At 38.0% G+C, this 72,089-nt stretch overlaps 1 protein-coding gene and 1 long non-coding RNA gene across 3 annotated transcripts; both read left to right on the forward strand.

Moving 5' to 3' along the window:
* The first annotated feature begins 43,835 nt into the window (after positions 1-43,835).
* Positions 43,836-48,221, forward strand: LOC139707952 (uncharacterized). Of its 2 annotated transcripts, none has more exons than XR_011709311.1 (3): positions 43,836-44,038; positions 46,413-46,502; positions 47,974-48,221. It is a non-coding gene; the product is annotated as an uncharacterized lncRNA (long non-coding RNA). The 2 variants fall into 2 exon arrangements; XR_011709312.1 differs by having other exon boundaries at positions 46,413-46,489.
* A 4,442-nt stretch (positions 48,222-52,663) lies between these two features.
* On the forward strand, positions 52,664-65,513 carry LOC139707948 (uncharacterized). Its single transcript, XM_071619942.1, has 4 exons — positions 52,664-54,588; positions 55,242-55,372; positions 56,407-63,695; positions 65,434-65,513. Exons 2-4 carry the CDS (start codon positions 55,278-55,280, stop codon positions 65,511-65,513), a joined length of 7,464 nt encoding a protein of 2,487 aa, XP_071476043.1. The 5' UTR covers positions 52,664-54,588; positions 55,242-55,277.
* Positions 65,514-72,089: the final 6,576 nt, after the last annotated feature.

Raw genomic sequence — 72,089 nt, forward strand, 5'->3', positions numbered from 1 at the left:
CAGTAACGTGTCGGTTTGTATTGCTGGTATGCCATACGGAATATTGTACCATGAATCAACCTTCCTGGGGACCGTTTCATGAAACTTTATGTCAGTGATTTACACTGACAACTGTTAAAAGCTACTGAAATCCTTGCGTCTGATTGGCTGATAGCAAATTTGTCGGTGAAAACCTCCGACGAACTTGTTGATGAAACGCCCCCCCCCCCCCCCCCGGTTGATCTACTTTGCGATTCGTTTGCTTTGTATACGCCCTTGAACGGGTGGCGGTTTTTTTTCCTCTCTCTCTCTCTCTCTCTCTCATGTCATGATGATGATAGTCGTGTATTGAATGTTATAGGATATGACTAAAACTGATCTGAATAGCAATGGTGATGACAATTACTACTGCTGGCATAAGTGACAGCTAATTGAACAGATGTTTCCTTGTTCTGATTTCACCTCTCCCTCATTTCTCACTCTTGTTTGCCCCCTCCTATGAATGATAAAAAAAAACAACAACAACAAAACTTAACCGCACAACAAGTCAGATAAATGCGTGCTGGCAACCAATAGACCTACGTGACACGTATCTTTTAGGTTGAAACTAACTTAATGGCCACGACAAATCATATCAGAGGAAATAATGGCAGAAGAAAAAAAGCTGACAACCTTTCTAGTGTAAATTTCTGCGAAAACAGGTGGCAAAAAAAAAAAAAATGCGCGCACTGCAACTATTTCAGGTTATAAGCAGTCTGTAAACCGACCGAACGGTATAATTCTATCAAAATGTCGCCTTATCTTGGCTTCTTTAACAGTAAAAAAAAAAAAAAAAAACCACACGTTGAACAGTATTGGTGTATTACACATTAATGTTAACACTAAAACAAAACAAAGGGGTTATTCGTCGCTTCATACTTACAATCGAATCACGTGTCAAAAAAAATAATGATAATATAAAAAAGGTCCCGAATGCCGAAGAAAATATCGCTTTCCTAGATGCCGCTGCAACACGCCGAAGTTTATAGTGTGAGAGCTATACCTACCCAATTACACAACAGTAGGCTTACATAATATCATGGCAACATTATTGAAACTTCTTTCGATCTCACACTCATAAAATCTGCGTACCACTGCGTGTGAAAATTAGAATGAACATAACGGACATATCAACTGAGAAGTTCCTCTAGATACTTCTTCCCGACTTGGCGATCATCATACAGTAAAAGACGTGACTATTAATTTATTTGTATCGAATGTAAACTGTTTACTGTAAACGAAAAACACTATACGGAGTGCCTCCTCCGTTTATTGTCTTTGCCGTAACCATGGAGCTACTACGAAACCAAACAAGAAGCACGCATGGACGGCGCGTTTCATTGAACTTGATAACCACGTGTTTCGCACTTCGGCACATATTGCACTGCGCGAAACGTAGCGATTACCGTACTTGTGGCGGACTTACTGACTTTGGTCAAGGAATGAAAATGGAATACATTAAGAAAAATATTATGATATTGAAATACCGACATCATGAAAATGTTTGGAAACAACGAATGATTATGGAGTATAGAAATGAAAATGCCAAACAAAGATTTTCATTCGCTCATAGGGAAGCTCTCTAGAAGAGATGAAAGCATCTCCCCTCGTATGGCAGTATAAGTTTCCCCAACAAGCTGAGGTTAGTGAGGTATACACCAGGGCTCGACACTAACGGTGGCTCGGTGGACCGGGGCCACCAAAAACGCACGTCGGGCCACCAAAAAAAGTCGGATGTTTGCCTTTACTTTTGGAAATGGACAGCGGTAACAGTCGACTCCGTATAAGATGCTAAAATAAATGTCAGATGTTGTTTTTATTTTTGGAAATGAATAACGGTAATATTCGACTCCGTACGGTACTAAAATAAATGTCGGATGTTTGCTTATACCAAGGATGCTTATACTTTTGGATTTGAATAACGGTAAGATTCAGCTCCGTACGGTGCTAAAATTAATGTCAGAAATTCGATTTTGCGTTCGGAAATGAATAACAGTATAATATTCGACTCCGTACGGTGATTAAATAAATATCGCATGTTTGCTTTGACGTTCGGAAATGACTACTAATGATATACAACTCCGTACGATGATCTAAATGCCGGATATTTGCTTATGCGTTCGAAAGTAAATAGCAATAACATTCAGCTCTGAAAGATGTTAATATAAGTGTCGGAAATTTGCTTTGACGTTCGGAAATGAATAACAATGATATTCAACTCCGTACGATGATGAAATAAATGCCGGATGTTTTCTTTCAAGCTCTGGACTTGTAAAAAGATAATAATGTACGTTCATCACTTTTTTTTTTTTCATGATTCATTCAAGAATTTCGGGAGTCTGACAGCCATCGGATCTCGTTACGATGTTTTTGTATTGTCTACAGACAAGTATGGCAAACATAAGAGCAAGGCTTCATAGAAGATGAATTACCCTGGTGGCAATCATTGAACGACAATTTCAATTCAATGGGCAATCGTCGGGACCACTCGCGATGTTAGAAAAAATAAACACCTCAGCATCGAGCAATTTCTATTATTGAATGAGCAATCGTCGGGACGATGTGCGACGTTTCAAACTCATACCAAACGGTGATTTAAGTTCAATGGGCAAGCCTAGGGACGATGCGCGACGCTTTAACAATTACTAAACGCGTCTCTGACCAGTGATTCAAGTTGAATGGACAATCGTCGGGACGATAAGTGCGACGTTTGAACAATTATGGATTAACAAACTCGCCACGGAACGGTGATTTAAATTCAATGGTCAATCGTCGGGACGATGAGCGACGCGAAACCATCACCAAAACCTTTACAAAACGGTTAGTCAAGTTGAATACGCAGTCGTCGGGGACGATGTGCGACGTTTGAACAATCACTGAAACGCTTCGCCGATCGACAAAAGACCTCCTTAATTGATTAGTCGCGACGAAAAGAGACGACTTCGTTCCGACTCGTCGGAACCATCTTTTGTTGATATTTATAATGAGCCAAAAATAGCGCAGTAATGAGCACATGAGGCCCAAAATTTGGATCGTCGGGGACGATTGGCGACGATCTTTTGTCTCATATCGTCGCGACGAAGATATCTCCCTAACACAGTTTTTCTCTTGTGCCTTAAAATTGTCTGAAACTTCGAGATTTCCCATTGGAAAGTTGTTTTGAGCCTTTTAAATGTTTGACGCGCGCTTACGCGTCCTAGATGACGTCCTAGGTAATTAGCATCAGAGAAAGAAAGATAGAGCGTGACCTGAACTTTATGTCCACAAAAACTGATACAGAAAGGACCTTTAGTTATGAAGTTATGATCGATCATGTAACATGGTCCGAAAATCACAAAATGGCGCCTAGATGACGTCATAGATACGTTACTGTCATGAAAACCTTATTGTGGCTAGATATTGTCATGAGACATGTTGACTGAAAATGTCATGTTACTCCGTAATGTCATTCTTGAGATATTGACGACACAAAATAGGCCAGAAAGAAAGAAGAATAAGAAACGAGACATGAAAACTCGTCACATTGAGGACGAGTTAGGTGATACGCTTGTGGTCATCAGATGACGGTCATCTGTGATCGACAAGAAAAGAATGTGATATAGGCACCTTGAAGTTATATTGAGCGTGCATGCGAAACTGTTTCTGTAACCACTCGGCCACGGGTCATCCACGGAAATGGTAAGACAAAAAAACAACAATGTATAGATATAACAGGGGGAAAGTCAATGCCCACTCAACTAACGTGGCCGTGTGAACATCTATTGCATTGCTAGACGGAAAAGCGGCCTTGTAACGACTGAGGTCGCTATGCCATTTCTGGCAACTTGGGAAAAATACGTCCCGCAGACATAAAACCTATAATCGGCTGGTTTTGATACCTTGCCTTTAATCACAATTTTCAGTGTAATGACGTCATCAAATTACAAAACAATGACATCGTCTTGAAAGACAATTGGTCAATGTAGAAGACCTGAGTCGTCGTCATTACATACTATGATCGGTTTGACAAAGTCAACCTGCAAAATGTTGCTGCAGTCGAAGCAATGTGGTCTCCAACACACAAAAAAGAGGGATATGGCGAGTGTGTGTGTCTGTGTGTGTGTATAGGTGCGTTTATATACGAACGTGATTTCTACATGGACGAATATATAATACATATTGAAGAAAAAAAAAGTAAAATAAAAAAAAAACTGTTTCGTGACCTTGTGGGGTTCGAACCCGCAACCTCACGTCTCTGAGACGGCGCCTTTAACCACTCGGCCATACGTCTCGACGAGAAAATATGGGGAACGTAAACTTATGTATGTGAAAGATACATGAGGAATCGTTTTGTCCACATTCCATTTTCATTTTCAGTTTTAAACTGCAAAATTGTCAATCTGATGAGGAGATTTCAAAGAATAAAATGCATGATTACTGCAGCTTATCGTCTCAGCTGCAACATACTAAAGTTTCAGAGGAAATGAAGCAAAATCAGCTGAGATAAAGGTGCTTAAACGTTGTCAAGTCAATGCACATTAAAAAAAAAAAATCACCTCCCATAGACATAACACGTAAACTTGTCTGATTTTGAGTCTTTACCTTTAATCACAATTTGAAGTATGATGGTAAGTCTTCTCGAACCAAGAGTGTTGAACGGAAGCTTCTACGTGAAAGATGAATCATGACGATCACCCGTGACCGACACATCTTCAAAGGGATCAGTTATTAGAAGTGGAAGCCCTCGTGCCAAGATTATTGTCTCAGCAATTCCAAAGCAATGATACCCTTACATTTAGGTATACCATAATTTCCCTCTGAAATCATTGGTATTATTCATGTACAATTGCTTGCCTTGTCCATAAACTTTGCTTTACAAACTTTCAGTGAAAGGTGTCATAACATAATTCTGTAACTCCATTAGCAGTGATTGACTACATAAAATAATAAAGATATATCAAACTGAACGCTTAGCGCGTATAACTAAGGGGGATTTTAGCCTGATGCTGTGTTATTCACTGCTCAGATACCAACAACACTCATCACCTACGGCTACGTATAGAGAAACAGCCATGACGAAAATAAGGTTTTCCTTTTCTTTGGCAGATAGACACACAACCCCTTTGAACACACTATAATTGACATGGAGGGACATGAAAAAGTTCATTACTACTAATAAACAGTGATGCTTTCTCCTCATGTGGCACAAGATACCTCTATAGCAACATAAAACCTGTCTACAATTCCGTTATTGGGTCAAACAATAACAACCTGGAATTTCAAAGAGACGAGCGAGACGCCATACACCTGGCCTAGAGTTAATTTATTCAGTTGCCATTCCTGCTCCGGTTGTGTTATGTAAATTATTTTCCGACCTGTCTTGTGCAGTGTAACAGGAACAAACGTAGAGAAAAGGAAAGAGAAAACGAAAGGTGGAAAGCGGGGCACTGTACACCAAGGGCAATTTACAACATTACGTATGATAAATGAAGCAAATCCAACCTCCAGCCTCCGACAAAAAAAGGGAACTTGAGCGACTGGGTGTTGTGGGGTAATGACATCGGAATGAAGCTGAACTGCCAAAAGAAAAACAAAGAAAGAGAGAGAGAAAAAAAAAATAATAGCGTCCTGCGGGTCCCGAACATCTCGTCCTAAGGTAGTGCATAATGACAATGCGGCGCGCTTAGCGACTATAAAGCAACACGGCTGTCCCGAAGATTGGATGTGAAATTCATATCTTTATATCATTTACAACATGAAAAAGTTCATTACTACTAAACAGTGATGCCTTCCATTCATGTGGCACAAGATACCTCTAGAGCAACATAAAACCTGTTTACAACTCCGTTATTGGGTCAAACAATAACAACCTGGAATTTCAAAGAGATGAGCGAGACGCCATACACCTGAACTAGAGTTAATCAATTCAGCTTCCATTCCTGCCAGTTATCTAAACGTACATGGTCCTACCTATCCTGTTACAATATAACAAGAACCAATGAAGAGAAAAGGAAAGAGCAAACGAAAGGTGGCAAGCGGGACACTGTAACGGGGCAATTTACAACATTAAGTGTGACAAAATTAATGAAGCAAACCCAATCTCCAAACTCCAATACAAAACAAGGGAAATAGAGCAGCCGTGTTCACGGGTTACGTATACTTGATAAAATGATACGATAAATGACATCGTAGTAAAGCTGAACTGCCGAAAAAAAAAAGAAAAAGAAAAAAAGAGAAAACTCCTGCGGGAGTCGAACTTCTCTCCTTCCGGTATGGCGTTATGAACACCCAGCGCGCTAAGCGATTACGCCATACGGCTGTCCTGAAGATCCTATGCGAAATTTAAATGTATGATAATGCTATTGTCACAGTGCTGACTGAGATGGCGCTATTCAACTTCCCACAAGTGGCCGCGTGGATTCAACCAATATACAGTTGCAAAGAACAATCGGGAATCGTTCCGTACAGATTGCATTCTAATTTTCAGTTTTTAACTACAAAATTGTCGACCTGATGAGGAGATTTGAAAATATAAAATACATGATGACTACAGCTTATTGTCTGAGCTACAACATACTTAAGTTTCAGAGGAAATGGAGCAAAATCAGCTGAGATAAAGGTGCTTGAACGTTGTCAAGTCAATGCATGGTTTAAAAAAAATCACCTCCCATAGACATAACACGTAAACTTGTCCGATTTTGTGTCTTTACTTTTAATCACAATTTAAAGTATGATGACGTCATCAAATTTCAAAACCATGACATGGACTTGAAAGGCAAATGTTCAAAGTAAAACATATCTGAATTTGGGGTAATATTAAGCTTAAACAATAGAGATACGAGTAAATGAATGTCAGAAACAGTACCTCAAAAAAATTAATTCCACTTTTTTGATTTCAGATGATGATATGATGACGTCATGAGTTTTGCTGGCAATATTGGTACTTGAAACGTTATTTCCAATTCATATGCTTTTGTAATATGCAATAGAAATAAAGGGTACCCAGACGTTTTAAAGAGCTAAGGCGACATAAACAAAAACATGTTTTTTCACTATATTTGCAGAAAGACGCGCGCGCGGAATTTCAACTTTGACGCCAGTGCATTCCTTTGCTATAGGCCAAAATCGATCGGAAATCAATGGATATTGTTACTCAAAGTATCAGAAATCTAAATCAGTCCAAAAAATTGCATTTTCATGTTGGTTACGCCCTCTGCGCGCGAAATTGCGCGGACGGACGCGCACGCGAGAAAATGTTTGAAACGCTTAAAATTGTCTGAAACTTCGAGATTTCCCATTGGGAAGTCATTTTGAGCCTTTTAAAATTTTGACGCGCACTTACGCGCGCGTAATGATGACCTGGGTAACTAGCGTTAAAATGTAAGATAGAGCGTGACCTGAACTTTATGTCCACCGAAAATGATACAGAAATGATATCTAGTTATGAAGTTATGATCGATCATGTGACAAGGTCCGAAAATCACAAAATGGCGCCTAGATGACGTCATAGATATGTTACTGTCATGAAAACCTTATTGTGGCTAGATTTTGTTATGAGACATGTTGACTGAAAATGTCATGTCATTCCGTAATGTCATTGTTGAGATATTGACGACACAAAATGTGGCAGAAAGAAAGAAGAATAAAAAACGAGACATGAAAACTCGTCACATTGAGGACGAGTTAGGTGATACGCTTGTGGTCATCAGATGACGGTCATCTGTGATCGACAAAGAAAAGAATGTGAGATAGGCACCTTGAAGTTATATTGAGCGTGCATGCGAAACCGTTTCTGTAACCACTCGGCCACGGGTCATCCACGGAAATGGTAAGACAAAAAAAAAACAATGTATAGATATAACAGGGGGAAAGTCAATGCCCACTCAACTAACGTGGCCTGGTGAACATTCTATTGCATTGCTAGACGGAGAAGCGGCCCTGTAACGACTGAGGTCACTATGCCATTTCTGGCAACTTGGGAAAAATACGTCCCGCAGACATAAAACCTATAATCGGCTGGTTTTGATACCTTGCCTTTAATCACAATTTTCAGTGTAATGACGTCATCAAATTACAAAACAATGACATGGTCTTGAAAGACAATTGTTCAAAGTACAACACCTCAGTCGTCGTCATTACATACTATGATCGGTTTGACAAAGTCAACCTGCAAAATGTTGCTGCAGTCGAAGCAATGTGGTCTCCAACACACAAAAAAGAGGGATATGGCGTGTGTGTGTGTCTGTGTGTGTGTATAGGTGCGTTTATATACGAACGTGATTTCTACATGGACGAATATGTAATACAAAATTGAAGAAAAAAAAAGTAAAATAAAAAAAAAATGTTTCGTGATCTTGTGGGGTTCGAACCCGCAATCTCACGTCTCTGAGACGGCGCCTTTAACCACTCGGCCATTCGTCTCGACGAGAAAATATGGGGAACGTAAACTTATGTATGTGAAAGATACATGGGGAATCGTTTTGTCCACATTCCATTTTCATTTTCAGTTTTAAACTGCAAAATTGTCAATCTGATGAGGAGATTTCAAAGAATAAAATGCATGATTACTGCAGCTTATTGTCTCAGCTACAACATATTAAAGTTTCAGAGGAAATGAAGCAAAATCAGCTGAGATAAAGGTGCTTAAACGTTGTTAAGTCAATTGATGCTCTTAAAAAAAAATCACCTCCCATAGACAATACACGTAAACTTGTCCGATTTTGCGTCTTTACCTTTAATCACAATTTAAGGTATGATGACGTCATCAAATATCAAAAGCATGACATGGACTTAAAAGGCAAATGTTCAAAGTACAACATATCTGAATTTGGGATAATATTGAGCTTAAACAACAGAGATACGAGCAAATGAATGTCAGAAACAGTACCATAAAAAAATTAATTCCACTTTTTTGATTTCAGATGATGATATGATGACGTCATGAGTTTTGCTGGCAATATTAGTACTTGAAACGTTATTTCCAATTCATATGCTTTTGTAATATGCAATAGAAATATAGGGTAACCAGACGATTTAAAGAGCTATGGCGAAATAAACAAAGACATGTTTTTTCACTATATTTGCAGAAAGACGCGCGTGCGGAATTTCAACTTTGACGCCTGTGCATTCCTTTGTTATAGGTCGAAATCGATCGGAAATCAATGGATACTGTTACTCAAAGTATCAGGAATCCAAATCAGTCAGAAAAATTGCATTTCCATGTTGCTGACGCGCTCTGCGCGCGAAATTGCGCGGACGGACGCCCACGCGAGAAAATGTTTGAAACGCTTAAAATTGTCTGAAACTTCGAGATTTCCCATTGGGAAGTCATTTTGAGCCTTTTAAAATTTTGACGCGCACTTACGCGCGCGTAATGATGACCTGGGTAACTAGCGTTAAAAAGTAAGATAGAGCGTGACCTGAACTTTATGTCCACCGAAAATGATACAGAAATGACATCTAGTTATGAAGTTATGATCGATCATGTGACAAGGTCCGAAAATCACAAAATGGCGCCTAGATGACGTCATAGATATGTTACTGTCATGAAAACCTTATTGTGGCTAGATTTTGTTATGAGACATGTTGACTGAAAATGTCATGTCATTCCGTAATGTCATTGTTGAGATATTGACGACACAAAATGTGGCAGAAAGAAAGAAGAATAAAAAACGAGACATGAAACTCGTCACTTTAAAGACGAGTTAGGTGATACGCTTGGGGTCATAAAGATATCGGTCACCAGTGATCGACAACGAAACAATAAAATATAGCGACTTTACGTTATATTTCTGCAATAATATTTGAGCAAAGTCGATTTTTTTGGACCTTTATTATTCAGATCAAATTGTTTATAACAATGCAAACCACATGGAAAGTCCTGTACGTGTGTCTGCGTGTGCAAGTAGGCCCAAGTAGATAAACAGGTTTTCCTAGTACAGTGTATCTGTACGATGACGAACAAATATAAACACGAACAAATTGAAACACGTCAATACAGTGTTTCAAAGATCGTCTTGACTTTGATATTGGTCTTTTAAAGATATGAACTTTAGCCCTTATTTCCATAACCAAAACTGCTATATCGAATCTTGTCATTAACATGATCAGTTTGGAGAGCGCTTACAGCTACAAGCCTGTAAAATTTTCCAGCAGTTAAGCAATGAATCGTCCAATACAAAACAAAGGAAAATACAGCGAGTGTGTGTCTTTACATGACAATGGGATTTATACCCGGAAGAAATATGGTGCTATATTGTAACTACTTACCGACTTATTTTAAGGGCTCTGCTGCTTGAGTATCCGTGTTCAGCTAAATGAATTGTAATTCGGCGATAACCAAAAATTCCCACGAGCAATAGAAACGCTCTAACCTCCGATACAAAACAAGGGAAATTGCGTGTTTGTGTTCGTGGGGATGCGCATACTTGAGGAAATAGTAAAATAAATGACATAGGAGTGAAGCTGAACTGCCTAAGAAAAAAAAGGAAACATAAAGAAAGCCCTTGCAGCTACAAGCCTGTGAAACTTTCCAGCAGTAAAAGCAATGAAACGTCCAAATACAAAAGAGAGGCAAATAGAGAGAGTGTGTGTTTGTTTACATGACAATATGATTTGTACCTAGACGAAAGCGGCATTACCTCAACTAAAATAAAGAAAGAGACATAGCTTCTAACCACGTAGCTAAATGGTAAGTCTTTTCGAACCAAGAGTGTGGAACGTAAGATGAATCATGACGATCACTCATGACCGGCACATCTTCAAAGGGAACAGTTAGAAGTGGAAGGAGTGTCAAGCATATTGTCTCAACAAAGCAATAAGGCATTCCATAATTTCGCTCTGAAATCAATGGTATTAATCATGTGCGCCTACCATTGCTTGCATAGTCCATAAACTTTGCTTTACAAACTTTCAGTGAAACGTGTCATAACATAACTATGTAACTCCATTACCAATGACTACTACATGAACAAAGATATATCAAAATGAACGCTTAGCACATGTAACTCAGGGGGATTATAACCTGATACTCTGCTCTTCACTGCCCAGATGGCAATAACACTCGTCACCTACGGCTACGTATAGAGAAACAGCCATGACTAAAATAACACCTTTGCCTTTTATTTGGCAGATCGACACACAACCTCTTTTAACATACTGTAATTGGCACGGAGGGAAATGAAAGAGCTCTTCACTAATACTAAACAGCGTATGTATTCCACTCATGTGGCTCAAGATACACTAGTACCTCTAAAGCAACATAAAGCCTGTCTACATCTCCTTAATTGGGTCAAACAATACAGTCTGTAATGCCAAAGAGACGAGCGAGTCCGCATACACCTGGCTTAGAGTAAATTAATTCAGTTCTTATTCCCACTCAAGTTGGTGTTATGCAAAATGCACAAATCCCCACCTTCAGTATAACAAAAACAAACGTGGCGAAAAGGAAAAGAAGACGAGAGCTGGCAAAAATTAAACTGCACAACTGCAATTTATAACCTTTTGGGTGACAAGTGAAGCAAATGTATTAGATGTTATAGCAGTGTTTTTTAAGCATAAACAAACAAAATAATAGAGGACAGACAATGTCAAATTAAAAAACCATAAACTTAATGTCATAGAAGATACTTAACAAGATGCATTAAAACCGTAACTTCAATCGCTGCTCTACTTCTCGGCCACTGAATATCCACACACACACACACACACACACACACACACACAGAAAAAAAAACCCTTAGGGGAAAGAAACAACTTAAGTATAACATTCTTGAATAAAAAAAGATAAGAAAAACAAAAATTGTAATGTCCACGTCAGGATAACAAAAGCGCCCACATGAACATGCATTATACTTAAGATGGCAATACGATTTTGATACAAACGATTGTCTCATTCATTTCAAAGTAATGACTCCTTTACCACCTGCAGTACCACACCACTATGACGTCTCTGAAATCAATCTATGGTAGCACTCATGCACATGTGATTGCATCGTGCATTAACTTCCCTTTTCCTAAACTATCAGTGGCATGAAATAACTCATATAATATAAAGCAATATGAAGCCCATTCCTTCCCTTCCTGTCTTTTACTCTGTTGTTGGGTCAAACAATAACAACCTGGAATTTCTAAGAGATGAGCAAGACGCTATACACCTGGACTAAGTTAATTAATTCAGTTCCAATCCCTGCTAGTTGCGTACACGTTCCTAACTATCCTGTTATATTATAACAAGAACAAATGAAGAGAAAAGGAACAAGAAAACAAAAGTGGCAAGCGGCGCACTGTTTCAAGGGGCAATTCATAACATTACGTGTGAGAAAATTAATGAGGCAAGCCCAACCTCCAAATCCCATGCAAAACAAGGGACGTAGAGTAGCTGTTTTCAGGGGGTTGCATATACTGAGTACTTGATGAAACTGTACGATAAAAGAAAATGACACCAGGGTAAAGCTGAACTGCCAAAGAAAAAAAGGAAAAGAAAGAAAGCTCCTATGGAACTTTCAAGCAGTAAAATCAATAAAGCGTCCAGTACAAAACAAAGGCAAATAGAGAGAGTGTGTGGTTGTTTAGATAACAGTGTGATTTGTACCTGGACGAAAGCGGCATTACCTCCTTCCAAATAAATAAAGAGACATCGCTATAACCACGTAATTAAATGGTAAGTCATCTCGAACCTAGAGTGTGGAACGTAAGCTTCTACGTTAAAGATGAATAATGACGATCACCCGTGACCGACGCATTTTCAAAGGGGACAGTTAGAAGTGGAAGGAGTGCTTAATCGTGTCATTAATTCCTAATCAATGACACCCCCACTATAGGCATATCATAATTTCTCATCTAAAATCATTGGTCTATAGGACTCATGCACCATTACTTGTATCGTGCATAAACTTTGTTTTTCTGTAATTCCATCAGCAGTAATTGACATAATAAAGAAGAGAGATATATCACCGTATTGAACGCTTAGAACCTAACGGGGGGGGGGGGGGGTTATTATAGCATGATACTCGGTTCTTTACTGCCCAGATGCCAACAACACCCATCACCCACGGCCACGCATAGAAAAACAGCAATGGCGAAAATAAAACTTTGCTTTCTCATAAGCAGAATGACACAGAACTCCGTCAAACACACTTCACTTTTATTGGCAGGGATGGACATGAAAAAATTCATTACTAATACTAAACAGCGTATGCATTCCATTCATGTGGCGCGAGATACCTCTATAGCAACATAAAGCCTGTCTTCAACTCCGGTGGTCGAGCAATGACAACCTGAAATTTCAAAGAGATGAGCGAGACGCTATATACACCTGGCCTAGAGTTAATTTATTCAGTTCTCATTCTTACTTCAAGTTGGCTTATGTTATTGTAATCATTCCCATCTGCAGCATAACAAAACCAAAGTGAGGGAAAAGGGGAAAGAAAAGCGAGAGGTGGCAGAAGTAAAACTGCATGCACAACTGCAATCCATATCATTGCGTGTGACAAGTGAAGCAAATGTATTAGTTGTGATAGCAGCGTTTTACGAGCATAAACAGGCAAATAGACAGACAATGTCAAATATAAAAACCATCAATTTAATGTCAGAGAAGATGGTAAACAAGACGCATTCAAACTGTAACTAAATCGCTGTTCTTCTACTCGTTCACGGAACGTCGAACTTTATATTCAACAAAAAAAAAATGTTAGGGGAAAGAAACAAATTTAGATATAACATTCTTCAATTAAAATCAAGAAAAAGAATATGTCCACGTCAGGATTTAAAAAACAAAACGCCGCACGAACATGCATTATATTATAGGTGGGAATACGGTCTTGATGCAAAGGTCCAATGATTGTCTCATTACTTTAAAAGCAATCTATGGTTCCCTTACCATCACCAGTACCACACCACAATAACGTCTCTAAAATCAATGGTAGCACATTTATCATTGCATCGTGCATTAACTCCCTTTTCCTAAACTACCAGTGGAACGTGTCATATTATATTGTGTATTTCGATCAGTAGTGATTGACTTTAAAGAAGAAAGATAATGCAAAAAATTGAACGCTTACCACATTGCTTATAGGGCTATTCCAGTTTGGTACTGATCTGTTCTATTCTCCCAGATGCCAACAACATATATCACCTATGGCTAAACTAGTGAAACAGCCATGACGAAAATAAACGACAGAGAACCCCGTCATAATCACTACACTTGGAAAGGTGTTGCCCGAAATTCCTCATTCTGAAGCAATATCAAATCACTTCCTTCCCTGCCTGTCTTTAACTCCGTTATTTGGTCAAACAATAACAACCTGGAATTCCAAAGAGATAACCGAGACGCCATGCACCTGGATTAGAGTTAATTAATTCAGTTCCCATTCCTGTTAGTTATGTAAACGTACACGTTCCTAAATATCCTGCTACAGTATAACAAGAACAAATAAAGAGAAAAGGAAAGAGAAAAGGAATGGTTGCAAGCGGGGTACTGTTTCAAGGGGCAATTTACAACATTACGTGTGACAAAATTAAAGAAGCAAACCCAACCTCCAAACTCCAATACAAAACAAGGGAAATAGAGTAGCTGTGTTCATGACATCAGAGTGATGTTCATGACATCAGAGTGAAGCTGAACTGCAGAAAAAAAAAGAAAAAAGAAATAAAAGGAAAAAGTCCTGCGGGACTCGATTAACTTCTCTCCTTCCGGTCGGGCATTATAAACACGCAGCGTGCTAAGCGATTCTCACGGAAGATCCGAAGATCTTCTGCGAAACTTAAATCTATCTATGTATGCTATACACAACACAAATTTACATTGATATTCAGTTTTTTGGCGATATACGTCAAGTGACTGATAGCGCTATTCAACTTCCCACGAGTGGCCGCGTGGATTCGATCAATATACAGTTACAAAGATAAATCGGGAATCGTTTCGACCAGATTCCATTCTCATTTTCAGTGATCGACAACGAAAATAATGTTAAGTAGCGACTTGAAGTAATATTGAGAAATATTCGTGAAGTCCAATTCTTTATACAGTCCTACATAATTCAGATGAAATTGTTTCTGTCATGCAACCAATTGAAAATTTCGTGTGGTGTCGGCGTGTCCAAGTAAGTTGATTGGAAAGGATATGTGAATGAATATTAACCAATACTTAGGTCTTTATATTGTAAAAGAAAATCAAACATGGCCATGCGGTCTTTTAAGAGTCATCTTCACTTTAACATTTTGTAATTTCAAGTCCAAATTGCCAGTCAAAGCAATGTGGTCTCCAACACAAAACAAAGGGATATTGTGTGTGTGTGTGTGTGTGTGTGTGCCTGTGTGTGTGTGTGAACGTTTACATGAAAACGTGATTTCTACATGGACGAAGGTGAATACTCCATAAAAGAAAAAAAGCAAAAGATGTATTTTGTTTCGTGCTCTTATGGGGTTCGAACCCGTACGTGTGCAACCTCACGTCTCTTGTGACGTCGCCTTTATCCTCTCGGCCATGTACGTCTTGACGAGAAAATATGAGGAACGTAAGCTTATATGTGAAAGATGATTCAGGAATCGTTTGGTCCACATTCCATTCTAATTTTCAGTTTTTAGCTGCAAAATTATCAACCTGATGAGGAGATTTGAAAAAATAAAATGCATGATTACTGCAGCTTATTGTCTGAGCTACCACATACTTAAGTTTTAGAGGAAATGGAGCAAAATCAGGTGAAATAAAGGTGCTTAAACGTTGTCAAGTCAATGCATGGTTAAAAAAAAATCACCTCCCATTGACATAACACGTCAACTTGTCTGATTTTGAGTCTTTACCTTTAATCACAATTTGAAGTATGATGGTAAGTCTTCTCGAACTAAGAGTGTGGAACGGAAGCTTCTACGTGAAAGATGAATCATGACGATCACCCGTGACCGACACATCTTCAAAGGGATCAGTTATTAGAGGTGGAAGCCCTCGTGCCAAGATATTGTCTCAGCAATTCCAAAGCAATGATACCCTTACATTTAGGTATACCATAATTTCCCTCTGAAATCATTGGTATTATTCATGTACAATTGCTTGCCTTGTCCATAAACTTTGCTTTACAAACTTTCAGTGAAAGGTGTCATAACATAATTCTGTAACTCCATTAGCAGTGATTGACTACATAAATAAAGATATATCAAATTGAACGCTTAGCGCGTATAAACTAAGGGGGATTTCAGCCTGATTTTGTGTTATTCACTGCTCAGATACCAACAATACTCATCACCTACGGTTACGTATAGAGAAATAGCCATGACGAAAATAAGGTTTTCCTTTTCTTTGGCAGATAGACACACAACCCCTTTGAACACACTATAATTGACAAGGAGGGACATGAAAAAGTTCATTACTACTACTAAACAGTGATGTCTTCTACTCATGTAGCACAAGATACCTCTATAGCAACATAAAACCTGTCTACAATTCCGTTATTGGGTCAAACAATAACAACCTGGAATTTCAAAGAGACGAGCGAGACGCCATACACCTGGCCTAGAGTTAATTTATTCAGTTGCCATTCCTGCTCCGCTTGTGTTATGTAAATTATTTTCCGACCTGTCTTGTGCAGTGTAACAGGAACAAACGTAGAGAAAAGGAAAGAGAAAACGAAAGGTGGCAAGCGGGGCACTGTCCACCAAGGGCAATTTACAACATTACGTATGATAAATGAAGCAAATCCAACCTCCAGCCTCCGACCAAAAAAAAGGAACTTGAGTGACTGTGTGTCGTGAGGTAGTATACTTGATAAGATAATACGATAAATGACATCGGAATGAAGCTGAACTGCCAAAAGAAAAACAAAGAAAGAGAGAGAGAGAAAAAAAATAATAGCGTCCTGCGGGTTCCGAACATCTCGTCCTAAGGTAGTGTATAATGACCATGCAGCGCGCTAAGCGACTATAAAGCCACACGGCTGTCCCGAAGATTGGGTGTGAAATTCATATCTTTATTTCATTTACAACATGAAAAAGTTCATTACTACTAAACAGTGATGCCTTCCATTCATGTGGCACAAGATACCTCTATAGCAACATGAAACCTGTCTACAACTCCGTTATTGGGTCAAACAATAACAACCTGGAATTTCAAAGAGATGAGCGAGACGCCATACACCTGGACTAGAGTTAATCAATTCAGCTTCCTAGTAGACTTGCTAAGAGGGTAAACGCTGCATTTTTTAGTACAAATGTCCTTCTTGGCACAGATGTTCCCTAGGGCAATTGAAAATTTTTCATCTAAAGAGACAATCTGTATCTATGCAAATAAGCCTTAATTTGCATAATTTATGCAAAAACACATATAAAATTATTTAAAAATATATGTGCATCCACCGGAAATACCTAATTTGGTACAAAATTTCTATTGAGTAAGTGGAAACAATTCCTGCAAAAATTGATTTCATACCTATGTTAATTAACATAAAATTTGCATAATTATGCAAGTTATTGTGCAAAAATCAGCATTTTGAGAGAATTTCTCAACTATTAAGCACTGGATCTTGTAGTACAAAGTTTGAACCTGGGATGGATGTTCCTTGGGTCAAGATTAAATGATTCATCTGAAGAGACAAACTGTCTCTTTGAAAACAACCTGTTATTTGCATAATATGCATATCAATACCTACACATCTACAGATAACCAGAACAAACAATGTCTTAAATCGCTTTGAACTTAATATCCAAAAAGCTAATAGAATAAGACAATATTCTCACAACACTTTTCAGTTGCTTAAATTGTTTCCATATTGTTAAATTAACTTAGTTGTCTCTATGAAAACAACCCGTTATTTGCATAATATGCATATCAATACCTACACATCTACAGATAATCAGAACAAACGATGTCTTAAATCGCTTTGAACTTAATATCCAAAAAGCTAATAGAATAAGACAATATTCTCACAACAACTCTTATCAGTTGCTGAAATTGTTTCCATATTGTTAAATTAACTTAGGCATTTTAAGCATAAATTATGTAAATAAGTACACCAAACGTGAAATTTCAAAACATATTGATCTTTGAAATGATTTTTGCTAGCAACTTTCCCTCATTGCATAAATGCTTTGCAGGGTGGAAAAAATAACGGTCGATAGTGACACTCTTCAAAATAATAGGATTATGCAAAACTAACAGTAGAGCCTACATATGAAAAGATGCAAATTGGAACAATATTGCTTACAAAAGGACTGTGTTTCCCTTGCAAACAGTACACAACTGAGGTCATGATTAGAAAATCATTACAAAAAATACTACCATAGTGAAAGTGTGAAATCTAATTTTCATTGTATTTTCTAGGCAATCAAGCGAATGAGAGGCTTTTTACATCAAACTGATTGTGCAAATTATGTGGATGCAAGGGTAGCTGCACACATTATAACTCTCTTTAAAAAAATCGAGTGAAAATATTCACTCTTAAAGGAGTGAATACAAAAAAGAGTAAATTTAGAGTGAATTAGCAGTGAATTTTGAGTGAAAAGTTTCATTTTCACTCGTTTTAGAGTGACCTCAGGGATCACTCCAAAATCTTCGAGTGATCCCTGAGGTCACTCCAAAATGAGTGAAAATGTTCATTTTCACTCAAAATTCACTCTAAATTCACTCTTTTTTTGTATTCACTCCTTTAAGAGTGAATATTTTCACTCGTTTTTTTCTTAGAGAGTAAGAACTTACAAGCTTGAGCTAAAAACAAAGTCTGTTTCTGGAAAAAAATGTTAACTCAGTATACTATGAACTACTATTGTGTGGGAACTATGCTAGGAAATTAATACACAATAACATTTTGATATGGCAATAATATGCAAAACTTGTCATGTGAACAATAAAGGAGATGTTATACATGTACTTTAAGTCAAATAGTCTCAGTCCCTGACTTTAAATCAGTCAATTTCAACCATAAATCAAAGCAGAAATACTATGTTCATAGCCGTAAAAGAGTTAATTCGATGGCTTTTTACTATGACTAGGATGTGATTTGTCAACAGATCATCACAGGCTACTGTTTACGTGAATCGTAAATGTCATATTCTCCCTGGTTGTGATTGTTTTCCCTTGGGAAAATGTAACTCCCTGGTGGTCCAAAGAATGTCATATTCCACCACATATCAGCTAATACCTGTATAGATTTACTCACGACCTACATGATCTTGAAGCTTTTTCCAAGAATAATTATGTTAACTGGTTTAGTGTAAAGATGTCAGAGATTAGATTAAAAGAAATACACAGGTAAAAATGTAAAAGGTATAAAGAATGTCAGAGGTTATACATTGTGTGCATCAAAATTAACTTCCATGCGACCCATACATTAAATGTAATGACGGTGATGACTATACCATTTCACTGAATTTCATGTCCTTTCCTACTTATCAAGAGGAAACAAAAACACTTGAGAGGGGAGGGCTCAACGTTTTTTTTTTTTTAATAATAAACAGAGGTATCACTGTCAGGTAGAACATGCACAACTATGTACTAAGTTTCATGATCTCGCCTTGATTCACATTCAAGATCTTATCAATTATCAATCTTATCAATCTTATTTTGGTAGTACATTGTATGCAGTCAGTAAGTTTGAAGAAAGTACCTTCAGACGTTGCATAGATAGGAAAACAATTACATTTTAGCATTGACCTTGAGCTTTTTGACCTTTGACCTCTTGCTGACTTTACTCAAAAACTGCTTAATCACTTGCCCCATCATACGTCATCTTTGGACCAGGTTTGGTGAAATTTGCATAGTCTAGTCTCGAGTTACCGCGTAAACTGATACAATTTCTTAAGCCGACCTTGACCATTGACTTCTGGTACATTCGGGTATTAACATGCATACGATGCTAATTAGGTGGTATTTGCATATAGACATATAGTCTTTTGATATTACAAACCATTTCCTTTTGACTATAAAAGGAAATGCATACTACTTCCGTAGTTTCGATTATAACATGCAGTTCTTTGACTGTATTACAGAAAACTTTAAAAATAATGTTTTTACTTTACTTTCTTTAGGAATTATGTAAATTAGCTGGTAGTGATAGTTCAATAAATTCAATTTCTTTTCTCATTTTGTTTCATAAAGTGTTTCTAATGGGTTAAATATATCTAGGATGAGATTTAAGGGGAGTTTCTTTAAAGCTTCATTAAGGCTTTTTGTTTGTTCTGATTATCTATTCATGTGTAGGTATTGATATGCATATTATGCAAATAACAGGTTGTTTTCAAAGAGACAGTTTGTCTCTTCAGATGAATCATTTACTCTTGACCCAAGGAATATCCATCCCAGGTTCAAACATTGTACTACAAGATCCAGTGCTTAATAGTTGAGAAATTCTCTCAAAAATGCTGATTTTTGCACAATAACTTGCATAATTATGCAAATTTTATGTTTATTTACATAGGTATGAAATCAATTTTTGCAGGAATTGTTTCCACATACTCTATAGAATATTTTAAACAAATTAGGTATTTCCGGTGGATGCACATACATTTTTAAATATTTTATATGTATTTTTGCATAAATTATGCAAATTAAGGCTTATTTGCATAGATACAGATTGTCTCTTTATATGAAAAAATTCCAATTGTACAGAGGAACATGTGTGCCAAATTGGACATTTGTACTATAAAATGCAGCAATCACCCCTTTTTTCGCCCTTAGCAAGCCTACTATCCATTCCTGCCAGTTATCTAAACGTACATGTTCCTACCTATCCTGTTACAGTATAACAATAAACAATGAAGAGAAAAGGAAAGAGCAAACGAAAGGTGGCAAGCGGGACACTGTAACAAGGGGCAATTTACAACATTAAGTGTGACAAAATTAATAAAGCAAACCTAATCTCCAAACTCCAATACAAAACAATTAAGGGAAATAGAGCAGCCGTGTTCATGGGTTACGTATACTTAATAAAATAATACGATAAATGACATCGGAGTAAAGCTGAACTGCCGAAAAAAAAGAAAAAGAAAGAAAGAGAAAACTCCTGCGGGAGTCGAACTTCTCGCCTTCCGGTATGGCGTTATGAACACCCAGCGCGCTAAGCGATTACGCCTTACGGCTGTCCTGAAGATCCTATGCGAAACTTAAATGTATGATAATGCTATCGTCACAGTGCTGACTGAGATGGCGCTATTCAACTTCCCACAAGTGGCCGCGTGGATTCAACCAATATACAGTTGCAAAGAACAATCGGGAATCGTCCCGTACAGATTGCATTCTCATTTTCAGTGTTTAACTACAAAATTGTCGACCTGATGAGGAGATTTGAAAATATAAAATACATGATGACTGCAGCTTATTGTCTGAGCTACAACATACTTAAGTTTCAGAGGAAATGGAGCAAAATCAGCTGAGATAAAGGTGCTTAAACGATGTCAAGTCAATGCATGGTTTCTAAAAAAATCACCTCCCATAGACATAACACGTAAACTTGTCCGATTTTGTGTCTTTACTTTTAATCACAATTTGAAGTATGATGACGTCATCAAATTTCAAAACCATGACATGGACTTGAAAGACAAATGTTCAAAGTAAAACATATCTGAATTTGGGGTGATATCAAGCTTAAACAATAGAGATACGAGTAAATGAATGTCAGAAACAGTACCTCAAAAAAATTAATTCCACTTTTTTGATTTCAGATGATGATATGATGACGTCATGAGTTTTGCTGGCAATATTAGTACTTGAAGCGTTATTTCCAATTCATATGCTTTTGTAATATGCAATAGAAATATAGGGTAACCAGACGATTTAAAGAGCTATGGCGAAATAAACAAAGACATGTTTTTTCACTATATTTGCAGAAAGACGCGCGTGCGGAATTTCAACTTTGACGCCTGTGCATTCCTTTGTTATAGGTCGAAATCGATCGGAAATCAATGGATACTGTTACTCAAAGTATCAGGAATCCAAATCAGTCAGAAAAATTGCATTTCCATGTTGCTGACGCGCTCTGCGCGCGAAATTGCGCGGACGGACGCGCACGCGAGAAAATGTTTGAAACGCTTAAAATTGTCTGAAACTTCGAGATTTCCCATTGGGAAGTTATTTTGAGCCTTTTAAAATTTTGACGCGCACTTACGCGCACGTAATGATGACCTGGGTAACTAGCGTTAAAAAGTAAGATAGAGCGTGACCTGAACTTTATGTCCACCGAAAATGATACAGAAACGACATCTAGTTATGAACTTATGATCGATCATGTGACAAGGTCCGAAAATCACAAAATGGCGCCTAGATGACGTCATAGATATATTACTGTCATGAAAACCTTATTGTGGCTAGATTTTGTTATGAGACATGTTGACTGAAAATGTCATGTCATTCCGTAATGTCATTGTTGAGATATTGACGACACAAAATGTGGCAGAAAGAAAGAAGAATAAAAAACGAGACATGAAACTCGTCACTTTAAAGACGAGTTAGGTGATACGCTTGGGGTCGTCAGATATCGGTTATGCGTGATCGACAAAGAAAAGAATGCAATATAGCACCTGGAAGTTATAATGAGATACTTAGTTGAACCTTTTTTGGGCCTACATTATTCAGATCACATTTGTTTTTCTGTCACACAAACTAGGTGGAAATTCTGTGCGTGTGCGACTAAGTTGATTTACGGACTTTTTGAGTACGTACAGTGCATAAACTTAGACCCCGTTAACGGTCCGGGGCTGGGCGGAGCCGCGGCCGAGTCGTGGCCAAGGCCAACCTCATTGCGAGGCCGAGCCCCGCAACGAGCCCCGCAATTTAGTCCGTTTACACTGCCGGACTCGGCCGCGCTTTTGATTCAAACCTTTCAATATTTTGTCGTAGTGGCGCTCTACTTGTAAACAAACGCAATTTGGTATTGTCTGGTTTTCAGATCCTTTCCAAATGAATGCCGTGGCGACGAAGTCGCCGTTCGGGCAAAGGCCTTTGCCGAAGGAGAAAATCCTTTGCAGGACAAAACCACCTTAAACTATACTAGTTTTCGACGTTGAAGTGGTTAATATCCTAAATAGCGAAATAGTATAGGCGAGGGTTTGGAAACCAGACTAGAATTGGCCGCGCATTTAGCCCAGTTTGCGTTTACACTGAGAAAAAGGCCGGGCGCGACCGGGGCTCGGCCGCGGCCGAGACCACCTCCAGAGCGTGGCCTAATGCGAGGCCAAATTTGGCCCCGCATTTGGCCTTTTGCGCGTTTACACCGAAATGAAGGTGGGCTCGGCGCGGCCGAGCCGCGGCCGAGCCTCACACTGTAAACGGGGTCCAAGGGATCCTCGGCACGTACAAATAAAACATGACAATTAAGTGTTTATAACCATCCTGGCTTTAACAGTGGCCTTTTAAAACATGCCCTTTGACCATTATTTACATAACCAATATGACTCCCTCTAATCTTGCTATCATAATGATCAGTTCAGAGAGCTCTTACAGCTGTATACAAGCCTGTGAGATTTACCAGCAAGTAAAACCAATGAAGCCTCCGATACAAAACAAGGGATATAGAGCAAGTGAGTCTGTTTACATGAGAACGTGATTTATCCTGGACGAAAGTGATACCTCAATTAAAGAGAAAAGGGCAAAAGAAAAACGGGCAAAACGTACGGCTCCAGCGAAAGAGACATCGCCTTTAACCATGTAACTATAGGTCTCCTCCAACTAAGAGTACACTTTGAACGTAGGCTTATACGTGAATGATAATTTATGGCGATCTCACGTGATCGACACACATTCAAAGGGGAGAGTTAGAAGTGGAAGGAGTGCTTAATCGTGTCATTAATTCCTAATCAATGACACCCCTACTATAGGCATATCATAAATTCTCATCTAAAATCAATGGCCTATAGGACTCATGCACCATTACTTGTATCGTGCATAAACTTTGTTTTTTAAGCTTTGAGTGAAACGTGTCATAACATAACTCTGTAATTCCATCAGCAGTGATTGACATGATAAAGAAGAGAGATATATCACCGTATTGAACGCTTAGAACCTAAGGGGGGGGGGGGTATTATAGCATGATACTCGGTTCTTTACTGCCCAGATCCCAACAACACCCATCACCCACGGCCACGCATAGAGAAACAACCATGGCGAAAATAAAACTTTGCTTTCTCATAGGCAGAATGACACAGAACCCCGTCAAACACACTTCACTTTTATTAGCAGGGATGGACATGAAAAAATTCATTACTAATACTAAACAGCGTATGCATTCCATTCATGTGGCGCGAGATACCTCTATAGCAACATAAAGCCTGTCTTCAACTCCGTTGGTCGAACATTGACAACTTGAAATTTCAAAGAGATGAGTGAGACGCCATATTCACCTGGCCTAGAGTTAATTTATTCAGTTCTCATTCCTACTTCAAGTTGGGTTATGTTAGTGTAATCATTCCCATCTGCAGTATAACATAACCAAAGTGAGGGAAAAGGGGAGAGAAAAACGAGAGGTGGCAGAATTAAAACTGCATGCACAACTGCAATCCATATCATTGCGTGTGACAAGTGAAGCAAAGGTATTAGTTGTTTTAGCAGTGTTTTATGAGCATAAACAGGCAAATAGACAGACAATGTCAAATATAAAAAACATCAATTTAATGTCAGAGAAGATGGTAAACAAGATGCATTGAAACTGTAACTAAATCGCTGCTCTTCGACCCTGTAAAGGAACGTCCAACTTTATATTCAACAACAAAAAAATGTTAGGGGAAAGAAACAAATTTAGATATAACATTCGTAAATTAAAAACAAGAAAAAGAAAATGTCCACGTCAGGATTTTAAAAATAGCCGCACGCCGCATTACATTCTAGATGGGAATACGGTCTTGATGCAAAGGTTCAATGATTGTCTCATTACTTTAAAAGCAATCTATGGTTCCCTTACCATCACCAGTACCACACCACAATAACGTCTCTAAAATCAATGGTAGCACATTTATCATTGCATCGTGCATTAACTCCCTTTTCCTAAACTACCAGTGGAAAGTGTCATATTATATTGTGTATTGCGATCAGTAGAGATTGACTTTAAAGAAGAAAGATAATGCAAAAATTGAACGCTTACCACATTGCTTATAGGGCTATTCCAGTTTGGTACTGATCTGTTCTATTCTCCCAGATGCCAACAACATATCACCTATGGCTAAACTAGAAAAACAGCCATGACGAAAATAAACGACAGAGAACCCCGTCATAATCACTACACTTGGAAAGGTGTTGCCCGAAATTCCTCATTATGAAACAATATCAAGTCACTTCCTTCCCTGCCTGTCTTTAACTCCGTTATTTGGTCAAACAATAACAACCTGGAATTCCAAAGAGATAAGCGAGACGCATGCACGTGGACTGGAGTTAATTAATTCAGTTCCCATTCCTGTTAGTTATGTAAACGTACACGTTCCTATATATCCTGCTACAGTATAACAAGAACAAATGAAGAGAAAAGGAAAGAGAAAACGAATGGTGGCAAGCGGGGTACTGTTTCAAGGGGCAATTTACAACATTACGTGTGACAAAATTAAAGAAGCAAACCCAACCTCCTAACTCCAATACAAAACAAGGGAAATAGAGTAGCTGTGTTCATGACATCAGAGTGAAGCTGAACTGCAGGAAAAAAGAAAAGAAAAAAGAAATAAAGGGGAAAAGTCCTGCGGGACTCGATTGACTTCCCTCCTTCCGGTCGGGCATTATAAACACGCAGCGTGCTAAGCGATTCTGCCACACAAAAGATCCGAAGATCTTCTGCGAAACTTAAATCTATCTATGTATGCTATACACAACACAAATTTACATTGATATTCATTTTTTTTTGGCGATATACGTCAAGTGACTGATAGCGCTATGCAACTTCCAACGAGTGGCCGCGTAGATTCGATCAATATACAGTTACAAAGATAAATCGGGAATCGTTTCGACCAGATTCCATTCTCATTTTCAGTGATCGACAACGAAAATAATGTTAAGTAGCGACTTGAAGTAATATTGAGAAATATTCGTGAAGTCCAATTCTTTATACAGTCCTACATAATTCAGATGAAATTGTTTCTGTCATGCAACCAATTGAAAATTTCGTGTGGTGTCGGCGTGTCGGCTTTGATTGGAAAGGATATGTGAATGAATATTTGCCAATAGGTCTTTATATTGTAAAAGAAAATCAAACATGGCCATGCGGTCTTTTAAGAGTAATCTTCACTTTAACATTTGTAATTTCAAGTCCAAGTTGCCAGTCAAAGCAATGTGGTCTCCAACACAAAACAAAGGGACATTGTGTGTGTGTGTGTGTGTGTGTGTGTGTGTGTGTGTGTGTACGTTTACATGAAAACGTGATTTCTACATGGACGAAGGTGAATACTCCATAAAAGAAAAAAACAAAGCAAAAGATATAAGTATTTTGCTTCGTGCTCTTATGGGGTTCGAACCCGTACGTGTGCAACCTCACGTCTCTTGTGACGTCGCCTTTATCCTCTCGGCCATGTACGTCTTGACGAGAAAATATGAGGAACGTAAGCTTATATGTGAAAGATGATTCAGGAATCGTTTGGTCCACATTCCTTTCTCATTTTCAGTTTTTATCTCCAAAATCATCAACCTGACGAGGATATTTGAAAAAATAAAATGCATGGTTACTGCAGCTTATTGTCTGAGCTACCACATACTTAAGTTTCAGAGGAAATGAAGCAAAATCAGCTGAAATAAAGGTGCTTAAACGTTGTCAAGTCAATGCATGGTTTAAAAAAAATCACCTCCCATAGACATAACACGTCAACTTGTCTGATTTTGAGTCTTTACATTTAATCACAATTTAAAGTATGATGGTAAGTCTTCTCGAACTAAGAGTGTGGAACGGAAGCTTCTACGTGAAAGATGAATCATGACGATCACCCGTGACCGACACATCTTCCAAGGGATCAATTATTAAAAGTGGAAGCCCTCGTGCACGGTGCCAAGATATTGTCTCAGCAATTCCAAAGCAATGATAGGCCCTACCCTTACATTTAGGTATACCATAATTTCCCTCTGAAATCATTGGTATTATTCATGTACAATTGCTTGTCTTGTCCATAAACTTTGCTTTGTACAAACTTTCAGTGAAAGGTGTCATAACATAATTCTGTAACTCCATTAGCAGTGATTGACTACATAAATAAAGATATATCAAATTGAACGCTTAGCGCGTATAACTAAGGGGGATTTTAGCCTGATGCTGTGTTATTCACTGCTCAGATACCAACAACACTCATCACCTACGGTTACGTATAGAGAAATAGCCATGACGAAAATAAGGTTCTCCTTTCCTTTGGCAGATAGACACACAACCCCTTTGAACACACTATAATTGACATGGAGGGACATGAAAAAGTTCATTACTACTACTAAACAGTGATGCCTTCTACTCATGTGGCACAAGATACCTCTATAGCAACATAAAACCTGTCTACAATTCCGTTATTGGGTCAAACAATAACAACCTGGAATTTCAAAGAGACGAGCGAGACGCCAAACACCTGGCCTAGAGTTAATTTATTCAGTTGCCATTCCTGCTCCAGTTGAGTTATGTAAATTATTTTCCGACCTGTCTTGTGCAGTGTAACAGGAACAAACGTAGAGAAAAGGAAAGAGAAAACGAAAGGTGGCAGAGGGGCACTGTATACCAAGGGCAATTTACAACATTGCGTATGACAAATGAAGCAAATCCAACCTCCAGCCTCCGACAAAAAAAAAAGGAACTTGAGTTACTGTGTGTCGTGGGGTAATGACATCGGAATGAAGCTGAACTACCAAAAGAAAAACAAAGAAAGAGATAGAGAAAAAAATAATAGCGTCCTGCGGGTCCCGAACATCTCGTCCTAAGGTAGTGCATAATGACCATGCAGCGCGCTAAGCGACTATAAAGTTACACGGCTGTCCCGAAGATTGGATGCGAAATTCATATCTTTATATCATTTACAACATGAAAAAGTTCATTACGACTACTAAACAGTGATGCCTTCCATTCATATGGCACAAGATACCTCTATAGCAACATAAAACCTGTCTACAACTCCGTTATTGGGTCAAACAATAACAACCTGGAATTTCAAAGAGATGAGCGAGACGCCATACACCTGGACTAGAGTTAATCAATTCAGCTCCCATTCCTGCCAGTTATCTAAACGTACATGTTCCTACCTATCCTGTTACGATATAGCAAGAACCAATGAAGAGAAAAGGAAAGAGCAAACGAAAGGTGGCAAGCGGGACACTGTAACAAGGGGCAATTTACAACATTAAGTGTGACAAAATTAATGAAGCAAACCCAATCTCCAAACTCCAATACAAAACAAGGGAAATAGAGCAGCCGTGTTCATGGGTTACGTATACTTAATAAAATAATACGATAAATGACATCGGAGTAAACCTAAACTGCCGAAAAAAAAGAAAAAGAAAAAAAGAGAAAACTACTGCGGGAGTCGAACTTCTCTCCTTCCGGTATGGCGTTATGAACACCCAGCGCGCTAAGCGATTACGCCATACGGCTGTCCTGAAGATCGATTGAGAAACTTAAATGTATAATTATGCTGTTTTGAGAACGTTGACTTGTGATGGCGCTATTCAACTTCCCACAAGTGGCCGCGTGGATTCGACCAATATCCAGTTGCAAAGAACAATCAGGAATCGTTCCGTACAGATTCCATTCTCATTTTCAGTTTTTAACTACAAAATTGTCGACCTAATGAGATTTGAAAATATAAAATACATGATGACTGCAGCTTATTGTCTGAGCTACCACATACTTAAGTTTCAGAGGAAATGCAGCAAAATCAGCTGAGATAAAGGTGCTTAAACGTTGTCAAGTCAATGCATGGTTTCTAAAAAAATCACCTCCCATAGACATAACACGTAAACTTGTCCGATTTTGTGTCTTTACTTTTAATCACAATTTAAAGTATGATGACGTCATCAAATTTCAAAATCATGACATGGACTTGAAAGACAAATGTTCAAAGTAAAACATATCTGAATTTGGGGTGATATCAAGCTTAAACAATAGAGATACGAGTAAATGAATGTCAGAAACAGTACCTCAAAAAAATTAATTCCACTTTTTTGATTTCAGATGATGATATGATGACGTCATGAGTTTTGCTGGCAATATTAGTACTTGAAACGTTATTTCCAATTCATATGCTTTTGTAATATGCAATAGAAATATAGGGTAACCAGACGATTTAAAGAGCTATGGCGAAATAAACAAAGACATGTTTTTTCACTATATTTGCAGAAAGACGCGCGTGCGGAATTTCAACTTTGACGCCTGTGCATTCCTTTGTTATAGGTCGAAATCGATCGGAAATCAATGGATACTGTTACTCAAAGTATCAGGAATCCAAATCAGTCAGAAAAATTGCATTTCCATGTTGCTGACGCGCTCTGCGCGCGAAATTGCGCGGACGGACGCGCACGCGAGAAAATGTTTGAAACGCTTAAAATTGTCTGAAACTTCGAGATTTCCCATTGGGAAGTCATTTTGAGCCTTTTAAAATTTTGACGCGCACTTACGCGCACGTAATGATGACCTGGGTAACTAGCTTTAAAAAGTAAGATAGAGCGTGACCTGAACTTTATGTCCACCGAAAATGATACAGAAATGACATCTAGTTATGAAGTTATGATCGATCATGTGACAAGGTCTGAAAATCACAAAATGGCGCCTAGATGACGTCATAGATATGTTACTGTCATGAAAACCTTATTGTGGCTAGATTTTGTCATGAGACATGTTGACTGAAAATGTCATGTCATTCCGTAATGTCATTGTTGAGATATTGACGACACAAAATGTGGCAGAAAGAAAGAAGAATAAAAACGAGACATGAAAACTCGTCACATTGAGGACGAGTTAGGTGATACGCTTGTGGTCATCAGATGACGGTCATCTGTGATCGACAAAGAAAAGAATGTGATATAGGCACCTTGAAGTTATATTGAGCGTGCATGCGAAACCGTTTCTGTAACCACTCGGCCACGGGTCAACCACGGAAATGGTAAGACAAAAAAAAAACAATGTATAGATATAACAGGGGGAAAGTCAATGCCCACTCAACTAACGTGGCCTGGTGAACATCTATTGCATTGCTAGACGGAGAAGCGGCCCTGTAACGACTGAGGTCACTATGCCATTTCTGGCAACTTGGGAAAAATACGTCCCGCAGACATAAAACCTATAATCGGCTGGTTTTGATACCTTGCCTTTAATCACAATTTTCAGTGTAATGACGTCATCAAATTACAAAACAATGACATCGTCTAGAAAGACAATTGTTCAAAGTACAACACCTCAGTCGTCGTCATTACATACTATGATCGGTTTGACAAAGTCAACCTGCAAAATGTTGCTGCAGTCGAAGCAATGTGGTCTCCAACACACAAAAAAGAGGGATATGGCGTGTGTGTGTGTCTGTGTGTGTGTATAGGTGCGTTTATATACGAACGTGATTTCTACATGGACGAATATGTAATACAAAATTGAAGAAAAAAAAAGTAAAAAAAAAAAAAAAAATGTTTCGTGATCTTGTGGGGTTCGAACCCGCAATCTCACGTCTCTGAGACGGCGCCTTTAACCACTCGGCCATACGGCTCGACGAGAAAATATGGGGAACGTAAACTTATGTATGTGAAAGATACATGGGGAATCGTTTAGTCCACATTCCATTTTCATTTTCAGTTTTAAACTGCAAAATTGTCAATCTGATGAGGAGATTTCAAAGTATAAAATGCATGATTACTGCAGCTTATTGTCTCAGCTACAACATATTAAAGTTTCAGAGGAAATGAAGCAAAATCAGCTGAGATAAAGGTGCTTAAACGTTGTTAAGTCAATTGATGCTTTTAAAAAAAATCACCTCCCATAGACAATACACGTAAACTTGTCCGATTTTGCGTCTTTACCTTTAATCACAATTTAAGGTATGATGACGTCATCAAATATCAAAAGCATGACATGGACTTAAAAGGCAAATGTTCAAAGTACAACATATCTGAATTTGGAATAATATTGAGCTTAAACAACAGAGATACGAGCAAATGAATGTCAGAAACAGTACCTTAAAAAAAATAATTCCACTTTTTTTATTTCAGATGACGATATGATGACGTCATATTGTAATTATGGAAATAATGATACTTGAAACGTTATGTCCAATTTATATGCTTTTGTAATATGCAATAAAAACATAGGGTAACCTGACGTTTTAAAGAGCTATGGCGAAATAAACAAAGAGATGTTTTTTCACTATATTTGCACATAGATGCGCACGCGAAATTTCAACTTTGACGCCAGTGCATTGCTTTGTTATTTGTCAAAATCGATCAGAAATCCATGGATATTGTTACTCAAAGTATCAGGAATCCAGATCAGTCAAAAAATGTGCATTTTCATGTTACTGACGCGCTGTGCGCGCGAAAATGCGCGGACGGACGCGCACGCGCAAAATTGTTTGAAACGCTTAAAATTGTCTGAAACTTCGAGATTTCCCATTGGAAAGTTGTTTTGAGCCTTTTAAATGTTTGACGCGCGCTTACGCGTCCTAGATGACGTCCTAGGTAATTAGCATCAGAGAAAGAAAGATAGAGCGTGACCTGAACTTTATGTCCACAAAAACTGATACAGAAAGGACCTTTCGTTATGAAGTTATGATCGATCATGTAACATGGTCCGAAAATCACAAAATGGCGCCTAGATGACGTCATAGATACGTTACTGTCATGAAAACCTTATTGTGGCTAGATATTGTCATGAGACATCTTGACTGAAAATGTCATGTTACTCCGTAATGTTATTCTTGAGATATTGACGACACAAAATAGGCCAGAAAGAAAGAAGAATAAGAAACGAGACATGAAACTCGTCACTTTAAAGACGAGTTAGGTGATACGCTTGGGGTCATCAGATATCGGTCACCAGTGATCGACAACGAAACCATAAGATATAGCGACTTTAAGTTATATTTCTGCAATAATATTTTAGCAAAATCGATTTTTTGGACCTTTATTATTCAGATCAAATTGTTTATAACAATGCAAACCACATGGAAAGTCATGTACGTGTGTCTGCGTGTGCAAGTAGGCCCAAGTAGATAAACAGGTTTTCTTAATACAGTGTATCTGTACGATGACGAACAAATATAAACACGAACATATTGAAACACGTCAATACAGTGTTTCAAAGATCGTCTTGACTTTAATATTGGTCTTTTAAAGATATGAACTTTAGCCCTTATTTCCATAACCAAAACTACTATATCGAATCTTGTCATTAATATGATCAGTTTGGAGAGCGCTTACAGCTACAAGCCTGTAAAATTTTCCAGCAGTTAAGCAATGAATCGTCCAATACAAAACAAAGGAAAATACAACGAGTGTGTGTCTTTACATGACGATGGGATTTATACCCGGAAGAAATATGGTGCTATATTGTAACTACTTACTGACTTATTTTAAGGGCTCTGCTGCTTGAGTATCCGTGTTCAGCTAAATGAATTGTAATTTGGCGATAACCAAAAATTCCCACGAGCAATAGAAACAAAACATACAAAACAAGGGAAATTGCGTGTTTGTGTTTGCGGGGATGCGCATACTTGAGGAAATAGTAAAATAAATGACATAGGAGTGAAGCTGAACTGCCTAAGAAAAAAGGGAAAAATAAAGAAAGCCCTTACAGCTACAAGCCTGTGAAACCTTCCAGCAGTAAAAGCAATGAAACGTCCAAATACAAAACAGAGGCAAATAGAGTGTGTGTTTGTTTACATGACAATATGATTTGTACCTAGACGAAAGCGGCATTACCTCAACTAAAATAAAGAAAGAGACATAGCTTCTAACCACGTAACTAAATGGTAAGTCTTTTCGAACCAAAGAGTGTGGAACGTAAGATGAATCACGACGATCACACATGACCGACACATCTTCAAAGGGAACAGTTAGAAGTGGAAGGAGTGTCAAACATATTGTCTCAGCAAAGCAATAAGGCATTCCATAATTTCGCTCTGAAATCAATGGTATTAATCATGTAGGCCTACCATTGCTTGCATAGTCCATAAACTTTGCTTTACAAACTTTCAGTAAAACGTGTCATAACATAACTATGTAACTCCATTACCAATGACTACTACATAAACAAAGATATATCAAAATGAACGCTTAGCACATGTAACTCAGGGGGATTATAACCTGATACTCTGCTCTTCACTGCCCAGATGGCAACAGCACTCGTCACCTACGGCTACGTATAGAGAAACAGCCATGACTAAAATAACACCTTTGCCTTTTATTTGGCAGATCGACACACCACCTCTTTTAACATACTGTAATTGGCTCGGAGGGAAATGAAAGAGCTCTTCAATAATATTGTACTAAACAGCATGCATTCCACTCATGTGGCGCAAGATACACTTGTACCTCTAAAACAACATAAAGCCTGTCTACAACTCCGTTATTGGGTCAAACAATACAGTCTGAAATGCCAAAGAGACGAGCGAGTCCGCATACACCTGGCTTAGAGTAAATTAATTCAGTTCTTATTCCCACTCAGATTGGTGTTATGCAAAATGCACTAATCCCCACCTTCAGTATGACAAAAACAAACGTAGCGAAAAGGAAAAGAAGACGAGAGCTGGCAAAAATTAAATTGCACCACTGCAATTTATAACCTTTTGGGTGACAAGTGAAGCAAATGTATTAGATGTTATAGCAGTGTTTTTTAAGCATAAACAGACGAAATAATAGAGGACACACAATGTCAAATTAAAAAACCATAAACTTAATGTCATAGAAGATACTTAACAAGATGCATTAAAACCGTAGCTTAAATCGCTGCTCTACTTCTCGGCCACGGAATATCCACACACACACACATACACACACACACAGAAAAAAAACCTTAGGGGAAAGAAACAACTTTAAGTATAACATTCTTGAATCAAAAAAGATAAGACAAACTAAAATTGTAATGTCCACGTCAGGATAACAAAAGTGCCCGCATGAGCATGCATTATACTTCAGATGGAAATACGATTTTGATACAAACGATTGTCTCACTAATTTCAAAGTAATGACTCCTTTACCACCTGCAGTACCACACCACTATGACGTCTCTGAAATCAATCTATGGTAGCACTCATGCACATGTGATTGCATCGTGCATTAACTTCCCTTTTCCTAAACTATCAGTGGCATGAAATAACTCATATAATATAAAGCAATATGAAGCCCATTCCTTCCCTTCCTGTCTTTTACTCTGTTGTTGGGTCAAACAATAACAACCTGGAATTTCTAAGAGATGAGCAAGACGCTATACACCTGGACTAAGTTAATTAATTCAGTTCCAATCCCTGCTAGTTACGTACACGTTCCCCTGTTACATTATAACAACGACAAATGAAGAGAAAAGAAACAAGAAAACAAAAGGTGGCAAGCGGCGCACTGTTTCAAGGGGCAATTCATAACATTACGTGTGAGAAAATTAATGAAGCAAGCCCAACCTCCAAATCCCATGCAAAACCAGGGACGTATAAATATAGAGTAGCTGTTTTCAGGGGGTTGCATATACTGAGTACTTGATGAAATTGTACGATAAAAGAAAATGACACCAGGGTAAAGTTGAACTGCCAAAGAAAAAAAGGAAAAGAAAGAAAGCTCCTATGGAACTTTCAAGCAGTGAAATCAATAAAGCGTCCAGTACAAAACAAAGGCAAATAGAGAGAGTGTGTGGTTGTTTAGATGACAGTGTGATTTGTACCTGGACGAAAGCGGCATTACCTCCTTCCAAATGAATAAAGAGACATCGCTACTAACCACGTAATTAAATGGTAAGTCATCTCGAACCTAGAGTGTGGAACGTAAGCTTCTACGTAAAAGATGAATAATGACGATCACCCGTGACCGACGCATTTCAAAGGGAACAATTAGAAGTGGCAGGAGTGCCAAGCATATTGTCTCAGCAAAGCAATGACACAGTGACATTTAGGCATTCCATAATTTCGCTCTGAAATCAATGATATCAATAATGTAGGCCTACCATTGCTTGTATAGTCCATAAACTTTGCTTTACAAACTTTCAGTGAAAAGTGTCATAACATAATGTAACACCATTTGCAGTGACTACTATATAAACATAGATATATCAAAATGAACGCTTAGCACAGATATAACTCAGGGGGATTATAACCTGATACTCTGCTCTTCACTGCTCAGATGACAACACTTATCACCTACGGCTACGTATAGAGAAACAGCCATGACTAAAATAACAGTTTTGCATTTTATTTGGCAGATCGACACAAAACCCCTTTAAACATACTGTAATTGGCACGGAGGGACACGAAAGAACTCTTCACTAACACTAAACAGCATATGCATTCCACTCATGTGGCGCAAGATACCTCTAAAGCAACATAAAGCCTGTCTACAGCTCCGTTATTGGGTCAAACAATACAGTCTGAAATATCACAGAGATGAGCGAGACGGTATACACCTGGCTTACAGTAAATTAATTCAGTTCTTTTTCCCACTCAAGTTGAAGTATTTATATTAATGCATAAATCCCCACCTTCAGTATAACAAAAAAAAAAAAAACGTAGCGAAAAGGGGAGAGAAGACGAGAGCTGGCAAAAATAAACTGCACAACTGCAATTTATAACCTTTTGGGTGACAAGTGAAGCAAATGCATTAGATGTTATAGCAGTGTTGTTGTTTTTTAGCATAAACAGACAAATAGAGGACAGACAATGTTAAATTTAAAAACCATCAACTTAATGTCAGAGAAGATACTTGATACTTGATGCAAATGATTGTCTCATTAATTTAAAAGCAATTATTCCTTTACCACCACCAGTACCACACCACAATGACGTCTCTGATATCAATGGCAACACTCACCCACATCGTGCATTAACTTCCCTTTCCCGAAACTAAGAACTACCAGTGGAACGTGCCATTATATTGTGCAATTCGATCAGTAGTGATTGACTTTAAAGAAGAAAGAGAAAGCAACAAATTGAACGCTTACCATGTTGCTGAGGGTTATTCCAGTTTGATACTGATCTGTTTTATTCTCCCAGATGCCAACAACACATATCACCTATGGCTAAAGTTGTGAAACAGCCATGACGAAAATAAACGACAGAGAACCCCGTCATAGTCACTATACACTTGGCAGGGTGTGTCCCGATATATCAAGCCAATTCCTTCCCTGCCTGTCTTCAAGCCCGTTATCGGGTCAAACAATAATAACAATCTGGAATTTCAAAGAGATGAGGGAGACGCCATACACCTGGACAAGAGTTCATTTATTCAGTTCCCATTCCTTTTAGTTATGTAAGTCTGCGTTCACATAGAAATATACCTGTATACTATTCCGGCATTCGGTGCTCGTTTTCGAGGGCACGCGAATAGCTTGAATCGAACGATAGGATTTCCTCACACCGGTTCACATAAGAGGGCACTATTCGAAAGTACCGAATACCTGCGAATAGTATAGCAAAGCGGGAATTGAGCTTGTTCGATTTTCTTGCAGCGTATACCGTCTCTCGCTTATGAAATAATGACAATTTTGGTCTTGCCCTTTAGCAAAAATAAGCATGTAGATTGACATTCTGATGCAGTTTAGAAAGTGTTAATAAGATTTGCTGGGATGTAGGAGGAAGAAATCCTCACTGCATAGGATGGTGAGTTGACGGTCCGGGTGATGGTGTACTCGGTGCCCGAATGCTTTTTAGTAGGTTCGTCATATTTACACATAATTTTATTACATGTCCTTATACATTTGTGAAATTACGTCTAAAATTGAATGTAGTGTTATACATATTTTACTCCGAAATCAAATGGAATATGAAACCTGAATATGGAATGTGGAATCCAAATAGCATAGAATAGTATAGCATAGTCACTCTCGGAATCGTGCTTGTTCGATTTTGGAGCAGCGTATACCATCTTTCCTTTATGAAATGTTGACAATTTTGGTCTGAATTTGCCCTTTAGCAAACATAAGCATGTATATTGACATTCTGACGTAGTTTAAAAATGGTTATTGCTGGGATGATTGTGTAGGAGTAAGAAGTAGGGAGTTGATGGTGCGGGTGATTGTGTACTGGGTCGACCTGACTGCGCATGGAATTGGTGATAGCGAATAGCGAATAGGCAATAGTGATTGATGCAGTATACTTCTATGTGAACACAGCCTAAGATTGCGTTCACATAGAAGTATACTATTTGGGTATTCGGGCTCGTTTTTCGAGGGCACGCGAATAGCTTGAATCGAACAATAGGATTTCCTCACACCGGTTCACATAAGAGGGCACTATTCGAAAGTACGAATAGCTGCGAAAAGTATAGCAAAGTGGGAATCGAGCTTGTTCGATTTTCTTGCAGCGTATACCGTCTCTCGTTTATGAAATAATGACAATTTTGGTTTGGATTTGCCCGTTAGCAAAAATAAGCATGTAGACTGACATTTTGATGCAGTTTAGAAATTGTTAATAAGATTTGCTGCGATGTAGGAGGAAGAAATCCCCGCCACATGTGATATGATGAGTTGACGGTGCGGGTGATGGTGTATTCGGTGCTCGAATAGCGAGTACCGAATACCGAATACATGTGAACGCAGCCTTAAGGCTGCGTTCACATAGAAGTATTCGGTATTCGTATTCGGTATTCGGTATTCGGTATTCGCTATTCGGTATTCGCTATTCGAGCACCGAATACACCAACACCCGCACCGTCAACTCACCATCCCACGCAGTGAGGATTTCTTCCTCCTACATCCCAGCAAATCTTATTAACAATTTCTAAACTGCATCAGAATGTCAGTCTGCATGCTTATTTTTGCTAAAGGGCAAATCCAGACCAAAATTATCATTATTTCATAAACGAGAGACGGTATACGCTGCAAGAAAATCGAACAAGCTCGATTCCCACTTTGCTACACTTTTCGCAGCTATTCGGTACTTTCGAATAGTGCCCTCCTATGTGAACCGGTGTGAGGAAATCCTGTCGTTCGATTCAAGCTATTCGCGTGCCCTCGAAAAACGAGCCCGAATACCTGAATAGTATACTTCTATGTGAACGCAGCCTAACGTACACGTTAATACCTATCCTGTTACAGGATACAAGAACAAATGAAGAGAAAAGTAAAGAGAAAAAAAAAACACTCATCACCTACTGCTACGTATAGAGAAACAGCCATGAGGAAAATAAAAGTTTTGCCTTTTCTTTGGCAGAACGACACACATCCCCTTCAAAGACACTATAGGTGGCAGGGAGGGGCATGAAAAAAAATAATTACTAATACTAAACAGCATATATTATGCATTCCACTCATGTGGCGCGAGATACCTCTATAGCAACATAAAGCCTGTCTACAACTCCGTTGGTCGAACAATAACCTGGAATGCCAAAGAGATGAGCGAGGCGTCATACACCTTGCCTTGAGTAAATTCATTCAGTTGCCATTCCTGGTCGAGTTGAGTTATGTCAATTATTTTCCGACCTGTCCTGTGACAGCGTAACAGGAACAAATGTAGAGCAAAGGAAAGAGAAAACGAATGGTGGCAAGCGGGGCAATGTCTCTACGGGCAATTTACAACATCATGTGTGACAAAAGCTATGAAGCAAACCCAACCTCCAAACTGCAATACAAAAAACAAGGGAAATAGAGTTAGCTCTGCGTTCAGGGGGCTGCGTTCACTTGATGAAATGAGACGATAAATGACATCGGAGTGAAGCTGAAATGCAGAAAAAAAATAAAGGAAAAAGTCCTGCGGGACTCGATTAACTTCTCGCCTTCCAGTAGGGCATTATGAACACGCAGCGCGATCAGCGATTATCCCACACTGCTCTCCCGAAGATCATGTGCGAAATTTAAATATGTATATTATACACAACACAAATCTACTTTGATATTCAATTTTTGGCGACTGATGGCGCTATTCCACTTCCCACAATTAGTGGCCGCGTGGATTCGATCAATATACAGTTGCAAACATAAATCGGGAATTGTTTCGTCAAGATTCCATTCTCATTTTCAGTGATTAACAACGATAATAATGTTAAGTAGCGATTTGAAGTAATATTGAGACACATTCGTGAAGTCCTATTCTTTATACAGTCCCACATAATTCAGATGAAATTGTTTCTGTCATGCAACCATGTGAACATTTCATGCGTGTGTCGGCGTGGGCAAGTAAGTCGATCAGACAGGATATGTAAATGAATATTTACCAATAGGTCTTTATACTGTTAAAAAAACAGAAATCAAACATGGCGATAAGGTCTTTTAAGGGTCAACTTCACATTTACATTTGTATTTTCAAGTCGAAATTTCCAGTCGAAGCGCTTTGGTCTCCAACACAAAACAAAGGGATATCATATTGTGTGTGTGTGCGTATAGGTGCGGTTACATGCGAACGTGATTTCTGCATAGGTGAAGGTGTAGTACTCCATTGAAGAAAAAAAGTTTAAAAAAAATAAGTATTTTGTTTCGTGCTCTTGTGGGGTTCGAACCCGCAACCTCACGTCTCTGAGACGTCGCCTTTAACCACTCGGCCATACGTCTCGACGAGAAAATATGAGGAACGTAAACTTATGTATGTGAAAGATGATTCAGTAATCGTCTGGTCCACATTCCATTCTCATTTTCAGTTTTAAACTGCAAAATTGTCAACCTGATGAGATTTGCAAAAATAAAATGCATGATTTCTGCAGCTTATTGTCTCAGCTACAACATACTATAGATTCAGAGGAAATAAAGCAAAATCAGCTGAGATAAAGGTGCTTAAACGTTGTCAAGGCAATGCATGGTTTAAAAAAAAAATCACCTCCCATTGACATAACACGTAAACTTGTCCGATTTTGCGTCTTTACCTTTAATCACAATTTGAAGTGTGATGGTAAGTCTTCTCGAACTAAGAGTGTGGAACGGAAGCTTCTACGTGAAAGATGAATCATGACGATCACCCGTGACCGACAAATCTTCAAAGGGATCAGCTATTAGAAGTGGAAGCCCTCGTGCCAAGCATATTGTCTCACCAATTCCAAAGCAGTGATACTCTTACATTTAGGTATAACATAATTTCCCTCTGAAATCAATGGTATTATTCATGTACAATTGCTTGCCTTGTCCATAAACTTTGCTTTACAAACTTTCAGTGAAAGGTGTCATAACATAATTCTGTAACTCCATTAGCAGTGATTGACTACATAAATAAAGATATATCACATCGAACGCTTAGCGCGTATAACTAAGGGGGATTTTAGCCTGATGCCCTGTTCTTCACTGCTCAGATACCAACAACACTCACCACCTACGGCTACGTATAGAGAAACAGCCATGGCGAAAATAAGGTTTTCCTTTTCTTTGGCAGATAGACGCACAACCCCTTTAAACACACTATAATTGACATGGAGGGACATGAAAAAGTTCACTACTACTACTGAGCAGTGATGCCTTCTACTCATGTGGCACAAGATACCTCTATAGCAACATAAAACCTGTCTACAATTCCGTTATTGGGTCAAACAATAACAACCTGGAATTTCAAAGAGATGAGCGAGACGCCGTTATACACCTGGCCTAGAGTTAATTCATTCAGTTGCCATTCCTGCTCCAGTTGAGTTATGTAAATTATTTTCCGACCTGTCTTGTGCAGTGTAACAGGAACAAACGTAGAGAAAAGGAAAGAGAAACGAAAGGTGGCAAGCGGGGCACTGTATACCAAGGGCAATTTACAACATTACGTATGATAAATGAAGCAAATACAACCTCCAGCCTCCGACAAAAAAAAAATGGAACTTGAGTGACTGTGTCTCGTGGGGTAGTATACTTGATAAGATAATACGATAAATGACATCGGAATAAAGCAGAACTGCCAAAAGAAAAACAAAGAAAGAGAGAGAGAAAAAAAAATAATAGCGTCCTGCGGGTCTCGAACATCTCGTCCTAAGGTAGTGCATAATGACAATGCAGCGGGCTAAGCGACTATAAAGCCACACGGCTGTCCCGAAGATTGGATGTGAAATTCATAACTTAATATCATTTACAACATGAAAAAGTTCATTACTACTACTACTAAACAGTGATGCCTCCCACTCATGTGGCACAAGATACCTCTATAGAAACATAAAACCTGTCTACAACTCCGTTATTGGGTCAAACAATAACAACTTGGAATTTCAAAGAGATGAGCGAGGCGCCATACACCTGGACTAGAGTTAATCAATTCAGCTCCCATTCCTGCCAGTTATCTAAACGTACATGTTCCTACCTATCCTGTTACAATATAACAAGAACCAATGAAGACTTGAGAAAAGGAAAGAGCAAACGAAAGGTGGCAAGCGGGACACTGTAACAAGGGGCAATTTACAACATTAAGTGTGACAAAATTAATGAAGCAAACCCAATCTCCAAACTCCGATACAAAACAATTAAGGGAAATAGAGCAGCCGTGTTCACGGCTTACGTATACTTGATAAAATAATACGATAAATGACATCGAGTATAGCTGAACAGCCGAAAAAAAAAAGAAAGAAAAAAAGGTAAAAGTCCTGCGGGAGTCGAACTTCTCGCCTTCCTGTATGGCGTTATGAACACCCAGCGCGCTAAGCGATTACGCCAGACGGCTGTCCCGAAGATCGTTTGCGAAACTTCAATTTTTAATTATACAATCGTGACTGTTGACGGAGATGGCGCTATTTAACTTCCCACAAGTGGCCGCGTGGATTCGACCAATATACAGTTGCAAACAACAATCGCCAATCGTTCCGTACAGATTGCATTCTCATTTTCAGTTTTTAACTACATAATTGTCGACCTCATGAGGAGATTTTAAAATATAAAATGCATGATGACTGCAGTTTATTGTCTGAGCTACAACATACTTAAGTTTCAGAGGAAATGGAGTAAAATCAGCTGAGATAAAGGTGCTTAAACGTTGTCAAGTCAATGCATGGTCTAAAAAAAAATCACCTCCCAAAGACAATACACGTAAACTTGTCCGATTTTGCGTCTTTACCTTTAATCACAATTTAAGGTATGATGATGTCATTAAATTTCAAAACCATGACATGGACTTGAAAGGCAAATGTTCAAAGTAAAACATATCTGAATTTGGGATAATATTGAGCTTAAACAAGAGAGATACGAGCAAATGAATGTCAGAAACAGTACCTCAAAAAAATTAATTCCACTTTTTTGATTTCAGATAATGATATGATGACGTCATAATGTATTTCGGGAAATGTTGATGCTTGAAATGTTATTTCCAATTCATATGCTTTTGTAATATGCAATAAAAACATAGGGTCACCCCGCGTTTTAAAGAGCTATGGCGAAATAAACAAAGACATATTTTTCGCTATATTTCCACATAGACGCGCACACGAAATTTCAACTTTGATCCCAGCGCATTCCTTTGTTATAAATCGAAATTGATCGGAAATCATTGGATATTGTTACTTAATGTATCAGGAATCCAAATCTGTCAAAACAATTGCATTCTCGTGTTGCTTACGCGCACTGCGCGCGAAAATGCGCGGACGGACGCCTACGCGCGAAACGCTTAAAATTGTCTGAAACTTCGAGATTTCCCATTGGAAAGTTGTTTCGAGCCTTTTAAAAGTTTGACGCGCGCGTACGCGCGCGTAATGATGTCCTAGGTAATTAGCATTAAAATGTAAGATAGAGCGTGACCTGAACTTAATGTCCACCGAAAATGATACAGAAATGACCTTTAGTTATGAAGTTATGATCGATCATGTAACATGGTCCGAAAATCACAAAATGGCGCCTAGATGACGTCATAGATATGTTACTGTCATGAAAACCTTATTGTGGCTAGATTTTGTCATGAGACATGTTCCCTGAAAATGTCATGTTATTCCGTAATGTCATTCTTGAGATATTGATGACACAAAATTGTCCAGAAAGAAAGAAGAATAACTAGACTTAGAATTTGTCAACACTGACAAATTAGGTGATCCGATTTATTCGGAAATAAATATTGTGACTACTGACCCTAATTTACCGAGAAAAGACATTGTCTGATGAATCACTTACTTTATGAGAAATATATGTGCTTGACATGTACTAAAATTTCCAGAAAAAATGTACTCCCATAGAGATAATACCTCATTTGCACAGCCAAAATGGCGTCAGACCAAATCGTCGTTATTTTATGAGATGATACATCTATCGAGGTCCATGTATGTGTGGAAAATATGACGGTGATACCATAATAACTTATACACTGAGATTACCGAATGAAGTACATTTGACCTTTGATTCCACTTTACACAGCCAAGATGGCATCTGAGCAAAAAGTTATTTTATGAAATGATTCTTGCAACATGTTCCTTACGTGTGCAAAATGTGGGAAAGATAGGACGTGCATTTATCAAGATACACGATTAGACATTTTTGACCTTTGACCATTATTTACCTACCCAAGATGGTGTCTGATCAAGTACATGTAGTTGTTATTTCATGGAATTATGTTCGTGACATGAACTAAACATGTGGAGAATGTGTGGTTGATAGCCATTGTTGTTGTTGATTTATTGCACAGAAAGTGGAAGAAAGAAAGAAAAATAAAGAGCCCTCGGAATAACGAACTTTCGGAATATCGAGCTGATCGTAAATTTGAACTGTAGTTAATGGTTAGGAAATACACTCGGCTTGCCATAGTTTGAGCGTTTGTGCGTGACAACGACTTCAGCCCACAGAACTCTTTGTAAGACTGATGTTCTGTGCTTCCGCCTATGTACCTACCAAACTGCGTGCGCTCTATACACGTACGCACATGTTCTCCGATCCCTATCTATACCGTGTACGTGTACAGTACGCGTGTTTACAGTGGTACGATGTGCCGAGTACTTTGTATGCAATCACGACGTGTTACGTACGTAAAGCTATGGTGTGATGATCACTGTAAACTTTCTACGACTACTCTACGTCTAATTTCTTCCTAGCCTAAGACACGACCTTTGTTTGACACTGAGTTTTCAGCTCGAGTACCATATCAGGTAGGTGCACAGGCATGTCTAAACACAGACTGTCCCCCTTACTCGATTCTTGGTATCTGGCCCCACCGTATGCACCACATGCAGGCCCCCGCAGCTAAGTTAAATCAAGGGAGATACCTCCCTGAATGTACGTTGTAGTGCGTATGAGGCTGTTGGTCGCAACAGGGAGGTGCAACAGGGAGGTGACCACCTCCCTGGTCGCAAGCAAGGTTTCTAACGTAGTTACGTAGAATTTAATGTTAGATCATGTTACCTGAATCTATGGGCAAGGTGAGATTTGTAGGAAGCCTAAGTTCCATTCAATTCCAAAGAGATAGTGATTTAGCCAGGGGTAGTAGTAGAAGCTAGAACGTCAGTAGGTTCATGGGCAAAATACGGACGCCATTTCTTAGCTAACAGATCGATAGAGGGCGTATTTATGTGGTGTAATAGCAGTGATTTCTGTGCATGATATGAATACAGAGCTACCAAGTCTTACGCACGCATTGTGAGCGAGACTCGAGCATTTATTTTAGGGGTCGTCTCACGATCTCACGCATGGCACCCATTTTTCTCACGTATGGGGCAAAGTCTGGAATTAGGGCCCATAATAAGGAGCATGGTTCAAAGGATTAAAGTGATAGTTACAATTGAAGGTAGACATAAGGTCTAGGCCTATATTTTCCTTTTGTCTTTCAAAATAAGTAAAAGAAAAGATAGTCACTTTATTATGCACCTGATCGTGCCATTAAGACTAGAGTTCTATAAAAAATGAACTTGGCATCCCTGTGAATAGATGCTCTGTACATAGATGCACTGCACACACCATTATGGTGGAGGAAAATTTATCTTGTACACTGCCACTTGACAAGGGATGCCAAGTTCAAACAATTTTTATGAGTGAGATTTTCATGACTTGGTATCTCGGCGTGCGAATGTGCGAGCGAGTGAGGGTGTGGGAGGGTTTTTCCTTCCTGTGGCCTCCCACGGTAGGGAGCTTTTTCAATTTTTTGCTCTTGATACCCATGGTGCGGTCAGGTGCACACTTCAGTGATTATTTTTTTTCTTATTTTGACAGACAAAAAGGAAATATACCCTCAATTGCAACTATCACTTAAATCTTTTGAGCTATGCTCATTATTATAGGTCCAAGTTACAGACTTCGCCCTATGCGTGAGAAAAATGGGTGTCATGCATGAGATTGTGAGATGGCCCCTAAATTCTAGAGTCTCGCGCAGCATGCGTGAGACTTGGTAGCTCTGCTTGACAGAGGTAGGCACGTAAGCAGAAACCTAGAACAGAGTGAGCGTGACGTGATCAACCTAATATGATGAGCTCAGTCATAGACTCTTTCATGGACTCCTTTTAGGGTTAGAGGATGACGTGGCGCAGATAATCAGAATGATTGAAAAGTGGTAATAAAATACGAAAAACAACATTTCTCCCTTTCATTTTTCCTTTTTTTTAGGGGGCATACAGGGGAAGAGACTACATTGTACTTAGGTACGAGTTCTTAATTGTCAGAAATGTATCTTTATTGGAATTGGGATAATTACCGTACCTAAGATTCTTTAGGAAATTTGCAAACTCCGTTCCAGTCTTGAACTTCCCCTTTAATGATAATGGATAATTAGGGTAGTTTCAGGGTGGTACACAATTTCTTGTTTTGTTTTTTTTTTTTTGGGGGGGGGGGGGGGGGGGGGGGCAATTGCCTGATTAGGCTAGGTAATTTTGATACTTGCAAAACACTTGCCCGAAAATAGATATCATTTGCCCGAATTTTCTTACTGTAAAACAAATTTTTGCGTGCACTTTAATTTCGGGAGCGCCAAGAATCGCGAAATTAAAATGCACGCGAAAGTCCTTGTTTACACTACATGCATTGAACGCCAGTGGCACTTCGCGAAAATTTCATGCCACGAAAAAGGCTGTCGGTTCCAATTCGCGAAAAATTCGTGCCGCGAATATATCATGTTGTACAGTATTTAAATATTATTAATAATCATGAAACAAGGTTTTATTCTTTTCTGTTTCTGTCCTAATATCCTTCAAAATGTTTGACATTATTCAATGAGTTTTGGACTAGTATTTTTGTTAGGTATCCTATCAAAACTGCACAAATTTTCAGGTAATTTTTCATTGTTTCATGCGAATATTGTCAAGTCAGAAAGGCATGAGTTGCAATACTGTTACTTCATGTGTTTCAGTAGCAAACATTGTAGAAGTTTGGGCCATTCATCATGCGATACATTAGAGACAGTCTGTCAAAACCAAATATGCTGGAATGTTAATTATTTAGGATTGTTATGATATTCAAAGATTACTTATGTTTGCATGTTATATTAGAAAAGATATATATTTTATTGCATAATAACATTTTTGTTTTTTGTTTCAGAATTCCTAATCATCATTTGGATCTGTGGAGGATTTGGTTTTTCTTTTTGTGGACGGAGCAAAGTGGTCATTTTCCTGGTATAGTGCTTGGGTAATTCACTTTAGCGGGCTAAATTACTGTGCAATGCCAATTATCTTTAACACTTCAGGTACAAATGTTTTTTGGAAAGAGTTGGGATTTGGTAGTCTACTGTGGAGATAGCAGTATTTTTTTTTTTTAGATGATGATCTGATTTTGATGTGAAATGCTTTTTCCTTAGACCCCAGATTGTGTATACTTGGGACTCATCTTCAAGAGGCTAATGTATGAAGGACACAAGTGCAGTTTTGGACTGGGGTACACGTGTTAAAAGACTGAATAAAGCACACAGTGACATCATATTAGGGGTACAGATTTCGATCTGTGTGCAGCAGTTGGATGTTATTTCATCAGTCATCATCCTAGTGCCAAACTGCAGTAAGGTCTACATGGTAGCTTTAAAATACAGGCAATATAATGTGATGTAACACTGTACAATATGTAGTATTCCTGTGAGGGGATATGTCTGCCATTGGTGTTTATGATAACTGGCATTGCACTATAGTACTTAGTATATCCCACCATACCTGCGTATTGTTGGTAGTGACTAAAGGTTATACAATTATTCACTTTAGGAGGGTAAGTTATTGCAGTTTTTTTTTTTTTGGACACGAATCGGGCTTGTGTGGTCTATTGTGAGGATACCAGTATCTTCAATAGACTAATAGTGCAGTTTTACCTTGGGTTCATGAGAGATGGAACAGAGCACTGAATGATTTCATTTGAGTTGTACGTGATTGCCTATTGTAGGTTTTTGTCGAGCCCATTGGAGGTGAGGGGCGGGACTAAGGGATTGTGTGCAGTGTCTGTCCCTCCTTTATCCGCTCGTCTGTCGTCTGTCTGTAACGCTTCAAAAACTGGAATATCTGTACTGAGGGCTTCAATTTTAATCAAATTTGGAGGGTACTGTGGTTATGCAAAGTTACACATTTTACCAAACAGCATGGTCACCTTAAGATCAAAGGTCACAGGCAGGGGTCAGTGAACTTTAAGGGCGGAAGTCAAGTTTTTTTTTATGGCGTGTTTCGATGATGGCTCATAACTTTTGATGGATATGTCTGTTTGCAACCAATCTTAGGTGGTAAATGTTTCCTTGGGAGATGAAGGTAACCACAAGGTCGGAAGTCACAGGCAGGGGTCAATGAACTCTTAGGAGCCAAAAAGTTGTTTAGGGTGCATTTTGATAATTTCTCATAACTTCTGACGGGCATGTCTGTTTGGATCCAAATTTAGGTGGTATATTGTCAAGTCAGAAAGGCATGAGTTGCAATACTATTACTTCATGTGTTTCAGTAACAAACAGTGTAGAAGTTTGGGCCATTCAACATGCGATACATTAGAGACAGTCTATGTCAAAACCAAGAATACTGGAATGTTAATTATTCATGATTGTTATGATATTCAAACGTTACTTATGTTTGCATGTTATATTAGAAAACATATATATTTTATTGAATAATAGCATTTTTGTTTTTTGTTTCAGAATTCCTCATCATCATTTGGATCTGTGGAGGATTCGGGTTTTTTTTTTGTGGACAGAGCAAAGTGGTATAGTGTTTGGGTAATTCACTTTAGCGGGCTAAATTATTGTGCATTGCCGATTACCCTTAACACTTTAGGTACAAATGTTATTTTTTGGCAGGAGTTGGAATTGAGCAGTCTACTGTGGAGATAGCAGTATTTCTTTTAAAGGGGAAGGCTAGTAACTGATCAGTGGGAATCAGTGGAAATGCTGGGAGATGATTGTTTCAATCCTTATGGGATTCATTCAAGAGTTCATTGTATATCTATTGTTGTGTGAAAATGATTTGCTTCAGAATGGTCTCATATTCAAGTAATGTGCAGTTTAATGCTTCCAGGTTAGCGTCCCTGGTCCGTGACGGAGCATTAATCTGCACATTACTTGAATATGAGACCTTTCTGAAGCAAATCATTTTCACACAACAATAGATATACAATGAACTCTTGAATGAATCCCACAAGGATTGGAACAATCATCTCCCAGCATTTCCACTGATTCCCACTGATCAGTTACTAGCCTTCCCCTTTAAGAAAATGAACTGATATTGATATAAAATGCTTTTTCCTTAGACGCCAGACTGAGTATACTTGGGACTCATCTTTAGCAGGCTAATGTACCAAGGACACATGTGCAGTTTTGCACTGGGGTGTTAAAAGACTGAATAAACCACACAGGGGTGCAGATTGTGATCTGTGTGCAGCAGTTGGATGTTATTTCATCAGTCATCATCCTAGTGCCAAACTGCAGTAAGGTCTACATGGTAGCTTTAAAATACAGGCAATATGTGACGTAACACTGCGCAATATGTAGTATTCCTGTGAAGGAATATGTCTGCCATTGGTGTTTATGATAACTGGCATTGCACTATAGTATATCCCACTAAAGTAAATACTTGCGTATTGTTGGTAGTGACTAAAGGTGCAGGATGTACAATTATTCACTTTAGGAGAATAAGTTATTGCAGTTTTTTTTTTTGGACAAGAATCAGGCTTGTGTAGTCTATTGTGAGGATACCAGTATCTTCAATAGACTAATCGTGCAGTTTTACCTTGGGTTCATGAGAGATGGAACAGGGCACTGAACGACTTCATTTGAGTTGTACGTGATTGCCTATTGTAGGTTTTTGTTGAGCCCATTGGAGGTGAGGGGCGGGACTAAGGGATTGTGTGCAGCGTCCGACCGTCCATTGTCGGCTTGTCTGTCGTCTGTCTGTAACGCTACAAAAACTGGAATTGTATCTGTACTGAGGGGTTCAATTTTAATGAAATTTGGAGGGTAGAGTGGTTATGGAAAGTTACACATTTTACTAAACAGCAAGGTCACCTTAAGGTCAAAGGTCACAGGCAGGGGTCAATGAACTTTAAGGGCTGAAGTCAAGTGTTTGATGGCGTGTTTCGATAATGGCTCATGACTTTTGATGGACATGTCTGTTTGCAACCAAACTTAGGTGGTAAATGTTTCCTTGGGAGATGAAGGTCACCACAATGTCGAAGGTCACAGGCAGGGGTCAATGATCTTTTAGGGGCCAAAGTCATGTTTTTTAGGGTGCATTTTGGTAATTTCTCACAGCTCTTGACGGACATGTCTGTTTGGAACGAATCTTATTTGGTAGATATCTCTTGGAGAGTTGAAGGTCATTACAAGGTTAAAGGTCACAGACATGGGTTACCAAACTTTGAGAGTTAGAATTTTTTCTATTCTGTGCAAACGGACAAGAGACATTTTGGCAATTGTCTTGTTTATAAAGGAAATGTTTCCTTCTTCAAGTTGTTTACGAGGGTTTTAATGTACTCTAAGGACACAAGTGCAAGTTTTGCAGTGGGGTGATGACAAATGGAATATAGCACACATTGACATCACTTAAGTGATGTACACTGTGTTGTGTGTAGGCCCTACACCAGTTGTGCTTGTTTTCATCAATTTTTTATAGCCTACTGCCAAACTACACTACTGTTGTATGGTTGATTCAAATTACTGGCAATGTGTACTGACTTGAGATTACAAAATCCCTTGTTTATAGGGTTAGTATTGCTGTAAAGGAATAGGGAAGACTGGGGTCAAGTGGGACAAAGGGTGAAGTGGGAGACTTGTGTAGCTCTAAAACCATTTGGCTAATTAAAAATTATGTCATATTAATTAGTAAAAAGGTGTGTGTAAGCACAATTCAGAAATATGCCAAGAGTTTGTTCACATTCCTGCTGATATGAGTAGTACAATCCAAATGTATCAGCACACTGCTTCCTAGTTTGCTGTGTGTCACTTTGGATTGTTCAGATCCGTGAAGACTACTGTAGCACTCACAATAGATGCATTGTAAGATGGAATATACTTGCCTTTGCCATTATACCAATACCTTTTCCATTGAGACCAATTACCTTTGCCATTGATACGAATTACCTTTGCCATTGAATTGATACCAGTAACCTCTGCCATTAAATTGATACCAATTACCTTTGTCGTTGATACCAATACCTTTGCCATTGGTACCAAAAACTTTGATTGAATTGTTAAGATTGTGACAAAAGGACCTTATTTTTACTTTATCATTTTGCATAAAAAAGTACTTTGAATTTGTCATGAAATTGGCACTTTGTTTAAGGCCTGTCCTTAGTATTCATAAATTCCATCAAGGTAGCATGTCACCATTCCAGTCTATTCATATATTATTTGAATGTTTATATCTTAAACAACTGTGAGGGGGATGAAAAACAAAAATGTGTTTACGGGGTTAGATTTTGCAATTTTATATAACAAATAATTTTTGCTGGCATTTCCAACAAAAATAATGAAAGCTTCTCTTTGCCATAAAATCAGTTCGCTTGCATGGAATGCGTTGAAAATTACAGAATATAGTCTTCATGTAACTTATGATATTCAGTTGGTAAATTTGTAAATAAGTGCATTGATGTCTTTAAAATATTTTTAAAATACCGTTGAGAGAGGGCGCTAGGGTCTGGAAGACAAACTGTTTCAGTACCTCTCAATTATTTATTTCTGCATGAATCATGTTCTAATGTGGTACGGTTCCATGACATTTGCTCTCGCAACAATAGCTCCGGTCTACTTTTGCCATGATAACCCTAAACCTAACGCTAACTGTAATGCTAACCCTAATCCTAAACTTTGCATTGTTCTGAACAAAAAATGAAATCATGTCCTTGACCTTACCCTTTAATGTTTCGAGATATGTAGACTGGAGCAAATGTCGTGTCACCCTTGGTACATTGGTATACATGATCATGGTCATTATATCAAGTGTGCTGATGAGGATGAGGAAAAAAAGTCATGTTGAGGTCATGTGTTCCCAATTATTTGTTTATTGCTATGTCAATTTTGTTCACAATTGATGAGAGTGATGAAGTCCACATTTAGTGTCCTGCCAGTCAGAAGTCAAATTTATCTATTTTTTTATTTTTGCATCAGATATATGTCAAAACTTTATGCATCTTTTGGTAATACTACATGTATATTGATGAGGAATATATTGTCAAAGGAGATCTAGAAGACAAAACATTATATTGGAAGACAGCAAGTGTTATTGCGTAAGAAAGTCTCGGAAAATTATGCTTCCCTCAGGTCACAAAAGGAAGTAACTTCGAAAGCTAACTTTGAGTGAATGAAGAAAATGATATTAGTTTTTCCGCTCTAATATAATGGCTACCCCTCCCGGTTATATTATAAAAAAAAAAAAAATGAAGAGCAGATATCATCAGTTTGATTTTGCCACCATAATTTCGTTACCCATAGTGACCTCTTAGTAATAGTGCAGTCAAACTTGAAAATTTCAGAGTTTTAGATCGTAGGGCAGCATAATTTTCCCCTGACTTTGGGAGGCAGGATCAGAAACCACAATATAATTTCAACAAAGCTAATGTTCTTTTTGATTTCTTTCTTTACAGGTCTGTGAAACCCCTGGATAAGAAAACAGGATACAGGTGAAACCCCTGTAAAACAAAACCGGTGAACAGGTGAAACCCCTGACAAACGAGAAAACAGGTGAACAGGTGAAACCCCTGACAAACGAGAAAACAGGTGAACAGGTGAAACCCCTGACAAACGAGAAAACAGGTGAACAGGTGAAACCCCTGACAAACGAGAAAACAGGTGAACAGGTGAAACCCCTGAAAAAACAAGAAAACCGGAGAACAGGTGAAACCCCTGTGTATATAACAAGAAAACCGGAGAACAGGTGAAACCCCTGTATATAACAAGAAAACCGGAGAACAGGTGAAACCCCTGTATATAACAAGAAAACCGGAGAACAGGTGAAACCCCTGCATATAACAAGAAAACCGGAGAACAGGTGAAACCCCTGTATATAACAAGAAAATTGGAAAGTATATATAACAAGAAAATTGAAAGTATATATAACAAGAAAATTGAGAACAGGTGAAACCCCTGTATATAACAAGAAAACAGGAGAACAGGTGAAACCCCTGTATATAACAAAAAATTGGAAAGTATATAAACGAGAAAACAGGAGAACAGGTGAAACCCCTGTATATAACAAGAAAACCAGAGAACAGGTGAAACCCCTGTATATAACAAGAAAACCGGAGAACAGGTGAAACCCCTGTATATAACAAGAAAATTGGAAAGTATATAAACGAGAAAACAGGAGAACAGGTGAAACCCCTGTATATAACAAGAAAACCGGAGAACAGGTGAAACCCCTGTATATAACAAGAAAATTGGAAAGTATACATACAATCAAGAAAACAAGAAACGAGTGAAACCCCTGTATATAAACTGGAACAGAAGCGCAGAGAGTCATAATAAATAAATGCAAAGAGTGATAGTACACAAAAAGTGCAACCAGTGATTTAACTGAATAAGTAGAAGGGGTGGAATTGCAGAATAAGTGTTAAGAGTAATATTGGAGATTAAATACAAAGAGTGATATTACACTAAAAAGAGGAAAGAGTGATATTAGGGATAAACAGAGATCTGAAAGTACGAGTACTAAAAAACATTGTCATTTGTGAATTTGTCTTGGGATATAAATTGTGATAGAGAAAAAACGGGCTTGATTAGAGTAAATACAATCTTATAAAATTGCTATTACATACTTTAGAAATAGGCAAATTTGTAAAAAAAAAGGGAACCAACCTGGGATATTTAAAGTTGCACAAATAGAAGACTGTGATTACAAAGATAAAACTCTATCTGCTCTAACTGAATTTGAATCTTCAGCAAACCTGAATCTTTGATCCTACTCTATCTTGAAAGAACTTGAAATAATTTCAAAGAGAATCAGAGAGAGAGAGAGAGTCTCAGAATCAGAGGCAGAAAGAGTCGGAATCAAAGACAGAAAGAGTTAGAATCAAAGAGAGAAAGAGTAATAAGAGAGGAAGAGTCAGAATTGAGGAGAAAAAGAGTCGAAATCTAACAAAAGAGTTTTAAGGAGTGTTGAATAAAGAGTGCATTCTGTAAAGGAGGTGAAAACTATAAAGCAATCAGAATTGAAGAGAATCATAATTGAAAGAGAATTCTCTTACAGGAGGCGAGAAGTTTGCTGAAAATTTAAAAATAGAAATATAGTCTTGCATCACTTGAGAAACGGTGTCTTGAGTGGGGAATTTACGGTAAAAGAGAATTGAAGAGCGCCATCTTAAGACAAAAGCATTATATGTGGTAAACGTTATTGCGGTAGACAATTTATAAGTCTTCTTCTGGTGGCAAGATAGGTGTACACAAAGATAAGCAAAGGTGCGAGTGCTATAATCGCATTCCTGAAATTGCCGCAGTAGCCATTACTAGCAGGTAATAGACAAAGAGCGTCACCTGTTGGTAGAAACAATTAAGAATACACACATTGCACAAAATAATTTTTCTTGGCAGACAAAAAGCGACACCTATTGGTAGTAACTAATTAAACAACACACCTTGTACAAATAATTTTTCTCGGTAGATAAGAAGCGCCACCTGTTGGTAGAAACATTATAAGGACTGGTGTCACAGCCTCATTGCAAGTACATTGTACAGTGTAATACAGTTCACGTATATATTAGCTTTCAAGGCAATACAATTCTACAATTTTGTTGTCAATTGCAATACAGAGTACCAGGGGTAGACCTGATTCATATAAGTATAGTGATTCAAGGAATATATTGATTGAACAGTACATTTATTTGGTAATAGGTACCTACTTTCAAAGCCCTGTAGTTTGACAATGGAAGCAAGTGAATTCAAGAATGTTATTGGTGATATCCTAGATATCCTCCATAGTTGCGACTTGAGAAATGTAGAGGTCAGTGAATGTGATGCATGTTGTAATGTGATCAATGAAAATGAAAGCAGAGTACCATGTGAGGATTGTGGCAAGCAGTTTCATGTGATGTGTACAGGAACTATTTCTGAGGCTAGACTGTGTGATGCAAGGTTGATTTGGATATGTTCAGCATGTGGAAGCAATAATATTGCCCACCGCATCTTTGACAAAATTGGCATTCCCTGTCATTTCAACAGATATGAGGTTCTCAAAGACATTGGTGATGAAGATTCTGGTGCTGATGTTTCACATTCATCATGCAAGAGCAACCAGAGAAGGAAACCAAGCAAGAGACTGAAAAAGAGGTACCGGTATGTGAAAAGAAAGGACAATGGAATTCTAGAAATGACAAATGTGTGTGTGCAGAAAAGAGCAGATTGTGAGAGAGATGAATCAGATTCGACTTTCATGACAAATCTGACCAAGAGCCAATTTCAGCCATTAGAAACTGCAGTGGATGATGGTTGGATAACTGTGAAATCAAGGAAGACAAAAGTGACTACATCCCAAACAATGACTGACAATCCCAAGACCAAGACCTTTAACAAGAGCTCAGTGAGATCAGTAAATGGTGTGCCTCTCCAACCTGGTGTGACCTACATTGGCAAAGCAATGAAAGCCTACTATCTTGAAAAACAGAAAAGAGCCAAGACCAGCAAGGGCAAGAAATCAAAAGCAGAAACAAAGCAAAAAGAACCTGGTAAACTCGTGAAGCAAAATGTGAATGCAAACTTGGACACAGAACGAAATGATAGTCTGCAGGTATATACTGAATCTGTATTGAATGTATATTCAAAGTGTGTTCAGTCACCTCATGTGATGGCAAAATACACTGAGCAGATCTATGCAAAAACACAGAGAAGTTGGGCTGATGTGGCTAAAAGCACTCCGAATATGAGTGATGAATGTTGTGTACCGAATGGTGATCAGACTACATGTGCCTCTGTCCCTTCCACAGACATTGAAAAAGAAGTTTGGAATGTGAACAGGCTCTATGGAGGTGGAAATGCACGGCAACCAAGAAAGAAAGGTTGTTTCACGAAGATCAACAGACAAAGTGTGCTACCGGAAACAAATGCTGACTCACAGGTGCGTAATAATGGAAAGGTCAAACCTGACATTCCTGAAGGAGAACATGTAGCAAAGAATGAAAAGTTGTGTAAGAATGAAACATCTGACCATGAGGACAGTAATTCCACAAGTAGAGACAACACAAGCTCGAATGATATCTCCAAAGTGAAATGTGACAGAATGCACAATGTGCATGAACTAAACCCATGTTACAGTGGAAGAAAAGATGTTGAAAGTGACAGACAAATATCAGTGAAGGAATTGTTCCCTGTGAATTGTTGTACAGATGTAAGTGTTCACTCTCCATGTCAGAGACCTGTTTCAGCTACACAGTGTGCTGAAGTTTGTAATGAATCAATATTCTTGCCTGAAAGTGAAAAAACTACTAATCCATCTGACTGCATAGTAATGAATGATGATTCTGCGAAAAGTGCTGACCACCACAATTCATATGATGTACAGGAATCAATAGTACATGTATTAGATGATGAACCAGCTGCAAGTGATTTAGAGACTGAAGAACGTGTCTGTAAGCATGTTTCACTCTCAAGTTCTGAATGTGGTAGAAGGCAATCATATCCTATGACCAAAACAATCGCACAAGGAAATTTTAATCAAGGTGATCAACGATTTGGTTACACTGCTGGCAAACAATGTGCATGTAATTCCCTTGTGGCAGTTCTATACACCCAAACAAAGAATGGAATTGAAATGAGATCTCGTGATCTTGATCAGATTCTGACACTTGGGAATGAGTTGTATTATTACATAAAGAAGGATTCACCACTGAATGAAGAGCTTGTAATGATAGATGAATTACCCAAGGAACTTCATATTCTGGATGAAAAATTTCAAATAACCTATGCTGAATCAAAATATGGAGTGTTGGATGGAAATCAAAACAATTTGTCAAATTTTGGTGCTTTGTCATTGAGCCAAGCCTTAGAACAAGAACTATGCAGATATGATGCATGTCTTATGAATTTTGCTGAGAGTACATTTGCAATCATTACACATGACAATGGTTATTATGTATTTGATTCTCATTCCAGAAGTCATGATGGGTACTTGGTACAAGATGGATGCAGTGTCTTGCTTAGCATTTCATCATGGCAAGGTATACAGGTACACTGTTTGAATTTGGCAAAATCAATGGCATGTGATTTACGTACTACTCAGTTTGAACTAACCGGTCTGGCATTAGAATCCAATTCTAAGAAAAATGCATTGACAACTAGTGGCTCCAAGAGATCAAACTCAGTAAATACTGCATGTAGGAATACAAATGATCACAATAGCAACATTTCAAAACATTGTGATCATGTTAAAGGAACTAACAGTGATAGCTGTAAGACTCAAAATGAAACAAAGAAAAACAGAGTAAATGTAAACAGTGATGGCTATGGGAATGAGAATGAAGTTGAATTTGTTTCAGTTGAAAAGACAACAGAAAGAAGAGATCGAAATTTCAAATTTGTGCCGATTACATACGTAGACAAACAGTCTTTGTGCAATAAATTGAATTTCAGTTACAGTGGTACTGCCAATGAATCAATGGAGGATAGAAATGAAAGTTTGTATATTGGGAAACCTGTAAATATCAAGAGAGTTATGGGTGATGGCAACTGCTTTTACAGAAGTATTGCTCATGTAGTTACTGGCAGCGAAAGAAACCATTTCATGCTCAGGAAATCCAATGCGGCACATTTGCTGGAAAAGGGTGATTTATTTAAGAATATAATAGACACAATGAAATATCAGAGTGTCAGGGATTTTGTACTTCAAGAGAAATTGATGGATTTAGGAACATGGGCTGGTCACACAGATATTAGTTCAATGGCACATATGCTAGATCGTGATATATATGTGTATGATGATCGAACAGAAAATTGGCAAATATTGTCTGCAAGAAAACCTGGATACTACAACAAAGTAACAACTGAGAGAGGCATATATATTCTGTTCACTGGAGGCAATCATTTTGACGCAGTGGAAAGTGTAACTACTGTTCTGTCTAGTACTTTGGATGAGAAATTACCTGTATTTCATGTGACTTCAAATACAAGTGTAGAAAACAAGAAGGAAAGTCATGATTTATCATCTAAGATTACTAAAACCCTGACATTAAAGAAATGCAGTGTTAGAATGAGGAAAATGACATCAAAACAAATAATGGCAGCAAACCTGCATGAGGCACAAATTCCATTACAAAACACATGTGAACAGACAGTAAATGTCGATATTGATGCATCTGAGGTGAAACAAGTGGGAGAAATAAAAAGTATTAATCTCAAGTACAATCCTGTGAATAAATTTGATAGAGAGAAGTTTTGTTGCAAATTAGGTATAAAGGTTAATGACAAATGTAGCAGTACTGATATGCAAAAAGATATGGTAGAAAACGATGATATTACTATTCTGTCACAACCATTGACTATCTATAGAATTACTGGTGACGGAAATTGCTTTTACAGAGCTATATCATATGTCACATGTGGCAAGGAAGATTCACACCGTGATGTTCGAAAAGCAGTAGTTAAGCATATTTTACAAAACAAGCAAGATTATGTAAGCCTTTTAAGATCGGGATACACAGATATTGTAAAATACATTGCAAAGGAAAGAGTATTCAACAATGGCACATGGGCTACAGAATTGGAAATAATGGCCTTATCAAATCTACTAGATACTGATGTTCTTATATATGAAGAAAACTGTTCAAAATGGAATTTATTTGGTGCAAGCAAACTTCAGTTTGGAATTGTTACATCACAAAGAGGTATTTACTTGCAACACACAAATGGCAATCATTACGATGTTGTAGAATCTGTGTGTCCAAGGATCCAAACACCAAGTTCATCCCAAAACTTGTCAAGACCACAAAACATTACTGATATGGAAACACCTGTGACAAGAAAGAGAAAACTCACAACAAAGAGGAAACTTACAAAACAAGTAAATGATTGTGAAATCAATGTATTGAACGATGAAGTATTAGAGGATGACATTGAACGTGCAGTTAAAATGAGTAGGCATACTGAAGAATCTGAAGAAGTTCAAACTACTAAGCAAACTACGAAAAGGAGAAAACGAAGAAGAAAAAGTTATTCTAATGTTACTAGACAAAAAAATAGAGATCAAATGAGAGCACGGCGAGAAAAGAAAAAAAGTGAGCAAAGGCAGTTAGAAATAGAATTTTCATCAGATGATCAGCCTTTACTATTCCGCAAACTAAAAGATGCAGTTGCAAAGAAAGTAAAATATCAAACAGATGTAAATTACAGGTTAGAAAAGATAAAGGAAATGAAGAAGAGACAAAAAGACAAGTACTCCTTGGATCCCACTTACAGAGAAATTGTCAAGAAAGCAATGAGCACAAGGATGAAAGGGAGATATCAAAACAATGCTTTATTTAGAGAAAGGCTGAAGAAAATGAGGAGAGTTTGCTATGGAACCAATGTTCTATATAGAGAGAGGCTTAAGAAACTGAGGAAAGCTAGATATCAGAACAATGCTTTATTTAGAGACAGGCTTAAAAAACTGAGAAAAGCTAGATATCAGAACAATGCTTTATTTAGAGACAGGCTTAAAAAACTGAGAAAAGCTAGATATCAAAATGATGCTTCATTCAGAGAGAGGCTTAAAAAACTGAGAAAAGCTAGATATCAAAATGATGCTTCATTCAGAGAGAGGCTTAAGAAACTGAGAAAAGCTAGATATCAAAATGATGCTTCATTCAGAGAGAGGGTTAAGAAACTGAGGAAAGGTAGATATCAAAGTAATGCTTTATTCAGAGAGAGGGTTAAGAAACTGAGGAAAACCAGATATCAGAATGATGCTTCATTCAGAGAGAAACTTAAAAAAATGAAGAAAGCTATTTATCAAAACAATGTTATGTTCAGGGAAAGATATAAGAAATTAATGAGAAAAATTTCGAACATTAAGTACAAGAAAAATTCTGTGTACAGACAGCAGGTTGCAATGAGAAATGTGAAACGAAAAAAGCAAGAAAAAATGAATATGACAAATTGTGATCATGTTTTGAAAAAATTTAGAGAAATTGTTTCACATGGCCCTGAGTATGTATGTTGTGTATGTTTGAAATTATTATTCAAAAATCAAGTATTGAGGTGCACAAAAGCAAAATATAACGATCCGAAATGTGTAAAAGAGGAGTATTTGCATACATGCAGTGATGACTGTGATATTGACTGTCAAATAGTAAAGTCACCAAGAAATTCTTTATGGATTTGTTACACTTGCCACAGGAAATTATTAGCCGGTAATATGCCTGCTGAAGCTAGCAGAAATAACTTAGAATTACATGCTATTCCAGTGGAACTTCAAATTCTGAATCAGTTGGAAACGCATTTGATTGCACTAAACATTCCATTTATGAAAATTTTGAACCTGCCTAAAGGAGGACAATATGGAGTACATGGCCCAGCAGTTTGTGTACCATCACGCACAGATGAAACTGTAAAGATCTTACCTCGAGCAGAGACTGATGATCAATTTATTCGTGTAAAACTGAAGAGGAAACTGTCTTATAAAGGATATTATGAATATCAGTTTGTCAAGAAAAAGAATGTGCTTGCTGCATTGGAATATTTGAAGCAAAATAATAAGTGGTATTCTGATATTGCTATAGATAATGAATGGAGCTCTGATTTATCAGAGAAAAATATTCAAGCAACTTGTGTTAAACCATTGGATTCAAGTGAAACTAATGATGACGATGACGATGTAGAAGATGATCAAGATGGACAATTACAAGGCATTCAATTGGATACATGTTTGCAGAAGGTTGATATGAGGCAAGAAGTGCTTGATCAGTTTTTTGATGATATTATATGCTGTGCACCTTGTGAAAAGAATAGTCCAGTTTCACTGTTGATGGATAAGAGTAATGAGGCAAAATGTTTTCCTGCTCTGTTTCCAACAGGCCAGCCAACATTTCATGATACTAGATTCATTAACGTAACACTTGGTCGTTATTTACATAATCGTCTGATGCATGTAGACAACAGATTTGCAAAAAATACAGAATATATCTTCTATGCTCAGTGTATTTATGAACTGCAACAAATACTCTCAAATGTTTCTATAGCTCTCAGAAAAAGCTCAGAGGAAATAGATAATCCTACATCGCTGCAATGCTCAGATCTAAAAGATGCAAGAAAGGTTCGTGAGATATTGGATTCGAATAAAGGGTATAAATTTCTGAAGCAAATACGGGGAACACCTCCATACTGGCAATCTACACAGAAAGATGTATTAGCAATGGTTAGACAACTTGGAAAGCCTACATGGTTTGCATCATTTTCATCAGCTGAGATGAGATGGCCTGAAGTTATTAATACATTGCTAAATCAACAAGGTGATAGAAGAAAAGCAAATGATTTGGATTGGACAGATAAGTGTAATTTGTTAAAGTCAAATCCAGTAACAGTAGCTCGTATGTTTGATAAACGATTTCATGCATTTTTGAACAAAGTGATTCTTTCCGAGGCAGAACCTATTGGCAAGATAATTGACTACTTTTACAGAATTGAATTTCAACAGAGAGGATCTCCCCACACACACTGCTTATTCTGGGTTGAAACTGCACCTTACTTGGGTATCGACAAAGATGAAACTGTCATAGATTTTGTTGATAAATACATTTCATGCAACATTCCATGTGAGGATGAAGATGAGGAACTATATGAAATAGTGAAGAATGTTCAGCTTCATTCAAAGAAACATTCAAAATCATGCAAGAAAAAGGGAACTGCCTGTAGATTTAATTTTCCAAGACCAGCTTCTGTGAAAACATTTGTTGTGAATCCTAAAGTTAATCCAGAAGTTACTGATGAAGCTCAAGATATTCTGTCTACAGTAAAGAATTCTTCATGTATGGAAGGGAAATATGATAATGCTAGACAGCTCTTTGAAGCTCTTGGGATGTCTCAAAAGGAATTTGAAGATGCCTATAATTCTGTAGCTACAAAAGAAGATATAGTCATGAGAAGAGATCCAAAAGATATATGGGTGAATCAATACAATCCATTCTTACTCAGAGCATGGAATGCCAATATGGATTTGCAGTATATAACAAATGAATATGCCTGTGTTGTTTATGTTGTGTCATACATGTCAAAAGCAGAAAGGGAGATGGGCTTGCTCTTGAAAAATGCAGAAAGTGAAATGAAAGAAGGCAATGAAGATGCTCGAAAAAGTATGAGAGAAATAGGACATGTGTATATGCAAAACCGTGAAGTTTCAGCGCAAGAAAGTGTGTATCGTGTTTGTAGCCTGAGATTGAAAGAGTGTTCAAGAAAAGTTGAGTTTATACCTGTTGGACCAAACCCGGTGAGAATGAGTTTACCATTGAGTGTTATTCAGAGCAGACGAGACGATGATGATAGGAGTCCATGGATGCCGAACAGAATTGATAAATATAAAGCCCGACCTGATGGTTTTGAATTTGAAAATATGTGTTTAGCCACATTTTGTTCTAAGTATAGACTACTCAGTGAATCTGATATGAAGGGTAAGAAACAGAAACAGAATGTATTCAAATTGAGAGATCAGCTGGGCTATGTACAAAAGCGATCAAGAACCAATGATGCCGTAGTGAGATATCCTCGCTTTTCACCGACTGTAACCCCAGAAAAATATTATCAGAGTATACTGCAACTATATTTGCCATTCCGTACTGATAAACAGTTAAAACCTGATCAATTTTTGACATACCAGGAATTTTATCAAACTGGATCTGTACAAATGTTTAATAAGAGTCTGGAAAGTGTCAAAAGTATTGTCAATGAAAATCTCAGGCAGTATGAAAAAAATGCTGATACAATTGATCAAGCACAAGAATATCTTGAGAAATTTGGTCCACAAGAAGATGCATGGGGATTACTCTGTCCAGAAACAGAAGTTGAAAGACATGAAACAGCTAAAATCCATGTAGAAGTTGAAGATGCTGACAATGAACTTAGAATCCCAGATCTTGAGTCTAAATCTCAGGAGAAAGAGTCATATGGCATAGAATTTCGATCATGTAGCATTTCAAAAGAAGACAGTAATGTCTTATTAAGAACTTTAAATAGCAAGCAGCAAAAGGTGTTCTACAAAATACGACAATGGTGTCTTGACAGAGTTAATGGAAAAGAACATACAACATTTCAGATATTTGTGACAGGTGGTGCTGGAACAGGAAAAAGTCATCTAGTGAAATGCATATGTAATGAAGGGACAAGAATTCTTAGTAGAATGATGCATAATCCAGATGATATTTCAATTATGAAAGTAGCTCCAACTGGAATTGCAGCTTACAACATTAATGGTAGTACTATTCATAATGCTCTGTCCATACCCATTTCTGCTACACTACCATACCAACCCCTTGGAGAAGAAAAGATAAGTCATCTACGTAGTCAGCTGGGTCAACTACAGATACTTATAATTGATGAAATATCAATGGTTGATCAGAAGCTATTGTGGTATATACATGGACGTTTAAGGCAAATAAAGCAGACACGTGATGATGCTCCATTTGGAAAGGTTTCAGTTATTGCAGTTGGAGATTTCTATCAGTTACCTCCAGTAAAAGGTACTCCTTTGTATAAAGATACATTCCAAAGTTCTTTATGGACGGACAACTTCTCTATGATTAACTTGGATGAAATAATGAGACAAAAGGGTGATGCAGAGTTTGCTGTTCTTTTGAACAAATTAAGGATTAAAGGAAAGAAAGATGAATTATCTAGTGATGATATAGCAGTTCTTCAATCATGCCAAACTGGAGAACAGTGTGAGGATGCATTGCATATATATTCTTCAAACAAACAAGTAAATGACTGGAATAAAATAATGCTTCACAAGAAATGCACAAATATCATATGTATTGATGCAGAAGATTCTGAACTTGGTCATGAGGGTAAATGCAAAACATGTGACAAACCACGGAGATGGACTAAAGCTTCTTTGCTACCGTATCTTTGGATTGCTGAAAATTGTAGAGTAATGCTCATCAAAAATGTGAATGTGACCAAAGGCTTATCAAATGGCTGCATTGGCACTGTAACTGACATAATAAGAGTAAATGAAAATGCAAGACCCACAACTGTGCTGGTAAAATTTGACAATGAAAAAGTAGGAACTCAGGCAATACAAATGCAACAGGAATCAATTGGAAAAAAATATACTAGGAAACAATTTCCCTTGAAATTAGCATACGCATGCACAATACATAAAGTACAAGGCATGACAATGGAAAAAGCTGTTGTTTCTCTGAAAAATATATTTTTGCCCGGACAAGCATATGTAGCTCTGAGTCGTGTTACATCATTATGTGGACTAACAATAGACGATTTTGATCCAAAAGTTATGTATTGCAATCCAGCTGTTAAAGAAAGTTTAGAGAACATGCCAACATTTGTTGATGAAAAGAACATTGACAATGATATCTCCATTGCAACTATGAGTATAATGTTACATAACATTCAAGGTCTTAAAGCACATTTCAAAGATATCCAATCAAATTTCCTACTTAAAATTGTTGATATTATTTGTTTAACTGAAACTTGGCTTAATGATGACATTTTTGATGTGAATTTAGATCAGTTTAAAATGTACAATCAGCCTCGGTCAAAATCTTACTCGGATGAAAGTCCCTTATTTTCTGCACTGAAAAATCAATCACATGGTGGAGTTGCAGTATATAGTAAAATTAAATCTATTAGTAGGCTGGGTTTACATGTCAATAATCTGGAATATATTACATTTGCAGTAGCTTGTCCTTCATGTCTCATTTCAGTGATATATAGACCTCCTAGATATGACAAGAAACAATTTTGTGAGAAACTGAAGAGATTACTCATAGAATTGCAGCAAAGAAGTACAAAATGCATAGTTATTGGTGACTTCAATGAAAATCTGAGACAAGGTTCAAGTGATTCATGTGTGCATAAATTGATGTGTTCTTATGGATATCAACAACATGTACGTGATGCAACGACAGAAGGTGATACATTGATTGATCATGTATATAGCACAGGTATAGATACACTTCATGCTGAAGTTATTCCCCTTTACTACAGTTACCATGAGGCTATTAGAATACAATTTTGATGAGTGCTATTGTGAGTTTATGCAAAGTAATGTGGTGTATGTACTCAAATCAACTAACATTTATTTTCATTTGTTGTCATATTTTCTTTTGTAATCCAGAGGATGTGGTAAACAGAAGTGAGTGTCAATGGGAGAGAGTATACAACAATAAAAAAAAAAACCTTAGTAGTAGTGATACATTATAATCAATACTGAAGTGAATGAAGTAAAAAAAAAAAAAAAAAAAAAAAAAAAAAAAATATATATATATATATATATATATATATATATATATGAATATATGCAATGAGCAAAACATGTAAAGCATGGAAGGATCCACTGAAACATGCTTGTGAATATGAAGCAAGTCTTCAACAAAAGTAAGACTATTTCAGAAAACACTGACATTATAAGACAAAAAAGTGACAAGACGACTGTAATATTAAGACATGAGAATAGACAAGAACATATGACAGATATAATGATATTAGTTTGATCGTTTATTGAAAGAAATATTGTGATCCATGACAATGAGAAACGAAAAGATGAGAATTGTATCATAGCAGAAATTACTTAGAGACTAATCCTGGCCGTAAATGAGTTTTGGTTTATAGTGGTATTAATAGGATATTAGGTGACAGATGATGTAGATTCTAGATGACAGTTACCAATTTTGTTTCAAAGTAGTTGCTAATGACAGTTACTTTTGTCAGGAAATCAAAGCTCTAAAATATGTTCATTGCAGCGTACAAGTAATACAACGTAGAACAGAAATAAAATGAATGAGAACTGATATACAACTGAAGTAAGACAAAGAACAGACATGAGACAGACACAGAACAGCAATATAATATAGCCTAAAAGATTATTGTGTCTGCTGTAGGAACTAGATTTTGCAAACTGATCATCTGAGGAAAATGTACTGTGTTCTAATGCAAAAAGTTAAATGCTAAGGATAAGCTTTCTTGATTGTGTCATAGGTGTCAAGAGCAGTGGCGGATCCAAGCAGGGAGGCACTGGGCTCACACCCCCTTTATGGGATTCATGGATCTGCCTCTGATGAGAAGAAGTTTTAAATCAAGAGAAAGGAGGTAATGAAACAAAGTAAGAGATGTGGGTGTATGCAAAATTCTAATTTACATTGATGTGTTGTAATTTATATCAACGAATACTTCATAATAAAACACAGAGTGACACCTATGACTGATCATGTTTTTAGCACAGGATTCGAATCAATAAAGTTTGTGGTATATATCACAAGTTTTGAAACCCTTCACATAAATCATTTTAACCAGTTTAAGTGCTCAGACCCCCTGTTTCCTCAAAGTTTGTATTGATTGATTGCTATCATTTATTAGTCTTTTGCCAGCCATTGTGCGAACAAGAGAGCTGGCAAAATAACATAAGTTTTGGATTATATCTATGTGATCAACATCCAGTGGCTTTTCTTTTGCCTGTTGAAGGTTGAACTGGCCTGTGTTTGTGCCTGACATGTCGTCTTTTCATCCAAGTGTTTCAGAGGTGAGTCTTTCTGTTCTTGAAACCTCTCCATTTCAGCACACTCAAGCCAAAGGCTTAAGTGAGCTATTGCGATCACTCGTCATCTGACATCCGCCGGTGCGTTGTCTACCGTGCATCATGCTTAAACTTTTTACATGGCCATCTTTCTTCATTAAAACTCCATGACCACGTTTCACTGAACTTCCCTGGCAACGTGCATTCGGGGATAGGATGTCAATTCAGATGGGCACCATTTCACATCTGGTTGGCCCCCCAAGTTGAAAAAATCTTTAAAATTTCTTTTCTTTACAGCCAAAAGTTACACAGCCAAGTTATTACTGGTTTGTACACTGATGGTTGTAGTTTCATGTTCGTTCATATCAAAATAAGGGGTGACCCCATTGGCATCCAAGGGAAGGGTGGGAGGGGTCCAAATAGGAGCCTAAATTCTACACGTTGATCTTTTTGAAAACCATATGATTGAGCTTCACCAAATTTGGTGGGCTCAAAGGCCCCAAAATTAAGGACTCTTTAAAAATCTTCTCTAGAACCAGAAGTGATAGAGCGAACTTAATACTGTACTTTGAGTTCGTACATTGATGGTTGTTATTGTAAGTTACATGTAAGTTGTTCATGGCAGAATGGGGGGGGGGGGGGGGGAATTGAGGGGGTTAAATGGGGACGTAAATTTTACGTGTTCATTTTCTTTTTGGAAAACTCCCTGGTAGGTACAGTAACATGGAATTAAGGAATTTTCCACATACACAAATAGGATTAGAATGATAGATTTGTCAGTATTTTTTTCTTCCAACTGCATAGTCAAACTTTGTACATACAGTGTATTTGACAGGTATTTTCACTAGTGTGACAGAATATGCAAATGGACACCATATCCCCAGCTCTCAATGCTACCCTACCCCCTCTACCTTTGTGACTTTGCTATGTTTGAGGTTAGAGTCTGCAAGATTACTTGGAAGGTGAACATGCGATACTTGGGTGAGCACAAGATCCTGCATTTCTTGTTTCTATACCTTCTTTAAATAGGTGCTATAATTTTTGAGAAAAGCAGGTTCAGTTTTACTCAATGTTTAGACTAGATACTGAGTAAAATAGAATGTGTGTTCCAGAGTTTTGTGAAATGCAATATGCACAAATATGTATGTATGTACAGAGGAATAAGCCAATTGTCCATGGCTTAAAGCATGGTTTCAATTGTACCACCTTTGTGAATTCGGGCCAATGTGTCTGAATTACATACAAGAAAGCATTTTGATGTTAAAGTCCATATCAATAACAGGTATCACATGATATATGTTTACTTTTTTCCCAGTGGACAACAAATATCATTTTTATGCTAATATTTCAGTGATGTTGAAAGAGGAATTTCCAGCATTAGTAACAGTATGTCTCCCATGTCTTTTTGGCCAGGTCACGCTCAATGGAGAGAGCATGCTAGCTTTGCATTGTTCTCTTGATGTGATACAGGGACTAAGAGTCTACTGGTTAAAGGCCCAAATGAATCAGACCATCTGTGGATCATGTCTATCTCAACTGTGTGGATGACTGTCAACCCTTGAGATGGAGAACAGCAATGAGAACCCAGGGAGGGGAATAAAAAGTGTCCATCCTGGACACTAGAGAGGGTTGGTTGCAAAAATGGAGTGGACAGTTGTGGTCATTGTGGCTCCCAGAAGGTTCAAGTTTCAGTGATGATTCCACATTGTTTGTCAGTGCATCTGTGAAGGAAGAAATTGTATTTATGTTAATCATGTTTGTTTAAGACAAGCAGTATATGTGTGTGATGCTAGGAATTAGGAGAAAGTACACAATATTCTGTCTCCATAAGGAGACATCACTTGAAAAATTTCATGATGTGTCACACACCAAGCATAATATGGTATTTTGAAAACCCAATATTACAGGAAACACCGTGATATAACATTTGTGGTGTGTAAGATTACAGTGAAAGCTGTGCTTCAGCTGCACACTTCTATTTTGATTTCATTCAATGTATCTCGAAGAGTCAAATGATTCAGATTTTTATGTATACTGATGTGTTACAGAGTTATGTTAGCAGATGCAAAGACAGTATATCAAAACTCAACCGGCCAGTCGCAGGAAAACTGTTGATCAAATATTCGGTTTATGTCAACTGATTTGTGTTAAAACAACGGAATTTGTGTTCTGTTGTATTCATGAAAAAATGTTGAGTGACAGTGAGGCCTAAAGAAGCCAAAATATAATGTCCTTTTTGTCAATTGATAACCTGTATATGTATTTAGTTACAGAGTGACGGAGTCACATTTGCGTGTCGAGTATGATATTGATATTTTCCAGAGTAATTTGCACATGTATCATAACATCCTATAACGGGTGACAATACATATGTGTGAAGGGACAATTAAAGAAATGTCCCTATGGTTAAATTTTTAGCTCACCTGAGCCGAAGGCTCAAGTGAGCTATTGCGATCGCTCTTCGTCCGGCGTCCGTCGTGCGTCGTCCGTCGTGCGTCGTCCGTCGTGCGTCGTGCGTCGTCCGTCATGCGTAAACTTTTTACATTTTCATCTTCTTGAGAACCCCATGACCGTTTTCACCAAACTTGGCAGGTAGCATCCCTAGGGGGGTAGGATCTCAATTTGTTCAAATGGGCACCATGGCCCACCTGGGGGGCCCCAGGGGGGCCCAAACACCCTAAAATTAAGGAATCTTTAAAAATCTTCTTCTCTAGAACCAGAAGTGATAGAGCTTAGTTAATACTATGAGTTAGTACATTGATGACTGTAGTTTCAAGTTTGTTCATGGGGGAATCAGGGGTGCCCCCCTTGGGACCCAGGGGAGGGGGATGGGGAGGGGTCCTAATGGGGCCTAAATCGTACATTTTCATATTCACTTTGATATCCCCATGTCTGATTTCCACCAAACTTGATAGGTAGCATCCCTAGGGGGATAGGATCTCAATTTGTTCAAATGGGCACCATGGCCCACCTGGAGGGCCCCCAGGGGGACCCAAACCCCCTAACATTAAGGAATCTTTAAAAATCTTCTAGAACCAGAAGTGATAGGGCTTAGATAACACTATGAGTTAGTACATTGATGACTGTAGTTTCAAGTTTGTTCATGGGATTGGCGGAATCAGGGGTACCCCCCCCCCCCCTCCCTTGGGACCCAGGAGAAGGGATGGAGAGAAGTCCTACACTACAGTTGTAATGGGGCCTGAATTGTACACGTTCATCTTCTTCTTAAAAACCTCATGATTAATTTTGACCAAACTTAGCAGGTAGCATCCCTCGGGGGATAGAATCTCAATTCCTTCAAATGGGCACCATGTCCCTCTTGGGGGGCCCCTATGGGGCCCACCTCCCACCCCTCCCCCTCCCACATTAAGGAATATTTAAAATCTTCTACTCTAGAACCAGAAATGATAAAGCATAGTTAATACATACCATGAGTTTGTACATTGATGACTTTACGTGTAGTTCCAAGTTTGTTCATTGCAGATCCAGGGCTGCTTGCCCCCCCCCCCCCCACCCTGGAGTTGAGGGGGGGGGGGGATCCATATGCAGACCTAAGTTTCCAATGTTCTCAGGTAAGAGTGTGCAAGAATGCATGGAAGGTGAAATTGCGATACTCGGGTGAGCGCGTGACCCGCGGGTCTCTTGTTGTTGTTGTTTTGGCCAACTTACGAAGCAAAGTTGACGTAAGTAAAAGATCTTTATTAGTAAGTACATTGAGCAGATGTACACATGTGTCATAGTGTTTAAATACAATTTTGTTATAATCAAGGGATGCATGCTGTTACCTCATTAAGTCAAACTCCAGTGATAGTTCGTACTCAAGAAAGAGACATATCTTTGCAACGGTCAGCACAATTTCATGATGAAAGTGTATGTTTGGTTTCCACATTTAAAGATGAAGTGTATGTGTTAAAGAAAAAGAAAAAAATACATATATTATACACTATACTATACATGCCTGAAGTTATGTAAGTTTATTGGTCCAGCATGTGAGGATATATTTACAGCCAAGACTACCAGAAAGCACAGTCTCAGTCAAAATATTGATACTACTGAAGAAATGATTGAGTACATCTATTGTAATCTTTCCAGATTATGTGCACCTGTATGTGCACCCGTTGAAAATAATTTCACATGTGGATTACTGTTGACATTGCATAATTATTGTATTTACATGTTTTGTAGGGGGCTTGTTAAATTTTTCATGTACATGTATTGTTCTAAAAGTGGGTGATTGATGCCAGAGTTTTAACTAATTCTGATTTAAAGGCTCAAAATCAGTCATTACAAGTGTAGTATGCCAGGTGATGTTTCAAGAAAGCAACTCAAAACTATTTGAGTTTGTAATTGTGTAAGCTGAATAACACACAAGAACAGTGAAGTAAGCCTTACAATGAAGGTGTTTATAGTTGAAAAGTTACATTCAAAACTTTCCTGTTCTTGGGGGGGGGGGGGGAGAGAGGCGTGATGGAGAACAGCAATGAGAACCCAGGGAGGGGAATAAAAAGTGTCCATCCTGGACACTAGAGAGGGTTGGTTGCAAAAATGGAGTGGACAGTTGTGGTCATTGTGGCTCCCAGAAGGTTCAAGTTTCTATGTTGATTCCAGATTGTTTGTCGGTGCATGGCATGGTTTTGTTGGTGCATGACAAGCCCACATCAAACTTTATGGCTTATGCAAGACACCTTCATATCAGATAACACTAGATGAGCAACTTCATAGTGTCTTGGAATTTCCTGCATCTTCACTCCGTAGTATTTCTAAGAGCAGTCAACAATATTCATCATAAATGCAAAAGTATAATAAATCTCATGTATTTTATTTCATGTTAAATGCTTAGTGTGAGTTGATTTGTAAAGCATTGTGGGCAAATTGTTAAGTGTTTTTTTTTTTCTTACTAATATCAATTACATTGTTGTATCATTGAATCTGTATTCATATTGCCAACTTTGTGAATTGTGGTTCATAACTTTTGTTGCCTATGTCTGTTTCTGACCAAACGTGCCTGGAAGATGTCCCTTGGGGAGTTGAGGTTCATCACAAGGTTGAAAATCACTGACAGGGGTCAACAAACTTTTAGGGCCCAATGTTACATTTTTACAGTGTGTTTTGATAATGGCTTAACAGTTTTGATCCCTATATCTGTTTTTGACCAAACTTGGCTGGTAAATGTCCCTTGGGAAGTTAAGGTCAAAGGTCATAGGTGGGGTCAATGAACTTCCAAGAGTTAGAAAAGCATTAATTTTGTCTATGCTAATGAGCAAGACATATTTTGTCACTTATTTTGTGATTACATTGTAATGTAAGTCATTTGTGTAGATTGTGGGGAAATTTACCAACAGGAAGAATTTTATGACTGAAAATCAAGTTAGTAGATGCATGTACTAGAAATAAAATGGTTTATTTATATGTTAGAGTTTTAGAGAAGATTCTTATACATGTATTGTTAAATTACACATACTATTCACATGTACTGGCAAATATTTGCTAGGTATACCAACATACAACATGCAGTAAGATTATGATGTATGTAATCTGTATTGTTTCTTTTTCCCTGAGCATGACATACCCTTTTGGATATGGAAGTTCTGAGAATGCACACTCAGTGTATTCACAGTTCTAAGCAATATTTCGTGATCATAAAGACAAACTTAAAAGAGCATAATACATTGCACTTTGCTGGGTTTATATCAGAGTGAGTTGAATAAGAAGAAATGGTTACTTTGCTCTAAGAGTTGTACTCATCTGTAGTTTGATACATTTGTAGTAGAGGTGCTGTGTATACTCTGAGCTGAATCAAGCAAATAAAGGTTTGAATAGGTACATTACTCACATAATACGTATATCATGTTTTATATGAAATAAGGAGTTATTATTTTGGTTACAATGTCATGTAAAATGAATGAAGGATACCAAGACTATGGTAGATATTGACCACCATCATTGAAACCTCAGAGACAGTTTAAAGTCAGTTGGTGCAAGGTGGCCACAACTGACGCCAGTCCTTCTTTGTGCTTTGATGAAATAAGAAATGAAGGGGTAATGTCTCTAACAGTGACTCATTGTAAAAAGAATGACATGTGTGCTTGTGCAAGTGCCATAGTTTGTGTGAGACACCTGT

The sequence above is a fragment of the Diadema antillarum genome, unplaced genomic scaffold, assembly GCF_040938485.1.
Source record: "Diadema antillarum isolate AM-2024a unplaced genomic scaffold, OU_Dant_1.0 seq00001288_RagTag, whole genome shotgun sequence".
Taxonomy (NCBI): Eukaryota; Metazoa; Echinodermata; class Echinoidea; order Diadematoida; family Diadematidae; genus Diadema; species Diadema antillarum.

What these genes read in the sequence shown, in the direction of transcription:
- LOC139707948 (XM_071619942.1), top strand. Translation starts at nt 55,278, where the DNA reads ATGGAGGTGGAAATGCACGGCAACCAAGAAAGAAAGGTTGTTTCACGA. An exon ending in AAACAAATGCTGACTCACAG is followed by an intron (nt 55,373 to 56,406) that starts GTGCGTAATAAT and finishes TTCTCATTCCAG; the next exon opens with AAGTCATGATGGGTACTTGG. An exon ending in GAGTCGTGTTACATCATTAT is followed by an intron (nt 63,696 to 65,433) that starts GTGGACTAACAA and finishes ATTGTGTCATAG; the next exon opens with GTGTCAAGAGCAGTGGCGGA.